Genomic DNA, 72,089 nt, shown 5'->3' with positions numbered 1-72,089 from the left:
GGTGTAATGCTGGAGTCGGACGGTAATTGTTTTCTGATCTGGTGATTTCAGCTGGATGGCGGTGGCTGGTAGTCCGGTGGTTGCTATGAATTTAGGTTCAGCAGCAGATGATCAGGTAGTGGTGATGGCTGCTGAATATGTGCTGCCTGCTAGCCTAACAGTACTGCTGGTCTGGCAGTGGCAGTGGATGCTGATCCAGTGGTGGCTGCTGGTCTGGTGATGACTGCTTGCCCAATGATGGTGGCTGGTCCTGCTACTGCTTGTCCGGCAACAGCAGTGGTGCTACTCTGGGGCTGGTTGCTTGTCTGAGAGTGGCTGCAGGCCGAATGGTAGCTGCTGGTCCTGGCATTAGTCTGGCAGCAGCAATGTGTGATGCTCCTGTGGTGGCTGTGGGTCTGATGGTGGTTGCTTTTCCAGTGGTGGCTGCTGGCTCAATGATGGCAGCTGGACAGGTTGCGGTGGATGAGTTTGGCAGATGTGGCTGCTGGTCCAGACATGGCTGTTGGTCTGGTGGTAGAAGCGCTGATGTCAAGCACTTCTGAACTGCAGGGTCTATGTGTCTTCTTGCTCCTTGCCCCAATCTGCTCGCTGTCCGTTGTGCTAAGACTCATGACCACCTGAGGCTCTTCCATCCTCTTGACCGGTAACAGAATATTGAGATATTTGAAGTATAAAGTCAATGGGGGGAGCTAGTCCTCCTCCTGGATGATGGTGGCTTTATCAAAATCCGATTCAGTGTAGGTAAATTGGACCATAGGCAGTGCTAGATTCAGGAACATGGTTTTGATGAAGCAAACTCGTGACAGAGATGCTCGTGGATTCTGTGATGGAATGTCAAGCTCCCACTTCATTCCAGATGGTGGAATGCTGCTACCGCTGCTCAAGGCAGAAGCGGAATCACCAGAGGTGTTGCTAGGAGGAGACTGGTGGGCTATAGCCCCCGGTCTTTTGGTTGCAGCCCTGGATAGAATCTCAGGGGCTACAACCAAAAGGCCAGCCAACCCTGAGTCCGGACAGTCCCGACATTAGAGTAGACCCAGATATTTTCCAGACTTAGCAATACCCCTAGGTATCACCTTTCTCCTTTCTAGAAAGTATTAGAAAAAAGACATGTGATAGAGGGGGGCAGTGGAAGTCAAAAGAAGCAGATAGGGGAAATGTGACAAAAGTAGGAGGTAAAAGGGAGGACAACAGGGAAAATTAAACCAGAGTTGGTCTTTTCTTTTGGTGCTGCTGCTTTTGGCCCTCCTCCTGCTCCAAACAAGTTTCAAAATCGAGCCAGGGCTCATGCGGCGTGTCCTGGCAGGGGGTTGGTGCCGCAATTAGGAGGCAACACTTACTAGACTTAAATGTCACCTGATAGGCCATGCCCCAAATTGGCCACACCCGCATAAGAGCCCCAGCTTGATTTTGCAAAAGCAGCGTGGCCTATCAGGCAGCATTCAGGTAATTGTTGCCTCTTAATTGTGGTGCGAGCAAATGCCAGGCATCCTTTTGCATCTCACCTGGGGTGCAAGGGTAATGATCACTGCATCAAATGGGTGCCTGGCAGAGGTCGGCGACCCAATTAAGAAATAAACAGCAAGGCTTTTTTTCAAAAGCCTGAAGCTTTTCCTTATACTTGAGAGCGTCAGACTTTAGAAAACAAGCATGGGCAAATCCAACAGCTTGGGCTTTGCACCTGCTACTATCAGCATCCAGTTAATACCATTATGGCAGGGCCTGGTTTCTCAATAGTTTGGTTGTATTTATTAGACAAGAAGCAAGTTGGAGTCTGCAAGTAAGTTTTCAATATAAGTTCCTCATTTAAGTTCATTGTCAAAAGAAAATATTAAGTACATAGCAGTGACCATACATGTATTTCAGACCAAAGATAGAGCTGGCAGAAGCAGGGAACACTGGGGTAGGGCCAAGCCAGGACCAAGCCTTTGGGTTTGGCTCTAGAAGCCCAATGCAGCCTGAGCAAGAGTCCCATGGTGGCTGGATCAGGGGTGGAGGCCAAGGTGGATGGCGGCACGTAGGGTGGGGATGGGGTTTAGAGGGGCAGCGGCAGTCATTTTCTTCATGGCGAGAAGGTCTGGGAAAGAGAACATGGGAATGTTGGTTCTGCGGGAAAGGGACAGCGCTGCTGTTTTGGGGATGGCAGGAGGATCAGGTAAAAAGAAGATGTGTCACTTGGGGTGAGGTGTGGACAGCATGAGTATATTTTTGTTTCATAGTGGGGAGAAAACTGGAGGAGTATGGGTAAGGAGATAAAACGCTGTAGAGGTAAGGTGGGCACGTGACTTAACTTTAAATTTCCCCGCCAGCTTCTACCCCGTCATTCAGGAAGTGCTCTGGCCCATTTCATCCAATAAAGAGGCTGGGGTGGGACAGGAAGTCTGGCACCCTGGACAGGAAGTCAGGTGCTGGGCACCTGAACGTGCTGCCAGCACGCCTGGATCATTTTTTTAAACGATGTTCTGTGTTACGGCGCAGCAGGTGAAACTCTTGACACACTAACAGAGAAAGAAGGAGAAAACGACCACAGTGACACAGAGAGATTGTGGGAACACACAGGATCACACTTACTCAGACCAGAGAAAGTTCACCCAAACCAGGTAACTCTCACCCACGGAGACACAGAGTGAGACAGAGGGAGACATCAAGATGGGGAGACAAAGAGAGAAAGAGAGAGCAGGCATAGAGCGAGAGAGAGAGAGTGAGAGAAACAGAGAGAGAATAGTAGATGGTACTGCTGGTGTGAGTATAATATATTATGTTACTTATAGCTGCCAAATTGACATGCGTCGTGAAAGATATATTGAACCAGTCCTGGCTTTTCCCATTGCACACTTGGACTTGTAGGCCTATACTTAAAATGGGAAATATAAACTGCAAGTCCAAGCATGCAATGGGGAAACCAGGAATGTCTCCACTTGTAATGCATGACACAGGACAACCTGGCAGCTATGGTTACATGGCATTTCCAGCGCAAAGCTCTGCCATGTACCCAACCTTGTGTCAGTGATGGCATTCTCGTGTGGTGGGGACATAGAGGAACAAAGCTCTGTAAGTTATCTGAGGTCCTTCCTTGCCTACTACTTGTTTATTGCTTTTGGGCAGAAGGATAGTCCTCTATGACCTTCCTCATTTCCTGGATGCACGAAGGTAGTGGAGGATTTCAGTGGATTGTATTGTTGAGTGGGTGGCCATGATAAGGTAGTTGATGTATATACGACCTCCCCATCTCTTGCCTGTCTGTCTCTGTTGAAGAGAAGTAGGCCCATCTGTCTGAATTTCTCGTGTCTGCTGTGGGGCAGATATCTGTAGGCATTTATGTTTTACTGCTTGTAGGATGTTAGTGGTGTATGCCAGGTGGTTGATGAATGAGTGTATCTTGCAGGACCACTATAGGTCCTCCTTGCCTCCATTGTTAGCTGACGTATGAGCATCTGTGGCTCCTGTCTGTCTTTGTTAAGTTTACATGTGAGTGTCTGTATGGTTTTGTTTGGTTCAGTAAGCAGTGTGATGAAGTGACTACATGTCCTCTATATAGCCTCTCTGCTTCAATGGCTTGGTGTCAGACTTTGCAGCCTTTTTGGTGACTAATTGTGACAGGTGTTGTTTGGCCCCTGTAGGCACTCCTCACCTCCTACCTCTATAAGTATCACTGTGTGTGTTTGTTGGATAATTGACATGGGTAATTCTGATAGGAGGCTTTGGTGCCTGCACACTCTGCCAGTCTGCTACCTTTCTGGCATTGATTTAGAAGAGGCCTGCATGCTTCCTGTTCTGCAATGTACAGTTGGAAAGGGGTTTGGCCATTGGGCCTTCTAAATCACCTGGCTCTATGGGGGGAGAGGTTTGAGTAGTTATAGCAGCGTGGTTGGGTGCGCCTAGAGCCTCCAACTCCTACAAGTCAGTATGTCATGGTGTCTATATGTGAACCAGTGTATGATTTGTTCATGTGGCTGAGGAACCGAGTTCTTTGAGGTCTGTATTTTTGGGTGTCATCTAATTAGCCATCTTAGATGGTATTATTGTGTGGTTTTCAAAAGAAAGGATTAACTTCTGAAAACAAAGTTACATTTTCTTCACCTGGGATGGGCCTGTCAGGTTTTTCTTGGACACTTGTTGGCAGCTGAAAAAGAAATAAAGGGACTTTTTTGCACTGGAAGAGTAAGTGGGGAAATGTAGAGCTGGTTCTGGTGCACACGGGCGAGTACCAGTCTGAATACCGCGTACCGGCACTACCTGCTGTTCCTGCTCCTGCTTGGAAACTCGAACTTTGGACTTTATTATGAAGTGTCAGCCTTGTCAGCCTTGTTTGTTTGTGGCGCCAGAACCACTTCCATTCTTTTTCTGTTGAGTTTGCCCCGCCCAAATTGCATGGCGATTGGCCGAGGCTGTGAACTGCATTTTGCTACAAATTGAATGTGCACATGCACAGCGCGTGCGCACACGGGCGAGTACCGGTCTGAGTAACGCTTACCCGCACTACCTGCTGCTCCTGCTTGGAAACTCAAACTTTGGAGTTTGTCTATTACGAAGGTGACGAACGCTGATACAAGGAACTTTATTGATACAAAGTATTAGGCCAGCGATAGTGACACTGTGTTTTGTCTTTTCCTTCTAGTGTCAGCCTTGTCAGCCTTGTTTGTTTGTGGCGCCAGAACCACCTCCAATCTTTCGCTGTTGGGCTTGCCCCACCCAAATTGCACGGCGATTGGCCGAGGCTGTGAACTGCATTTTGCTACAAATTGAACACGCACGCACACAGCGCACGCGCACACGGGCGAGTACCGGTCTGAGTACCGCTTACCCCCTTTGCCACGTTGTCGGTGAAGGTGACCAGTCCTCATAGCTAAAACTTAGTAAGTACTTGCCCCATAAAGTTGTAGTTGAAGTGGGTGTTATAAAGTTTGTGTCTTTAGTATTATCTACGACATTTTCCTTTGATTCGAATTTACTATGCACAAACACGGTCGGCTGTATTCATTGAAAACAGATATGCCTCCAACTGTTAATGTATGTAATAGCTTCGATGGAAATCAGAACAATTTGCAGAAAAAAATGATTTCCCACAAGACTATTGTGCTTTCACCACGCCCCTGTATACCTAGGGGCGACTGTACAGCGGTATTTAAACCCACAAGTCTGTCTACCCCAAAACAAGGTGCCCAGTGAAAGTCCAAACACCGAAGCCACTTAACATACATAGTAATACTGGTTTGCCTTTGCATCAGCCCCTTATTAGAAGTGTGGTGGGTCTGACGGCTCCTCGAGATCTCTCTGATAACACCATGTTAAACTTGCCCTGTTATATTCCTCCCCAAATGGCTGAATGTAACATTGAATCCACCATGACAACTGAATACACAACTGATGACACAGCCAACCAAGAAGTCTCCCTTTATGCGAGTCAGTGTGAGTCCCCGATATCAATCCGCAGTCCGCAAAATTCCCTACGAAATGTGTCACCTGGGCTTCCGTCATCGGTCCATTCATTGTCTGCAATCTCATATGTACACGCAGCACCGCGCCGTCCCATGGCGCGACCTCAGGCTGATTCTTCCGACACTCAGTCTTTGCTGTTACAGACTACACTGACAGCAATTAACACCACACTATTATCCATGTTTAAACTATTTGAAGCTTTATATGCTAAAATAATCAAACAAGAGTCTAATCTAGATGATTTACTGTCATGGTTTCAACAGGTGAGACTGGCCAATCAAGCCGTACCCCACTTACGAGTGGAAAAGCCATGTGTTGTTCTAACCTGCTGTACATTGCTCAAGCCCTACTCCTGCCTACTGACGGACCCCAACCAGTGGTGCCCATTATTACTCATATAATTACATTAAGTCCTGAAAACTGCCCCCTGTCCAGATACCTACAACCAATAACTCCTGGCTTAGTGTACAGGGCTCAATAGTACCTGATCCCACAATGGGTAATGCGCAACCCATCTCGGCTGGTCCTGTTCCCACAACTCATCATGCCCCCTCAATTCCTTTTAAAAAAACAAGAAGAAAACAAGAGCAGCAACTCAAAAAAGTCAAAGAATATGCCATCTGCGAGAGTGACAAAAGCGTCACTAAATGCCTTTTTTTAAAAAAATCACAATGATCCGTCCTGAGGTTTCAGATGTCCCATCTATTGATCCAGTTGCTCCATTCCAAAGCCCTAATGTTCTATTGACACCCGTTGGTCAAATACCTGCTGTTAGTCCTGCAGTACATGAGCCATTGGATGACCTGGTTGAAGTGCTTGAAAGTGACTGTAATGATAAAAATCAAGATCTTATTACGACGCAGGCAACAGTTGCTCCCATAAATAACTTGCTGCAAGTGCCCAGTGTAATCGAAATTAACTCACAAAGATCCATTATTCTGAGCGAAATGCGTAAAGCACTAGACTCTTATATGGATGAGCGTGGCCTGCATAAGAATGACCAACCAAAGAAGCCAGCCTCTGATACCCAAGCAAAATCTGTAACCTGGACCACTCCGGTGGTACAGCAATCAAATCCACTGAATATAATAACTAATGGTGGCGAAAATGGGACTACACGGGCCTCCTGCCCGACTCCTTCAAATTCCAAATACAATCTGGAAAGAGACAATCTCCCTTCCAGTAACAACGGGACGAAAAATATTAACACCAAGCAGTCTCACCATCCAGCCTCCTTAGCCCCCGATTGTCATACCTTAATTTTAAAATGCCGTGAGGGCCCATACTCCACATATAATTTAAATAGACAAAGTGTATTGAATATTTTCAGTGATGTCTTAGAACTGCAAGATTTAACATCACATGACATCGCTCAAGTAGAATACATCACTGATGCCTCCACTGCGATTGTGAGACTATAGATTCCCTCAGGCATCATACTAAACACTATATGGTTGGCTAAAATGACCCTATTTGATATGGGATCTTTACTTGCCCAAGACCCAGATCACATGGAAAAACGTGAAGAAGCATTTTCTGGCCACCAACCTCAAATATATCTTAGCTCACGTGATGACATGCGTACAACTCGGCATTAACCATTAACCTTGTCTCAGACTCAAGACCTGAAGGTCGCTTGTTGGAATACACAAGGCCACGCTCACTTGCATACTTCCTTAAAATCATTAGATGACTATGCTATAATTGCTCTTCAAGAAACCTGGTATTTAGAACCCCCCTCTTGGGATAATTTTGATGTTGTATTACTACCTGCAAAGATAAGAGCGTGTGGAGGTGTGCAGTCATAATATCGAGAAAATAAATGTCGAATTACAATAATGTCAAAAAAATAATGTCGAAAACAAAAATGTCGATTTTTTAATTTTTTTATTTACATGATTTTTTGGGGTTCCGAGGGTAAAAAAGATGGGTAAAACAAAAAAAATACAAAAAAGGAGTGTTGGGGGGGAACCCCCCCATTTCGAATAAAAAGCAAACAAAAAAAGAAATTTGACATTTTTTTTTCGACATTATGGGCCTCCTTACACGGTAGGCAGTAACCATGGCGCTATTAGCACAATGGTTGCCGCCGGTACCGTACCGAGTCCGCCATGGTGAACGGCGGAATTACCGCCACATTCCAAGGTGAGTGGGGGTGGTAATTCCCCATTCACCATGGCACTTCCCCATTCCCATTTGAGCCCCCATAAGGCTCAATGGGAATGGGGAAGGCGGCAATTACGGTACCGCAAATTGCAGTACCGTAATTGCCTCCAAGGTCCCTTTGCGGGCCCGTTCCTTAACGGCTTGTAAAACCAGCCGTTGAGATCGGGCCCCTCAAAGGGCCCTCGTAATAAGGCGGTAGGGGATTACCAGCACCGGTGCCCTTACCGGTGCCGGTAATCTCCTACCGCGTTCCGTGTAATGAGGCCCTATGACTTTCGACATTTTTACATTCGATTTAATGACTATAAACCTCTCGTGGATGGCCTTCGTCAGGTTTAATGGTAGCCGTTAAGAAGAAGCATGGACTTAAAATCGAAGCATGGAGGCATGTTACCATCTCAATGCAGTTAGTGAAAATCATATGTGTCAACAATGTAATTGCTTTTATTAACATTTACCGTAACCCGGCAGGGCTGTCCGATGTGGCTTTTTTTGAGGGTTTAACTGGGCTACTAGACCTAATATCTGCAACTGCCGATGTTACCGAAACCATCATAGTGGGTGATCTGAATATGGACTATTTGTCCCTTGCTAACAAAAGTAAGATGAAGGCCGTTTCCATCTGGTCCTGCCTTATGACTGAACGAAATATGCGAGTTGTAAATGGCGCAGTGGATCGAGATATACCTCCGAACCCTACGTGGCAGCGAGATCTTAGTCAAAGTATCATTGACTATATTTATGTCGAACAATCTATGTTTAGTAGAATTGTTTTGTTCGAGATAATTCCGCACTCACAAAGTGATCACCATCTTCTTTCACTACAGCTTAATTGGTCAATCGCTCCCTCTTCTAACCAATGGTTGAACCAACAATTATTGGTTAATAATACCAAAAAACGCCTAAAATGGTCTCATGGAAATCTAATGGAGTTTTCACATGCTATAAATCGACCAGATAACTCATACAAATTGATCATATATACTGATTTTTTGGAATCATTTAAAAACACAATTGTGCCAAATCCAAATGGTAGAATCCATAAGCACTTGTTTGACCCTGTAATTAAGTTACGTAAGGCTCAATATCGTAAAGAAAAGAGACAAACCATCGCTCTAAATAATGTTAATATATATAGTGCCTTGAAAACAGCCAAATGTAAATATTTGAGCTGGATTCGTGGCCGCCGAGCACGGATCTTCCAACAAGATAGCGAATCTATGCTTACTTCTATTCGTTCAAAAAACTCAGCCGCAATTTGGCGATACCTTAACTTTCGCCCAAATTAAAATTTAAGCCTGAGGATTATAAAAATCAATCCACTATCTCTTTGAATATCCACTGCTCACCTTCTTTACTTGAAGAGTTGATACAAAAATTAAGTTCATCTAGAGCTGCTGGCCCTGATGGGCTTCACAATGCTATCCTTAAAGAAAATCCAAGGCTCTGGGCCAAGAATCTCAATGCAATTTTCCAACAAGTGATGGCCCGCTGTAAATTGCCAGCATCCTGGTTAAGTTCGGTATTAGTCCCAATATATAAGAAAGGTGACCGTTCAAATCCTCAAAATTACCGTCCAATTGCACTGTTGGACGCTCCAGGAAAAAGTTTTGCGAAGCTGGTTGTGGAAGAATTTAACAACTGGACAGAAACTAGTGGTAAGCGAGACAGCCAACAAACAGGTTTAGTCACGGGTCTAGGTACCTGTGTTAACCTTTTAACCCTTAATGCAATAAAGGCCCATTGTCAAACGTATAAACAATCAGTCTATTTTGCGTTTATTGATTTACATGCTGCATTTGACTCTGTATCCCGTGCTTTACTAATGGTGAAATTAAAAAGAGACAGCTGCCCCCAAGTGCTTCAAGATATCATCATATGCGTTTCATACTGAAACGTCAATTCATATAAGACTAACACTGGAAGGCCTGTTGTCTGCTCCCATTAAGACAGCACGTGGCCTAAAGCAAGGTTGCTTACTAGCTGCTGCAATCTTCAATTATTTCATACATGATTTAAGGTCAGCCTTTTTGCAGACACCATCTGATGCCCCACTCCTCAAAGGGCAAAAAATCACCAATTTGAATTATGCTGACGACATAGTTCTTATATCAAAAACGCCGAAAGGTTTACAGAATGTTCTTGATGCATTTAATTCCTACCTACTTGTGATCCAGCTGGTAGTCAACACCAAGAAAACCCAGATTGTAGCATATTATGCAACTCGACCCCATAAGAACAAATACAAGTGGTCAATAAATAACATACCTTTAGAAATTGTGACAAAATATACCTATCTGGGCATGGATTTTGAAGGTTCAGTCAAATCATATAGCCAGATGGAGCACATGGAGGCAAAGCTGAATACGGCCATATCACAGACAAAAATTATACAATACAAGTTTGGGAAATTTACTATAAAACCTGCAATAATCTTTTGGACCATGAAAGTAATTCCCTCAATCTTATATGGAGCGGAAACTCTTTTGAACTGCAAAAATGTAAACTTTGACAGATTTGAAGCAAAATTCTGGAGGGCGGTGCTCAATTTGCCTCAATGTGTACCTGGCCCTTGCTTGCGTTATGAGCTGGGCCTAATCTCCATGCACGCAGTCTATATATGGCTATGCTGTATGTTACTTCGTAAATGTTTAATGGCAAACCAAAAAGCAAATATGTTACTGATAATCGCCATTTTATGTTATCTTCAGATAAGATCTTTGCAAAACAATGGGTCGACTTATGTTTGGAAAGTTTAGCAAATGTCAACGTATCAATTCACATGCTAATAACCAAACCCGGAGAAGTAAAAAAAATATATATATCAATTAGATTGGACAACTACGTTAGACAAATGTCAAAAGTATCACCAGTTATGTAAGTTTCTGTTTTGGCCTAAAGTAGTAAAAAGTCCAGAGGCATACCTTTTAAAATTCCTCTCTGTAATATTAAGTGCAGGTTTTTTGAGAGCACGATTTGATCTATGGCCTGCCTACCAAGTTCATGTAAGACGAAACTTGAGACCTAAAGAGCTTGTGTCTTGTAGATTCTGCATGGACCTTAACTCAATTGAATCTTTAGAACATTTGGTTTGCAACTGTGCTCAGCTAACTGCTCTAAGACTAGTGCATTTCTCAAAAGTGATTCCTATTTCAGAAATAGTTGACCAAGATATGTGTTGGTCTTTTTTAATGTGTTCCAACAACTATCTGGTACAGATAGCACTGACTAATTTTTTAATGTCCCTGAATCTTAGTAATCCTGTATGCGAAGAAGTTATAATACCTCAAGCAGTCAATTGATTTAGCTATTCACAAAACCTGTATTTTATTAACTATTTGTATGTACCACCTTTTCATCATTGTTTATTTATGTGTCTCATCTCTACTTATTTTTATTGTATATACATATGAGATTGTTGTTATGTCGAAAGATTATAATTGGCTGCTTGAGTCTGTATATTGAGTTTGTATATTATATATTGAAATGTTTATTTTTTGATTTATCAATAAGTATAAATTTGTATATTGAAACGTTGTTTTATAACAGCTAAAACAATTTAAAAAAAGTTAAAAAAGAGCTAGTTCTGTGCCATGTCTAGAGGAAGAATTATCAGTCTCGACACTTTATTAGTACAAAGCAGTGACAGCGTGAACCCAACAGCAACATGAGACACAAATCTAAATCCCCTTCCCTTCGAGCCCCGTACTATTATATCCAACAAAACACATGCTTTCCATTGGAAAGGGTGGTCCCACCAGGTCAAGGTTGCATACTAAATTTATCCTGCTAGCAAAGAACAAAGCCTCATTATATAAGCCTTTGACACCAACTGCGCTCTTTCATGCAAGCCAGAGTTACCAGTGAGGTGAACCTATCGTACCTCATATATTCAAAGTGACTATTCCTTAAAGATTCCCAAACGCTTTGAAGCAAGCTAAACTGTTAGCAATATGACAATTTTTGGCCCTCAGTTCTGCTTTTCTTAAGAAAGCAGGGAGCTTAGAGTAGGCTTGCATATAAGAAAAGGGAAACACTTCAGAAGCGAGAAAGGAGAAAACAAGCATTCCAACAAGCTAGGCTAAAGGCCTTGATTGCAAAGACATGTGCAGTACATCCTATAGTCTTCCCCTCGCATAAGCAAGAAACATTGTTTAAAAATGGCTAGCTACAGGGCCTAATCAACATAATATGGCAATGGCAGGCAAGGGGAGTACACACAATTTTCCATTCCCTATTTTCCTCCACAGTCCCCTCCTATGAGACCTTCTCTCTCGTCTCATTGCAATCATCTCTACAGGAACAAACATCATATTTCAGCAAGTCATAACACTGTACATCTTCAACAACATGACAGTAAAGCACTTGAATAGGTTGTGACATTACACAACAGGTGTTCTGTAATCGATATTAAATGCTTTTGCCCGCCATTGACAGACAAGACAGCCCCAAGATTATAATAATGACTACAAGCAGCATCTGACCAATAGCTGCCCCCCGAGATCCCAGTTGCCCCTCGATTTCTGACCTGAAGGACCAGGACTCCTCTGCCGTAGTGTGCAGGAGGCTTACAGTGTGCCGAATAGGATTAATGATATCAGAAATATTGCTTGTATTATCTGGTATAAAAGTGCAGTGCTTGTTCATTACGACTGCAGTCGCCTCCCTTGGAGGCCAGAACCATGTCTAACACCATACGTTTCTGAAGAATCATAGTTCAGTGGGCTACTTGTTCCCATGACAACATAGACTAGGAGGAGGCTGTCACATTGGCAATGTCCTCCACCAAAAGTGAGAGAAGAGTTCACTGATTTTGGTTTATTTTAATCCGTAGAACTGGTATCAAGTAACTCTGACCCACAACAAAGTCTCCCCATGAAACGTTTTTCTTAGGTCTAGCCTGTGTGGGGAACAAACATATCCTATGTAGGAATTCACTCCCCAATTGAGGGTTACCAAGGGCGTTCATTATCTCCACAGATGAAATACGTTCCAGTATAAGTAGCATATCCAGACTGGGAAAATAAAAAATGCTGGTCAAAGGAAAATTTTACATTTTTCATTAACACACGAGCATTAGTGAACAGCATCTGCTGGTTCCCATGAACATGTATCCTTGGTTAGTATAACACAGGAAACCCATTGCAGGAGATGATAGGTGGAGGGCATCAAATTTTCGTTGCACCAAGTTCGGCTAAGGGAAATTTGGAAGATCAGTGAATCCCAATGGGGACTGAACATGCCTGCATGGTTTTGGGCCTTCTGAATGAGAGACCAACTTAAGATCCACGCAGGGATCCCCCCAGTGAAAGGGGAATGGTGCAATAGGGAATCACAAATGTTGTGTCTTTCCCTTAATTAATAGTGACAATACTGCATGAGGGACGGAAACTGGGACAGGGATGCCTTGTTCCAGGGAGTCTGTTTTCTCCACCAAGAGTGCAGAAGCAGCGACAGCTCACAGACACACTGGGAGTCCTGCAGCTACTGGATCTAACGCTGCACTGTTATAGGATATAGGCTGATACTTGTCACCATGCAACAGAGCCAACAAACCTTCTGCAAACACCTTGAATTCATCACAAAACAATTTAAAGGGCTTGCAATAATCTGGCAACCGTAAGGCTGGAACTTTTGGAAGCGCTTACTTAATGGTGACAAAGGCATCTTCGGCTTCCTGAGCCCATGGAAGGGGTTAGTGGATCGAGTCATGTGTGAGATTTTGAAGGGGCTTAACTATGGGCACATAACCCAGGACCCATTGCCTACTGAACTTTAATCATCCCAAGGAACCCCCTTATCTGCTTCTTGGTTTGGAGGTTAGGGACCATCTGGATCACTGCAATTCGATCCTGGGACAAGTGTCTTTGCCATGCAGAAACCTCATGGCCCAGATACCACACCCGCGGCAGACATAACTGTGTTTTGTACTTAGGTGCCTTGTGACCTTTTTCAGTGAACGCTGTCAACAGAGCCAGTGTGTCTTCCTCACATGCCTCGAAGGAGGGGGAAGCTAGGAGCAAATCATCTACATATTACACCAGATTTGCCCTCCTGAAAATTGTACAGACACCAGATCTTTCTTCTCAATTTGGGAAAACAGGGTGAGGCTTTCCACATACCCCATTGGAAGCCTAGTGAGCATGTACCGATTTGATTTATGGATGAATGCGAAAATATACTGACTGTCGGGATGTATGTCAGGATGTATAGGTATACAGTAAGAAATAATTGTTGTTTTATAATGTGCTTAATACCAAGTGGTTTATAAGCGCAACATCGGAATTCAAACCTGTGTTCCGCTGCGTTGTCTTGCTTCCAAGACAAGAGCATTTCCCATGAGCTATACTTCATCCCCTAGGAGAAAAAAGCTGAACACAAATTCACAACAGTAAAATATTGGGTTGTAAAGAGAATGCATGACAAAATCGTAGCTGGATTAGGAACAACCAGAAAAGCTGGCAACACTGCTGCATTTCCTACATGCAGGTCCTGAAAAAAATTATAAACCTCTTGACATGGTTTCTAAGTAGACACAATAGGAATATTACAGGAGCTGCTGGTCAGGACAATACTACCTTGCTGGAGAAGGGATTCTGTCCCAGGATGAATACACTCTTCAGCCTTTCTTGAAATGGGATACTATGGCACACATGGCAAGGGCTTCGCAAGGTTCAGGGTAATTTTGACTGATTCAGCATTACAAATATTGATTGCAACCCGCTCTAACAGCCCCTGTCGTGTATAGGAGATGATATGCTGTTCCTCAGAGTCTGAATGGCTCATTTCCTGTAATACTGCCAGCACCTTGTGCTCCTTGTGACCAGGAATATCAAGATATACACCATCAGGGAAATAGTAAATAAAGCAGCTCACTTTACGTAACAGGTTTAATCCAAACACATTCACATGGGAACAAGGGCTCAGCAAAAAAGCATGTTGGTCTGAAATGGTACCTATCGTAACCTTAAGTGGAGTGGACATGGGATGCATTATTGAAGTCCCTCCAATGCCAACCCCATTACCTACCTCTACAGAATGCATTGTTCGTGAAAACTCAGAAGCTTTTAAGGTGGACATGATGCTCCAGTTTCAGCGAGATATGGCATTTTCTGACATGCAACAATACAGTCAACACACAGGAGCAATCAAAATAAGTGGTGCAACAAGTTCAGGGAGCCCTTTGAAATCCTAAACATTGGTAGAGAGTAATGGCAGTGGGGGCGGGATCCTGGCCAGTTTGCTTGCCGCGGTTGACTGCCCACCTCGACTGTAATACAGAGGCCAATGTTGACACTCAGCTTTCATGGGTCCAAACTCTACAATTATTGCATTGGCGCTATACATGTTTGTGAAATACCTTTCTGCAGTGTACCCTGGCCCAAACGACGAAGATGCTGTTCTCCCTCTTCCCCGTCTCCACCCAAAGCAGGACAGAACCCTCCCCTTCCCTGGGGAGATTGTAAATTCTGTATTTGCAATGCTATTAACTTGGAATGAGTAGTTTCTTTTTGTGTCTGAACCTTCTCATAGAAATGCTGTGCGGGCAACAACATGTCCACTAATCCCTTTCATTTGCATCCTACCAACACTGCCGTAATGCCTACAGACACTTTTGTTTGCAACCCCATCACAAACTGGGCCACCATGGCGTGCAGTGCCACATCCGCAATCACAGAATACTGTTCTAAACATCACTTCAATCGTTCAAGATATTCTGCCGGATGTTCTCCCTTATCGTGCTTCCATGCATTGATCTTTGACCCATTCGTCTTTCGAGGACAAATTTGAATAATAGTTTGCACCAGCCTGTCAGCAAATACTTTCAAATCCCTAGTGGTAACCGGTTCCTAAACTGGCAGATTTGTGCGCACCTTAAGCAAAGTAAATATATCTGTGGGTACTACCGCTCATTCCAACTGATTCAGATCAACACCCGTAGGGTGATAACAATCAAGGATAACCTGTAATTCCTTCTGAAAAAATAGGGTCTTCTCGTATCTTTGTAAACCTCTGAACTATGTTAAACAAATTAGTAGCACTCAATGGGGCATGTAGGGTATCTTCTACTCCTGGGAGCTGTCTGAGCAGGAATGCACAAGCACTGGTGTTAAGTGTTATATTCAGAAGTTCTTCAAACATGTCTGAGGATGGGAAGAAGAGTCTAGAAATTGGAGTTTGTATTTTTCGAGTAAATGTACCTTCCATAGAATGTATTGGGGTAGACTGATGATACGTTGGTGGTTCAGTACACTTTGGGCTAGCCAATCGGCAGTGAGGTATTTCATTAAGAATAGCCAGATTTTACAAGTCCAAAATGTGATTAGCTGGTCAGATAGCACAGCGAGTAGAGCGCTCGCTTTGACATCCGTGCAGAGTCTGCCAACACAGGTCTGAATCCTGGCAGGGAAAAATTCAGCCTTTCATCCATCTGAGGCTGATAAATGAGCACCACACACCATGGATAAGCAGCGCCCAGATGCCTGAGGGTTTGTTGCATTATATAAAATGTGAAAATAATAATAATAATAATATCTTCAGGACTTTCCTTTAATGGGTTCTCCTCTTGGAGTATGTGATATAATCGTTTATACCCCACTTTATGGGTCAGTACCTGAAGGTTTGACTGCTCAGTTTTCAAAACTTGTACTTGCTCCTGGAGCTTTACTTGAGTGTCTTTCAATGCCTTGGTCTTAGATTTGGTTTGTCTTTTATTAGCTATGGTATACCAGTTTAGATAACTATCCCATTGATGTTGGTGCACATGTGCACCTTTCTTCTCCAGCATCTTATGCAAATTTGCTATCCTGTGTAAATCTAATGTGCCTACCTTGGGGAAGTGTCCAGGTGACTCATTCTGTGTATATCCATGCCATTCATCCAGGTACTTACATGCTTTGGGCAAATAGTGGGTAAACATGAAGTGGGCTGGAAGTGGCACTTGTCTAGACTTCCCTGAACCCATTCCCTCTGGGAAAGATGAGGTGTGGCTTATTATGGACCCAGGTCTGTTCTTAACTCTGTCTGCATTGGGACACTATTGAGACCCGTGGCTGGCTTTGTGGATTCTGCTCATCATTTTAACTACTTAGCCATGTATATTCAGAAACTCATGTGTCACACCCAGACTCCATTCCTCCCCCAGTACAGACATTTCAGAACCATACACAGGTGTTGGTCATATTCAGACGACTGCTACTTCACAGCCTACATCCCCTGTTACGTTACCCACATTGCAGAGCGGTATTCAGCTTTTCAGAGACACAAATGGGTAAGAGTCGAAGACAAGATGCATAATCAGTAGAAACAAAGCCTATTTCAGCTCCCATACTAGCATAGAGAAGAGTGTGAAATAAAAGCGGGATTGCAACCTGAGTTGCACATTTAGGGCTTCACATAAGGTGCTGGTTTAAGAAAAGACGATCACAGGCTCTCATCCAAAATATTTTCTTCTCACTCATACAGACCACAATCATCCTAATCCCTTATTGGTCCTACACTACTCCAACCAACACAGCGGTCTCATGTTCTCTTTAAGTCAGTAGGGAGCGTGAATGAGCTGCTTTTAAACAGAGGTGGTCAGCCACTTTTATTGTTTCCTTATTCTGATAACCAGATCTACAGGCAGGGTGCGTTTTTGCTTGCATTCTTGGATAGCCACACCAGGTTCCACACTTCAGATCCCAATTTCCTTTTTCCCCAGTTTTGGTGGCCCACATTGAAACCCTGTTTCAGACGGAACACAAAACATACCAATACATTGACACAATTACCTGTGTTCATCAATCCACGATTTTCCAGTCGCCTCTTTCTTCTGCGCCTGTTCTGCCCGCCCTCCTTGGCTTTCCGGGCGCTCCAGCCAGTTCACCCCTCTGACAAAATTGTCTCTCCTGGACCCACAGGGATGACTGGTAAGTGGGCAAACCCTCCCCCCCCCTGAGACAGAGCCACAGAGCAGCTGGAATCCAACGTCATACAGCACCAATCGTGTAGAGGAAATATCACAACTCTTGACTCAGGACGATTTGTGAACACTTTAATAGTAAAAAACAGTAACAGCACAACAACAACTGCACCATGTGACACACATTACAAATTTCCTTCCTTCAAGCCCTGTACTTGTATACTCAACAGAACACATCTTTTCAAATGGAAGGGGTGGTCCCTCCGGGTCAAGGTTGCATACTAAATTCATCCTGCTAGCAAATAACAAAGTCTCATTATATCAGACTTTGACACCAGCTAGGCTCTTTCATGTAAGCCAGTGTTATCAGCGAGTGCAATCTGCCGTAGCTCAGTTAGTCAAGGTGACTATACTCCTTAAAGATTCCTAAATGCTTTGAAGCAAGCAAGAGTGTTAGCATTATGATGAACACCACTCCTCAGTGCCTCTTTTCTTAAGAAAGCGAGAGCCTAGACTACACTTGCGTATGCCAAAAGGGAAACACGTCAGAAGCGAGAGATGTGCAAGGGAGCATTTCAACAAGGTAGGCAAGAGGACTTCATTGTACAGACATGGTCCATACATCTACAGTCTTCGCCTCGCATAAGCAAGAAACTGTGTTTAAACATGCTAATTTTCCTCCACACATGTCTTGTCAAAGGTATGCAGTGCTACTTGGCAACTGCAGGACCACCAAAACATTTGAGAATTGTTTTATTTGTATCTCTAATTAAACACACGGCAATCAATAAAAACATAACTACTTCATGTTAGAATCAAAGCAGTTTCTTCTGTTCCATTGTTGTGCAAATTTGGTGTATAACTTTAATTCTTGTTCTCTGTGTTGCTTTCCAATTTAAACATCCTGGTTCATCATGCTGGCACCAAATGAAATGTGTAGCATATGTGCTCAGATGCTCAAGGATTCCTAAATGGCTGAAAATAAAGAAGCATGATAAAATACATTTTACATGTGCTGAATACTTGACACTATAATAACACTTTGAATGTTCTTTAGTGACATATTGACAAAGGCAGTGATGGATTATCTCCCATTGTAGTTTGTATGACATTACTGACAGTTGGCTTCTTTTTCTTCATCTAATATGTTGGTGAACTTGAAACGTATGACACGTATCATCAGTGTGTCATTGAAGAGATGACATTTAGCCAAACAACAAATACATGTTTTAGAAACAGGTTTAGAATACATTTGCAAACATGCACTCTTTCTAGACGAGTTTTAGTTTTGTTTGTGGTTTCCTTGTTGCTTGTAACAAAGATACACTGTTGTGTTTGCCCAAAAGTAATTCAATAGCAGCAAAAGTTGATCTTCGTTGTTCATGCGAAAATATTCAGATTTCCATATTTATGATTTTTTTTATTATGATACGAGTCTCAACCTAAACGCGTGTTTCGCCACTTAAGAAGGTAAATCATTTTTTAATTAGGATCATTTTTTTCCTTCTGGAATTTTGCCTTGATTTTGTTGCCACTTCATCTTTAATTTCTATTGAGGTTAAACAGACTTTCAATTTCTTGAACATTTTTCAGGCAACATACGGTTGAGGAAGAGACTGCTTCCTTCTCTCCCGGGCTGTGCGCAGAGCCCGGGAGAGAAGGAGGCGTTCTCAACCCCTGAAGAGCCACATGTTAAGTGGTGAAACACGGGTTGAGGTTGAGGTTTTCTATTTCAACAACAGAGACTTGTATCATAATAAGAAAATGCATTAAAATGGAAATCTGAATATTTTTGTCATCCTTTACGCATGAACAACGAAGATCAACTTTTTCTGCTATGTTCTAGAAACAGACCAATGTAAACTGACCATACAGCTTAGTGCTTTAGTGATTGGCAGGTGACAAGACACAAGAAGAAGTAATGGCATTGAAAGAGTGCTCTAATTTTAATGCTGACACCAGACATTCCTATCATGGCCACAGACCAATGCAACACCCTCATCATCATATCGCTTTTATTTTGATAGCAAAATTTTTTATAAATGCAAACAATAAACACGTAAAAGGAATATTATTTGTAATACAAACAAACAATAAAAACATAAAGCCATAAAACGAATCTACACATACAACTCTGTCCCATCATGAAAGCCATACCGATGCAATTGCATGCCATACATTGGCACCAAATTGGCACAAAATGCGCACTCCAAGTCAAAACGAATGAATAGGCCAATATGTCCCAATACAAGGGCTGGTGACCCGGTGGCAACACACTAACAGGATTCTGGGCCGGGAGCATGAATGCATGTTTATTTAGCCACATAAGAAAGGGATGATAGTGCTCCTCACTTTCTGTGCTATTGGGCCTAGGGTTGTGTATATTTATTTATTTATTTATGTATGTATTTATTTATTTGCAAATACTTCTATTGCACACACCAGGACATGTGTGGTTGCTAGGCACTTGAGCGATCAAGAAGGTTGAGAAGAGGCAAAGGGGCATCACATGTCGAGAAAGGCCACCTTTTCAGTGGTTTTCTGAAATCGAGTATGGGGTTTTCTTGGAAAACCTGAAGAGTAGGTCTATGCCAGAGGGTGGTGGAACATTGGATGAGGGAACTTCAGGCAAAGTTGATCTATGAAAGGATTTATTATGGGAGGTAAATATGGATCTTGTCAGAGCGGAAATGTGAAGACATTTGTACGTTTTGCAAAGAAGCTTGAAGGAGATGTGCACATGTGTACAGGTGCGTTATAAATGACATATTATATCATGTCATACTGGGAGCCAGTGAAGTTCTCTCAAGAACGGTTAGCTCGGCAGATGTTACTGAATGCCTGTGATGAGCCGACTAGCTTCATTTTGACTAGACTGTAGTCTTTTAATTTGATAAACTGGGAGGTGAGACTAATTGGTTAACAAATCTAATTGTTTTTTTATAACATGCTCCATGTCGGAATCTCGCCTCTAAGAGCAGAAGCAGGAATCAAACAGGCGTTGCCCTGATCTGTCCTTTTGGTGAGACCCGCATTTGCCTCTGAAGTTGTGATAGTCAAGGCTAGCTTTGATAAAGGAACCAACAACTGAGGCATAATTAGCTTGGGGATGAAAGTCAGGATTTTCTTGAGAGATCTGAGAGAAGCATGGTTTGAGCACTACTCATATGTGAGAGCTCTTACTCTCTCATTCCTGACATAAGTAAGGTTTTGGGCTTTTGCGGAGATGTTGATAGAGGATCAAATAATGTAATAGGTAGAAAGGTGATAGGATGCTTGTTTGGAAGATGTTTTGGGTCAAGAATAAGTATTCCAGTTTTATCAGCATTTGGTTTTGGTTATTTAACATGCATCTATTTTTAAGGGCAGCTAGCTCTTAGGCAAATCAAGGTAGAGGTTTTCATTGTTAGTTACATGCAGACTGGTTTGAGTGTCATCTTTGTTGTAGTGGAACCTAATGAAGCAAATCTATTAGCTGGTCCACGTAGTTGTTGTGAAGTTCTCAAGTCATTGTTGATGATTTACCAGGAAATTGCATAGCAAGGAAAGGGGAAGGCCAGAAACAACAAGAAGATGCTCTATCCACTCCAGGAAACATGAGTGATTGCTGGTGTTGAAGGAAGCCAACAAATTGATCAAGATGAGCTTACAGGTGGCAGCATTATCATCTGTTGATAGCATGTCATCCCGGAATTTAGCAGAGCCTATTCAATGCTCTGTTTTGGTCAGAATCCAGACTGCTAGGAGACTTGGCAGCTAAGGCGTTTTATATGTTCCATTGGACTCTTTTTTGATGGTTTGATCCTTTTATTTATTTTTACTATATTTTCAGTGTCTGCACTTCTAAAAGAGAATTAATGTGGACCCTAGAATGTGTTTAGAGTTGAAGGAAGAGTTAGAGCTGTTTGATCCGAGACAGAGGTATCCTGAATATTGTTTGCTACATTGTTTCAGGAGAAGGAATTAGATTGTAGCAGAGTTCTTGTGAATGAAGAACCTTGTTTTGAGTGGATGTCAAAGTTCGAGGTAGGGTACAGTGTGGAAAGGTTCTCTGGGTTTGTTATTTTTATTTATTTATTATTATTGACAACTTAGACCACCCTATCCTGATCGCCTGTCTCTTCCCCGTGGGCCTCTCTGGTCACGTTCTGGCCTGGTTTTCCTCCTTTCTGGCAGGACACTCTCAATCCGTGTCACTGCCACCCTTTTATTCCCTTCCTGTACCCCAGGGATCCTCACTTTCTCCCACCTTGTTCAACATCTATATCCAAGCACTTCTTGGCATAATCCATATGCATGGCTTCCCGTGCTACTCCTATGCCGATGATATGCAAATTATTGTATGACTTGATCTAGCCCAGCCAGAGACGGCTGGTCGGCTGAAGAGTTGCCTGAAGGCAGTGGGCGATTGGATGGCCAGGAACTGGCTTAAGTTGAACATGATAAAACAGAAAACAGAGGCGTTGGTGGTTGCTACAGTTACCCCCTCTTTGTTCTGGACCCCAGAGTTCTGGCCTGAGAGTCTTGGTGCTTTCCCTTTACCCGCCTCTTCGGTTAAAGATATAAAGGTAAACATCATGGCTTCACTGTCTATGGTCGAACAGGTATCAGTTACCCGCCAGAAGGGACACTTTACATTGAGGACCCTACGGAAGGTCCTCCCTTACATTGCATCCAAATTCCATGCTCCGGTAGTATCATCTTTGCTAATCAGTGGTATTGATTACTGTAACATACTGTATCTGGCTCTTCCGCAACAGTTGCTGTACGGTCTACAGCTGCTGCATAGTATAGCAGCAAGAGTGGTGCTCCACCCCCCACTTCCCATTGGTGCCCATATGGCGCTGCCTCTCCGCCAGCTCCACTGGCTTCCAGTTGAACAATGCGTTAGGTTTAAGTCTCTGTTCTTGGTTCACAGAGATTCTATAAAACAGGGGCATAAAACCTTCAAGCAATTCTTTAAAACTGTTCAGCTTCTGAGGATCAGACTCTCTCGGGTTGGAGGCTGTGCTTTCTCAGTGGCTGCGGCTAGGGCATGAAATTCTCTCCCTCACTGCCTGTGTGACATTGAGGCCTATCACCCCTTTCGGCAGGCCTTGAAGACGGTTCTTTTCTATTATTCTGCTCCACCCAGTCTGTTCGTAGACTTCTGTGGTTATAGCAACCTGATGCCTTCAAGCGATTGATGTGCTTTATAAGTATTCTTAAGATAAGACATTCATTTATATTGCACATGAAGGCAGGCCCATGGGCATGGTAGTGCACACATTACAGTCACACAAAAAACAGCTAACCTACCAATCGCAGAGGTTAGAGGGGAGCCAGAAATTTCAGAAGAACAAGAGTGTCTTCCACGTTTGTTTAAATTTGGGCAAGGAACGACATAGCCTTAGGTCAAGTGGGAGGTCATTCCAGCTCTTTGAGGCAGCATAGCTGAAAGACCCTTGTGACACCATCTTGAGCTTGGCTTTAGGAATCTGAAGGAGTCCAGTGTTTTTAGACCTCAGTGCCCTGAATGCCGGTAGCCAGGCTAGCTGGTTAAATAGATAGCCTGTGCTGTTACCATATAGGCATTATGTGTCAGACACAATGCATGAAAAGAGATCCTGCTAGCCACAGGAAGCCAATGCAATGCGCGCTGAGCTTTTGAGACATGTTCCTTTCTACTTATGCCTTCCACTACACTAACAGCACTATTTTGAACAGTTTGAAGGCACCTTATTTCTCCTTTGCTGACGCCCCAAAGCAGGCAGGAGCCATGGTCCAGCTTGGCACCCATCACTGCTCTAGCAGTGGTAGCGCAGTTCTCCCATGATAGAACTGGTCTTAACTTCTTAACTGTGCCAGAAGTTTGAGGTAGTACGATGAGGATGCCACTGGGCAGTTCATATTTGCCTCATGCTCAGCTCCTGGTCAATAACTACACCTAGAGTCTTAACCTAAGGGAGAGTTGGAATACTTCAGCCAGATATCTGAAACACCTGGTAGTCTGGAGTACATTTTTTCAGCCGTGCCACTGTGCCGATGATCATCAACTCCATTTTTACGTCATTAAGCGCCAGATCGTTCTCCAGCATCCAGGATTTTCTAATGGAGTATACAGAGCTGCTGACCTCAGTGACCCTGTTGTAATCACTAGAAAACAGGATAAGACACTGAGTATCATCAGCATAGTAGGTGTACAGCACTTTGTTGGCATCAAGGAGTTCAAAGAGCGACATAAGTAAAATGTTGAAGAGAATAGGTGATAGACAAGAACCCTGAGGGACTCCGCAGGGAACCATGAAGTCATCCGCCTTGTGGGTTTCTGAGAATACTCTGGCAGTGAGGTCAGACAGGAAACATTGCACCCACCTTGCTGCAGAGTCAGAGAAGTAGGCAGATTGGAGGAGCCTGGAGATCAATTTAGAATGATCCACCAGGTCAAAGATATCAACCAGCATCAAGTGAGCTGTACTTCCCTTATCCAGAACATGTAACATATTTGCCTTGAGGTCCAGCATGGCATTTTCTGTGCTGTGGGCTCTTCAGAAACCTGACTGCCTCTGTATTTTCTCTTTTGTTTTACCAGATTGGCTTTACTCATGGCTAGGTCGTTGTTGAACAAGCTGAATTGCAGTGTCCTGGACTTAGTAGTTTTGAGATATGCACTTGTGTTGATGATAGCCATGGATTGGAATTTTAGTTTGGTTATGGAGTTGAATGCTGAAGAAATCGTGTGGTGGTCCATTAGTGAGGATTTAAGAGTGTTCCAGTCTTTGGAGTTGGGGAGGAGGACGGTGAACAATGGGAGGAGGTGGCCAGCGAGATGAGAGGGAGGATGCAGAGGTTGGACATCTGAATATCATGCCTTAAGATTAAGATTACGCAATGACATTTGGTGCAGGTGGAGAGGGAGAGAGAGAAATTAGGATGTTCAATTCAAGGCAGTTAAGTTGGTCTATGAATTATTTGGGGTTGGGTTTAGATGGATCATTGATCCAGAGATTGAACTCAGAGATGACAAGGACAGCCATACCTGAGAGATATAGGGAGGAAAGTAGAGAAGAGACATCACTGAGGAATAGTCTAGCATCCCCACAAGGAAGATATACAATACAATGATGATGTTGAAGCTTGGTCCTCTAGAGGTGCATAGTAGAATGTGTGGATGTTTGAATATGACTTCAGTCAATGATGACACTTGTGAGATCTTGAGGGAGTACTTGCAAATGGTGGCCACTTCCCTTGCCAGTCCTTCGGCACAGTTTACGTAGAGAATGAAGTGTGAAGGGGTACTGGGAGGTGCAAATACATTTTTTCTTTGGATGTGCCTCAGAAACAGGTTTCTATGATGAAAATGAAAGTGAGGTTGAAACCAAGGATGTCACTGCAAATGTCACAGGCATGCTGGTTGGCTGGCCAGACATTTTTTTGAGTATATTTTAACCGGGTGGAGTTAGGTTTGAGGTATATAATATTAAGATATAGGGTGTTAACAGTTAATTCATACAGAAGTACATGTAGCTTGTTAAGTCTCTTGTTCAACGTTCTTAAGTAGCAGATGAATGGAGACATGTTTCACAGTCTGACCACTCCAGGAAAGAATGAACTATAGACAGTAGGCAGGACATTGGAGTCAAATGTTCCTAAGTACACAGGGCAATCTATATAATATTAAGACATAGAACGAATGACCATGTAGAAGCAGGACAAAGGATTTTAAGAGCAAACCGGTAAAGAGCGATAGAAATCATCTGAGAAGCACATGCATGTGCTCATAATAGTGCTCCACAGAACCGTGCATAGTCAGTATTGGCAGTAGAGATTATGTGTAAAGATCACTGTAGCAGCCACAAGGTTGTATGAAGGAGGAGTACCTACTGCAAGACAGTAAAGGTGTAAGTAAGGTGGCTATATAGTTCAGGTGAACTATATATCCAGGTCCAGCAATATGATGAAAAACAGCACATCAAGCTTGAGTACACAGACTAATCAATAGGAAAGCTTAATCAAGATAAGTGGCAAGCCTTAATATTAACCCTTCCATTTTCAACAGTACCACATCATAGATGGAGCTGTATTGTGGTGCATTGCTCCTTCATGTAACCCTGCTTCCATGGCAGGTTTTCCTACAAAACACTGCAGTCGATGAATTGATGATTACAAGTGAGCAAAATAAAGAGAGGCAGATGAACATGTCCATCATCGCGCCAGCCCTTGCCAGTTTCGCCGTTATAGACACGAACGGTGCACATCGCTTATGGCATCTACACCCTCGCCAGCATTGTATCGCTGATGCAAGAAACGTTTTTCCCTGAGGCAGCCCTACAGACTCTACACAGATGACATCACTGAGGCTATAAACCTGCAGGCGATGGAGCAATTGGATGAGCTGTAATCATGAAAGAGATAAATGACATCACGGCTGAGGCCATCACAAATAGGCACATTAGACATGAAGCACATAAGCATCCAAACATGACGAGACATGCACACTAGGTCAAAACGCACTTAGACATGAAGAACATCGTTGCATCCAACGGGTTAGAAGACACACACTCTCTTCTCTATGTTGCAACTCAAAATGCGCAAGAATACACATAAAGCTTGCTTAATGCAGAGTGCAATTAAACGAGTGGCCATGTAACCCAAGATGGAAGAAGCAGCCACAGCTCAGACAGCAAGTGCACAATTTGCCAAGGTTATCAGGGAAAGACAGGTTTGGACGAGTATTCGAAAAACACAGATGATAAACAGGTCCCAGATGATGAACATAGTTCTCTCAGGAGAAGCAAAGAAACACATGTTGCTGGAAGGTCAAATTCCTACTGACTCAGATATGACATTGAGAGGAAAATAGCTTGAACAAGTCTCTAGGGGCCAGGAAGGTAGTGACACTCATAGCATAAGGTGCTAAAATCCTCATAAATCACTGAGCAAAATAATTTGGAATGCGGTCCTCACACACAAGACTTGCAGCTGGCAGAGAATGCCTATTCATTAGAGCCAAACATGGGTATACAGAGGCCTTTATTCCCATCCATCTATTTGGGACAAAAGGTACAATACAGTATAAAGTTCAAAGCTAAATGTCCTGGTATGCGGCCTGGGGAATCTGAGAATGGTAACCATTTTGGGGCACACAGAACCTTGTGGCCATTCTTATCACCTTCAATTGTTGCTCATGTGCTGGTAACCGTCCAGGATGCCAAGGCTAAGAAAGCCATTCCCGACCATTCCCTATTCACCTTTAATGCTCACCTCAACAGTGTTGCAGCCACAACTCATAGAGCACCCCGATGACACGGCTCCCATATCTCTTTTTGTAGGTGGTCCCATGCAGAGCTGTTAGTTATGGCCGAACCAATTAGACTGCTAACCCCACATAGAATATATACGTAGCCAAACTATTCACCCAATCCCAGCCTACATTTGGTTTGTGTGATGTATCTTTTACTTTTGTCATCAAATTTGCTTAAAATCCAGAGGCAAACATGTACCAAGCTAACCGAGGATCGGAAATCACTGTGATATCCATAGATGTCCCTGTTTTATCTGGATTTATGGAATAAAACAATACTTTTGCCACATTACTAGACTCTTCTAATTTTTTAGCATGGGATTCCCCCTGGCCTGTCTGCTACATGCCCATGAGGGGTTTCCTCCACATCACGACATATGGTAGTAGAGGATAAGATGGTTTGTCAGCACCCTCAGTGATTATACTGCTTTGTTTCCTGCTGCAAGCCTGAAGGACTGCGTCACACCCCGTGAGCACCGGATTGTTAATCACATGTGAACATTCAGACGGTTGTCAGGAGCCCACTTAGAGAAATTCCTACCCACTCCCACTGTTCGTCCTGCTGACCAGAAGGGAGAGAGGCAGATTGTGGGAAGAGGTGATTCCGAAGGTATCGGCTGACCAACGGATGTAAGTATGGAGTAGTGATCTGGCAAACTTAGGGGGAGGGAGGTATTGTATACATTGTGGGTGAAGGAAGAGATATGAGAGGAAGTTTCCCTGTGACCAAGGCTTTGCTAAGGTTATAGATGGTGACACTTATGACATAATACAGAAAAAAAGAGAAGATTGCAGCAAAGTGACAGAAAAGATCTTGGTTTTGGGGCAAGAGATAAAAGCCAAAGAGTGGAGAGCTGGCTCAAGGTTGTGAAGAAAGATTGTTTTGGTATTAGCACAGGCTCCAGGAGCACAAGGAATATGAGCAGCGACTGTGGTGTGCACTCTAATTGATGTTGGTGAAGTCAGAGAGGCTTGTGGGAAGGGTTGAAAACTGTTGAAATTCAGAGAATATGTATGGAGTATTGATAAAAGACAGTGAGGACAAAGTGAGGACAAATGAGGCACACACAAAAGACCATTTTGAGATCAAGTAAGTATCAGCAGTCAAAAGTGTGTTGTGCCATCATGAGAGACACTCCCCTAATGCACATGTGCAAGTCCTTCCCACAGTATAAGGTTAAAATGTGTAAGTATAGTGGAGAATGGACATGCGAGACAGTGGACACGAAGATAAAACATTGGCCCCAGGAGGGCGGTCTTTCGAAACCTGTGCTGCACCACATGACCACATATTTACATGTTACATATAAGTGCAAGAAGTTACAAAGCAGGCTAGCAGTTCTAGAGCAATGGAAGATGTTCAGGGACGAGGTGGAGGACCCACTCAGGAGAGAGTGGATACCTAATCAGCATAATATGGGGGAAGAAATGCCCATGACTCCTTCTCCCCAGAGATCCAACCCACCAAGCTAAGGGTAGGGATTTTACCAATTGAAAGAATTAAAGGTAGTGGCAGGCTGCACTAACCATGTGTACGTACCCCTGCATATAGTAGTAAAGATACAATAAACAGAGCCAAGTTAAATGGTTCAAAGTCACGACCCATGCACAATGAGTACAGGGACAACTGCCAGTTACAGGCGAAGCTAGAAGAGAGTGGCAGGGAAGGAACGACAGCGGACAAGAACGAGTGGGTGGTAGGACAAATAAGGCTTAAAACTGGATGGACAAAACTAAAGTGACCCTAGAGACAAAGAAAGGGAAGCTAAAGATAAACGGGACAAGGAGGAGGAAGAAGCCCGACAGAGAGGGAAATCAGAGGAGGAAGAACCGGAATGAGAAAAATCAGTAGAAGAAGTGGAGGAAAAGGAGAAGAAAGAAAGGAAGCAGCTGGAGAAAAGCAGGAGGGAGAAATAAAGGGAGATGATGAGAATGAAGAAGGAGGAAAGGGAAACACTGAAGGAGGCAGAATACAGGGCAGCAAGGGAAGCAGAGGAAGAAAAAGAGAGACAGGCACAATTCAATAAAGAAAGGAACAGGTTGGAGGTTGAAAGGCTTCTCCAAGAGCATTTATGCAAGAGTGAGGAAGAGAGTAAACAACAGGAGTGGGTAACAGCGAGGATCTGGCAAAGACTAGTTTCAGTACAGCCACAGCAGGCACAGATGCAGACACAACCAAAGCAGGCTCCCGACAGTCAAAGTGGTGAGGTGCAGAGTAGTGATTCCAGCAATGTTCAGAGCCAGTTGAGGAAGGAGGTTATGTACAGGACTATGCCAAATACATCAAATACTATGACGGTATGTCCCACATCAGAAGAAATGCCCTCAGAGGGGGGGGAGTACTTTTTATTGATGCGTCCTTGACAATCGACCAGAATTCAGGGAAAGACACACTGGGACTGCTGTAGTGAAGGTGAGACAGAGTGCAATTTTTGAGGTAGTAGCAAGCGGGAGGTGCACTCCAATTTTTTGGCGCAAGTAGCAGAGTTAGTTGTGCTTATTTTAGCCCTTGAATCACATGAGAATGAGGAAATCACAGTGTATTCCGACTCCACCTACGTGACACTAAAAGTACATACAGGACTGTCATGTTGGAAAATGCAGTGTTTCCTACCTGCTGACTGCACACAGCTACATCATGCACCCCTATTGGGCAGGCTCGTAGAGGCACTACAATTCCCAGATGACATTGCCATGGTGAAGTGCATATCCCATATGAGCAGGGAGGGCATGATCTTCCGCAGCAATGAAGCCACAGATGCAGAGGCCATAAAACAGCATATTTTTCCGAAATTACTGAATTCCTACACGCCACCCATTAGACACATGCAAGCTCGCAACATGGTACTAAAGGAAGGCTTTAATTCATTGCCCATTACCCAGATAATAGAGTCCCACCAGAGGAGCAAGAGCTTTGGAAAAGGAGGGGGTGTTCCATATCTCCCACAAATGCCTTATTGTTCCAGGAAAGGACCAGAAACCAGTTATGCCCCTCATATTATTGCAGACAGCATTTGAGCAACTCCACCACCTCGCCCATCCCAGTAAAGCAAGTCTAGCAGGCCAGATTGCGCAGGACTGGTACACTCAAAATTTGGCAGAGCATATTGCTGCCTTTGTTTTCAATTGTGTGGTGTGCCAACAATATAAAGCAGGACATACGTTGCAAGTAGTGAGAGAAGCAATACCCTGACCCACTGGGCACTTCCAAAACTTGCACATAGACTATGTTGATATGATTCACAACTGTAACAGCTATAGGTATATGTTGGTAGTCGTCTGCCCTTTCTCACGCTGGATCGAAGCCGGTCCGTGTGCCCACACCTACTCCACATGTGCTGCCAAATTCCTTGTACAAGAGATATTCCCACGATTGTGTGCAAGCAAAGTCCTCCGGTCCAACAATGGGCTGCATTTTGTAAATTAAGTTTTAAAGCATATTACAACTCTATTGGGGATTAAGCATGCATTCTCCTGTATTAATCACCCACAAGTGAATGGGAATTGTGAGCGCCTCAATGGCCTGCTAAAAAAAAGATAGCCAAACTGAGGATAACATTGAAAAAGGGATGGCTCCATTGCGTAGCCCTAGCAATTTTTGAATTCGGCAATCAGCGCAGCTCTGACCACCACTTAACTCCTCATGAGTTGGTGACAGGATGCTTTATGCACATCCCACTTGCTCCTCCCCCTGGAGCGCTAACTGATTCCCAGAATGCTGCTTTTGTTTTGGAAACTGAAATGCACAAATAACTTGCAGCGATGATGGAGAGTGCTTCCTTTTATTTCTCAATAGCTTCAACTACAGCAGGGGAGGTCGAAGAAGAATGTGGACGACAACAAAGCATCAAACACGCAAGAACTGATTAAAACCCCTCCCTAATACCCTGGTGACACTGTCTTGCTGTAAAATTTCAACAGAAAATGGTACAGACCACGCTTTTATAGCCCATTTGTTGGGGACAATGTTACCCCCACAGCTGTCAAACTGATTGGGGAGAGATCTTGGTTCCATATTGCAGACGGCAACTGCTGTACAGTGAGAACCCTCTGTACCAAATCCCAGACTAAACAGTGCCCAAAGAAGACAAAGAACAAACAGTGCAGACGCGGTCTATGACGAGAAACAGATTGTTGAGAGTCACTGTAGGCACACTGTTCTTCTTTACCTAAGAAACAAGCTAGCACGTGTGAACTACATCTTTGGAAGAAGACCTTTGCCTGCAGAGTACACAAAAATAACTGTTTTGGCAAATCTAAAGCACAAATACCAAATGTTGCCCTTTCAGCTTTTTATCTATTTATTTTATTTTTATTTTATTTGAATGACCATTTGTTAGGCACTTATGCAACTGAATTATGTTTCAAAATGCCACAAGGCTAAATGGGAGGGCAACAGGGGAAACATTACAATGGCAAAAGCAGTCAAATACAGTTGTGGTCCTATTAGGCATTGTGGTATTCAGATGTGAAAGTACAGTGAAGAGAGGTGCATGAGATAGGGAGGGGGAGCAGAGGACTCGGCAAGTGCTGGTGGAGGGACCGGGAGGGAAGTGCTCAAGGGAGCCATAGAGGAGAACCTCAGGCTAAGTGCTAGTGCTGGTGCCTTCCAAGGGCCCTCCAGGGTAATGCAGTGGGGGGCGCTGGTATCTACTGGGAAGAAGGGCCTGGAATCATGTGAGACCAGTCATCAGTCACAGAGCCATGGCGATAGGATAGAGCTTTGGGGAACGTCACAGGTAGACAGTGAGGTGGTGGAGGAGAAAGGGCCCAATTGCAATTGAGAAGGGTCGTTTTATGAGGATGGAATGATTGACCATGTCAAAGGCAGAGGAGAGATCAAGGAGAATGAGAACAGTGAGGGTGTTATAATTATAATGTTTTTTTTTAGAACACGTTTAATGCCATCGAGGGGTTTCTAAGCACAGGATCAGGATTCAAATTTCTGTTGCACAGCATTGTCTTGCTTCCCAGACAAATGTGTTGTCCCTGAGCTATCCTTCCTCACCAAGTCGGTTGGAGTTGAGATTTGCAAGCATGGTTTCACAGATGTTCAGGGGAGCAGTTTCCGTGCATCTGGATGCCTGGAATCCAGATTGATGGTCATGAAGGTAACCAACAACATCAATGTGGATGGTCAGTTGGGGCAGGACAAGCTTCTCCAAGAGTTTACCCATGAAGGGGGTAGTAAAAATAGGGTGATAGTTAGCTGGGCAGGAGGGGTCAGCAGATGACTTTTTCAAGAGAGGGTGCACAAGGGATTGTTTGAGGGATAGAGGGAAAGAGCCAGTGTTGAAGGAGTGGTTGCAGAAGTCAGCAAGAAGCTATGTGAGTGAGGAGATGTTGACCTTAATGGTTCTGGAGGAGCAAGGGAGCACCTGTTTCGAGGAGACTTTCATACAGTGGACCACTTTACAGACCACGTGCAGTGCTATGGGCAGGAGGGAGGAGAGTGAGGGGGTGGAAGTAGATCAGCCAAGGGCAGTGGTCGAAGTGAGCGGTGCTCCTCTACTTTTCTAAATTACGTCTTACAGTTCCTATACTTTTATTTTAAAAAGAAACCGTTCCGGAATGGTTTCGTTTTAAAATAAAAGTGTAGGAAGACGTTGCAGCTTGCACTTTTAGTGCACTGCACTGAACGTTACCTTAAACAGCAGGTGCAAGTGTTTGGGGGTCTGTATTGTGTGTTCAAGGGGGCGTGGTGATGGGGTTTGTGGGGAATGGGTGCAGGACAGCAGGGAACATAGTTCCACTACTTCTTTTCATACACTTAGACCACTGGCCAAGGGAGGCAGGGGATCAGGTGGGGGCTGGAGGAGAGTGAAGACAAGATGTCCTGAGTTTTGATGTGAAATGGAAAGGCAAGGCAGTGCAGAAAGCATGTGGAAGGAGAGAGGTGGAGACTGCAGCTGGATTGGTCAGTTCCTTGCAGATTTTGAAAAGTTGGCCATGTTGTTAGTAGCTCAGAGATGTAGGCCTGGATATGGGTCTGCTTCTTGGAGCAGATACAGAAGCAATATTGCCTTTGGAGCAGGCAGCATGCCAGTTTATCGGAGGGTAAACCCAAGGTCTGCCACTTCTGTTCAAGAACTCTGCACTTGCATGTCAAAGATGCTAGATCAGAGCCATACCATCTTTTGTTCTTGGAGGCAGGGTTTAGGCGGATCCTCATGACTTGGGCAAGGATGGCCAGGGTGTTAGAGATGGAGTGGTGCATGTTTAGAAAGGACAGTATCAGAGTGAGATTCAGAAGTGGGGGTACTGGGGATGAAGGTGGAAGCGAAAGCAGCGACTGACACACGCTTCATAGGTCGGATAACAGCGAAGGAGAATTTCATTGCTGGGGGTGGCTCAGAAAGAGGGCTGCGGGGCCCCAGGCAGGAGAGGAGAGAGTGGTCAGACCAGGAGATGGTTGTGGTGACCGGATTAGAGATAGGAATGTCAACAGAGATGAGGGCATCCAGGGTGTGACTGACAGAGTGGGTCGGGCCAGATGGGAGAATAGAGAGAGAGAGGGAGTCACAGAGGACACAGAACTGAGAGGCGGATGATTCAAGCGAGTTGAGGTGGATGTTGGAGTCTTCAAGGAGGAAGAGTTTGGAGGAAATGGTTGAGAAGTAGGAGGCGAGGTCAGCCCATTCAGAGAGGAAGAAAGCTATAGGGCCAGGGGGCCTGTAGATAGTGGCAAGAATGAAAGAGTAGGTGACACCCAAAGTCTACAGGCAAGGCATTCAAAAGAGGAGTAGGAAGCAGTAGGTATGATGGAGGCAGGGACACACTCAGGGAAGATCATAGCCACTCCAGCTCCAGGCCTGTTGGGTCTGGTTTTAAAGAGGATTTTGTAGCCCTCAGGAAGGACAGTGTCAAGAGCAATGACAGAGCTGGCATTGAACCACGTCTCTGTAAGAGTGATGATGTCTAGGTCAAAGTCTTTGACAAGGGTTTAACAGCAGAGCAAGCATTCAGAATTGCTATTGAAGCTGGTTACCACCTTTGAAAGTTTTCCAAGGGGGGCTACAGGGTCGTGGTGGTGGAGAGGTGAGAGGAAGAGGAGAGGACGCAGGAGTGGCAGGAGAAGGGAGGACATTTATAAGAGTAGGCAGGTGCCTGTCGAGAAGGAGAAGAGTAGGTTGAGAACAATGGGCCATGATAGTGCCATTGTGATTGACATTAATGATACACCTAGAGGATGAGAAGCACAGCAGGGGTACTACCCACCTAGTGCCACCATTAATGGGTCAGAAGGAGAAAGTTGTCAGCAATATGTAGGCCTGGATTAGAGTTCAGGACAGCTTTTTCCTTTTTTTGCCTTCCAGACTTCTTGAGAGCGGTATGATAGTTGATAGACTAGCATTTATGAGAGATGGGAGAGCTAGAGAGTGCCATGGGAGCTTTAATTACATAGGTTGCAAATAGTTACAAAGCATTCAAGAAAAGCAAAGTGCCCATTGCTGCCTTACTTAGCCGTCCCAAGATGTAGTTCATCTTCAAGCATATTTTGCTGGGGATTTTGATCCAGTTCTTCTTGTAGAACATGTTAATATTCAGTAAATAAGCGTGAAAATGTAAAGGAAAGAAAATGATGATGATACACAACGCTGTAGATTTTGCTAAGCATAGAGTTATAATGTACAGACAAACAAATGGAGTTGCACACTTGTAACAAATGAACTATACTACTAAGGCAATTGTGGTCACACTTTTTGCATTCTGCTGTCTCTGTCTCTTTACCCTCCTAGCATTATGAAATGTGGCAATGTATTATGCACCTAAACCAGTATATGCCAATGTGACAACTGTCCCCTTACTAAATGAAGTAAGGGCCACACACCTTACAAGTATGGTAACATTCTGCTCACGAGATAAAGATGCTCAAACAGAGCGTCACCAACAACTTCAAACATGTAAATACCTACTCACATCACCAATGACATGTGTTACCAGCACATGACCCATGTGGGGAGAGAGGCTTCAGGTTAGAGATGCTATTTTTGCTCTCTCATTTCCTATGCCATGAGCACCTCCAGGACTTTTGTAGCCACTGAAATCCCTGCAACTAGAGCACAGTGCTGAATGCACTTGGCACTGTGCACAACTAGTTGCCAGTTTCAAGGGAAGTGGGCTACACTAAGATAGGTGTCACAAAAGGAATTTCCATATGAGAATAGCTATATCAAAACACAGACAATGATAGGATAGATGACTATTCGAGCACAGACAAAATGATTCAATATATACTGGATGGCCCAAAGGGAGGGGAGGCTAGAATAATAACACACCATGAAATGCAATGACCTAAAAGTGGAAGAAGGGAGGTAGGGGGAATGCCTGGATGCTGAGAGAGACCCAGCTTTTAGTATACGGAGAGGTATTCGAAGGGCTGATCGGATGCAAAGCACAACCACACCTGATATTTTTGAAGATACTTGGCATGAAAGTAGACACAGTAGTACTCATGGGGCAATATTGGGTCTGTGGTTTCAATGCTTACATGAAATTGCCTCCAAATTGTTCCCTAGTACTACTGAACACACTAGCCTTGGTAGTGTGGCAGAACGACATAAAGATAGATGGGTTCACAAAACTGGATGCACACCATAGGAAGGAAAGGTCCCTAGAACTGAACTGAGTAAACAGAAAAAATTACATCTCCAAAAAGATGTAAACAGCACTTGACACAATACCAGAGGAGCACAGGTTGTTCAGCAGAACAGAGATGGTCTTTGCTGGAATACAAGTGAACGTGAATGCAAAGTGGTTGCAGAATGTGCACTGGGAGCTGTTATAGCCAATCAATTCAACAGTAAAAGGGTTCAACCCAATAAAGGAAGAGCTCTGATCAGTGAGGCATATGCCACTTTTAAATAGATATGTCCTCAACCTCATTGCAGCAGTGGTGGGTGCCTGCACAAAAATTGGACCGTCCTGCTGTACTTACATGCCTGCCCATGATGAGCAATATGAGACCCTAACAGAAGCAATAACGCTGCTGTCAGACCTGCATGCTAAAATGGAGGAAGAAACACACTCAGTGGGAGCAGATGTTGGTTGGCTGGAACACATATTTTCCTGGATCCCCTCCTTCATGGCAAATGGCCTGACAGTACTCATAGCTGCACTAGTGTTAGTATGATTTGAGTCCTGTGTCATTAGAATAGCAATAGCACAATGCAAGAAGATGACCCACAAAACAATAGGAATGAAAATACTGATAGATAAGGATACTAAGTCAGATGGTAACACACAAATGTTTGAAGTGCTGCAGTCACATCTGAAACAAAGTCCCCTCTTTCCTCCAGGTATAACATTCTTTTATCCCCAGGATGCCCACAATTATGTAGGATGTTGGTTTTGGTGCAAGCCAGACGGGGAGTGCTGCTATATGACATCGCGTGTGGATGAACACGTGAAGTATCATTATAACCTGAGTGGGGCAGCCCAGGAGTGGACCCCCAAGACACCAATTAGTGGGGAAGGGCATCCAGTTGGTGCGGCTGATGACTCAACCAGAGGAGGTAATGAAGAGAGGCAGATGAAGGTGTTCATCATTGCATCGGCCCTTCCCCTGTTTCAACGTTACAGACATGAACTGTGCACCTTGCTTATGGCATCTACCCCCTCGCCCCATTTTTATTGCTGATGTGAGAAACTTTACTCCCTGAAGCCCCTACAGACACTACACAGATGACATCACTGAGGCTATAAACCTGAAGGTATGAGCTGTAATCATGAAAGAGACAAATGGCATCACGTCTGAGGCCAGCACTCATAGACGCATTAGACATGAAGCACATATACATCCAAACACGAAGATACATGGACACTAGGTCAAATCACATTTAGACATGAAGAACATGCTTGCATCCACTAGTTTAGAAAACACACACTCTCTTTTCTATGCTGAAACAAAAGACATCCCAGGATACACAGTGGGGAAGGCATGGTATTACAAGTTATGACACAGACACAAAGAATACAATTTGTAAAACCTATTGAAAATGTTGGGGTTGGAGAAGCTCCTATTGTGCACAAAACTAACATGGGAGTAGTCTCGACCATCAAACGATAATTAAAACAGTCCTAGTGGAGTCTGTCAAATCAAAATGGCGTATGCCAACACAAACCTAATGCCTGACCTATCTCTTGTACGAAAATTGAAAAAGGAGAAATGTATGTAAAAGAAAGATCAGTGTTCAAAAGAATATACGTAGGTGAACCGGCTCTCCTCATCACGTTAAACCTCACAGAGTAAGGCTTTCCTTGTAGGCAGGATGATGCACTATGACTTGGTTTCTAACACTCTTAGCAATTCCAAACTGTGGATTGAGGGCTGCCTGGCCTTCCACAGTAAAGTCTCTTTCTTGACTTGAAAAATGTATTCCAACGTAAAGTTCACAAAGGTCCCGCTCTGCTGGGCTCAGTCCTCACACATCACAATTCAACACAGACTTGCAAGGGGCTCTCTTCCCCAAGCACTTTGTACTTAAGTTCTACCTCAATCGGGCTTGGACTCCTTTCGGATGCCGAAGACCTTTGAGAGTGCGTGGCTCTCTTAACAGACCACTGCAGGACCACTTCCATTCACAGGTCATGTTTACGTTAATGTAATTTACTTTTGCTGTCTGTTTGCTTTATAACTTCAAACAATGTACCTTTCGCAGAGACTTCTGAATGGGCCCTTTCCTTTTGGTGTACCACTCCGCTAGTTAGTATTGCTGATCTTACAGTTGGTTTTTACTTCAAAGTTCATTCACAGGTGTGCCTTCCTTCTCATCCCATCCACACGTGTGCAGCCTTCACTTGTGATATAATGTTGCTACTTCCTTCGCTTTAACACACACCGGTCTCTCAGGTCGCTTGCCAACTCACCGACTGTGTGTGCTTCTTTCTTGTTTTGCTATTTTCAATTCATGAGTCAAGGTTAATACCACATGCTTGTGGATATTCTCATCACCTTCAAATGTTGCCCATGGGATGGTAACCAACCAGGATGCCAAGACTGAGATGCCTGACCAATCCTTAGTCACTTTTAGAGTTCCCCTCAACTGTGATGCAGCCACAAAGCACCTCAATGAAAGGTTCTCCCATATATCTTTTTGTAGGTGTCCCAGGCGGAGCTATAAGATGTTGCATGACCAATTAGAGTACTAACCCCATATAGAATATATAGTTCTATTCACCCAGTTCAATCCCAACTTATATTTGTGTGATGTACCTTTTATTTGTGACATCATATTTGCTTAAAGCCCAGTGGCAAGCCTGTACCAAGCTGAGAGAGAATCTGAAATTGCTGTGATATCTATTGCTGTCCCATTTTTATCTGGATTTGTAGAGTAAAACCATACTTTTGACAAATTACTGCACTCGATTTTTTCAGAGTGGGATTCCCCCTGGCCCGTCTGCTGCATGCCCATGAGGGAGTTTCCTCCCCATCATGACAAAATGTAATAATTTCTAGGCATACCTGCTTGGAAGTGGTTTGACACTTTAATGGAGCCCCCTGCTTGGTGTTTGGTACCAGCAAGATGGTGACTAAGGATCTGGGTGCCACCCTGTGCCACTGGACGTTGTTCCCAGAGATGATATGGAGATAAACCCCTGGTCACCCACACTGTCCCCCATCCCTTCGCAGGAAACAGTCATCACAGGCCAGTCCTGTTGGTCTTTACTCTCCTCACACCACAAGCCCAGCAGAGCAGACCAGCCTAAAAGGCTTAGACCCTGCCCAAACCCCTGGTGAGACCTTTTGGGCAGTACATGTGGACCCTCTGCCCATCCAAGAAAGTCTGCTGCTCCGTGAGAAGACCAAAAAAGCCACCACAAAAAAGAGAGCTTTTTCTTTAAAATAAATGATGGTAATGTGTGTTTTGATATAGTTACTTCTTCACCAGTACCTTTAAGGAATCATTTCACCATGTTAAGTGGACCGCTGTGAACTCTACACCCCTGCAGTGCAATGTTTCCTACCCGCAACTACCTGATTGTAGAGAGCCCTTCAGGGAAATGGAGTTTCAGAAGCATTATTCCACTGGAAGAAACTCTCATGCTGGGGATGCAAAGTTTCCATTTCGTGTAGGTCAACCTGAATAGAGAAGCATTGTATTTTGAAAGTGTACTGAGTGTGTTATCAGTCTCCGTTTCATACGCTGCAAATAGAGGAGAGCTGGCAACGTTTGGCCTTGCAGACAAGTGCAAAGTAGTGCCTCAAAACCACCATACAGTGGCCCCAACTTCCAGAGCAAGCTCAATACCGGCATAGTTATTTTTGTGGTTTCTTACTGACCAGGGTACCAGGGAATAACTACCATACAACAAATATAGTAAAATGATTATATTAGCATAATACCATTTGGTGAAATCGGTACGCTGGAATTTTAGGCCAGATATTGTAGTGTATCAGTTTATAATTTGTACAGCAGGCTACACCTGCTCCCATCCCATTTTTAGTTTTATACTAATGTAAATGTATTTTTATTAATGAGGAGGGGACGAGAGGGAAATCATTTTTGGGGTTGAGCCAGAGTCAAGCCAGGGGTCTGGCTTCACTGTAAGAGCCAAACGAAAGATGGCACAGCAAAGGAAGCATACCTGTCCTCCTGATCCCTCACCCACAACAGAAAACCCATACCTGACCCCAAGTCTGGCCTCCCACAGCATAATCCTCTTACTTGCTATCCTTCCTCCACACAACACACGACCAACTGTGGAATCAGTAAAATACAATATTAATTCTTTTACACCATGCAAGAGGAAAATACACCGACACAGGTTTGTAAAGATTCCCAGAATCTTTATTACAAAACTGAACAGTTATAAAACAAAGTACACAAATAGCTATTTGGCTGTCAATACATCACAGAGACCACCAGCAGGGTTCAATGTGAGCAGTGAGCAGGATTTGCTAGCTGGACATCAGCGTATTTATACAGTTTGTTATAATGATGTCCAGCCTCCTGTAAATTAATCATGTACTGGGCTAGGGTCATGCCAGGTTCGTTCCTAATTTACATATCTCGTGCATGCGGTTTACTTTTTAATACATTCACTAACAAACATTATTATTCTCTAGTTTAACGTTACACTCTTTACACATTGCTTTAATACAGATCAAACAAATGTTTTGCATGTCGTATTTGGATAGCGTTATTGTTCTTGTATACTTGTAGGTTAACATTGCTGATTCAAGTAATCCCCTGATCCCGAGGTCAACAAAGGACAAGGTCTACATGACCCTAACATGTAGCCTGAAGGCAGGTTGGACATTAACTCTCCTACAGAGGTTGAAGAGGTTAAGGCAAGAACAAGGGCACACGAGACAGCCATTTTAGACTACAGGTTGACTTTGTACAATAAACTAAAATGGCGGCTCTAACCTAAAATGGAGGCTTGATTCACTTGAGGTCATGACCTTGTAATACAAATTTCCTCGCAAAGAGACTGGGCATAGGCCGACATATACAATGAGGACGAAACAATATTATATCAGTTCTAACAAACCCTCCTTTTGGCCTATGCCAAGCGCTAAACTACCTTCAATCGTTTTGCGATTAACTCCACATTTCAATGTCTATACATCCCGAATCATTGTCTGACATATCTATTGCCATTAGATCAGACACTAGAGTTTCTATCAACACATACTCTTTGGAAACCTTATCTGGGGTGTATATTTTATGCCCTAATACACTTGTTGTTTGCGCGCAACACCCCACTAATACTGAACATATACCAGGGAGACACTGTATACAACAACAAAGGAATAGAAAACTTCCCAAGATAATCAGCAGGGCCGAAAACAACTTCCATCCCCACGATCGTAGGAGGTCCCAAAACCATGCACTAAGTTCCCAGTTTCCCTCAGGAACATGCACTTCTGAACTAAGAACATGTAGATTTTGGATAGCCCTAAAGATCGTTGGAGAGGAGTCTGGTACGTAAATGCAGCAAGCGGACCCCACTAATTTACATACTCCTCCACGCTCGGCCACAATGACATCTAATGCCATCCGGTTCTGAAGAGCCATTAATCTTATCGATTTCTGTTCTAACATCATATTATAGAGTATGTCAGTGGTCCGGCTGATGGTTCTCTCCAATACTCTCGCTAGTCCCCTGATATCTTCTGAATTCGTAATTTGCCCAAAAAATGGCACAAAGGATTTCATGATATCCCCTAGAGTTTGTGCTGGAGTATCCCCTTTCACACCTCGTCATGGACGAGTCTTTGAAATTTCTGCAGTACTGGCAATAAATACCCCAGCGAATAGAATCCCTAAAAAACAGGTTCCTTGCCAATCCGTGGGCAACCATGGAAATGCCACATTACCGCAAACAAAATAGACAGGTTCGCCTACGTACAGAGGTCTGTTCTCACTAGTCAAATTCGCAACGTTGGTGCACTTTCTAAAATTACCCATTGACCGTGTTCCATTCCTCTGTATGCAGAAGGATACTGAATCGGGGCTATGGTTAAGAGAATAAGATGGAGGCGTGGCATCCTTATTGCCTATAGGAGCCATTTTGAAAGAGATTAAAGACTGAAAAGGACGAGACAATCTATCAGAGGGCTTAACAGAAGCAACGTTTGCCTTACTTCTATTTGCAAAAAGCAAGCATCCCAGGGGCATCAAAACATGTTTTACAAAACTATTCAAATTTGTACCATCAACGTTCCCTGAGATGCTGTCATTCCATCGGCCAAAGAATAGTGCTCTAAGAAAAGTGTAACAGGCAGTTGTCAAAGGTAAAGGATGAATATATCAACCTAGCCCCTTATCCCCATGTTGCGGTAGATGTGAACAGATCCAACAATTGGTTCTATTTAAAATTGCATGAGTGGCATTCATAAATAACAAAAGGGTATTATTCTGATAGTTCCGTCTATGCGAAGAATCTCTAGGCGATAAAGTATGCAATTGCACGGAAGGAGTGGGGAAAACAGATACATTTTCAATAGGTAAAAAGTCCTCTAGCGGATATGCTTCCTCCAGATACCATAACACAAAACCAACAGTTACTAAAAATCCAGTTATTATTACAAAAAGGCAACAATACACTTTGGGGGTCCCCTTACATGCTTGATCATTGTCTCTGCTAGTCACATATTTATCTAAAAGTTTGGTACGAGTGGTAGCGGGTGCAAGGATTGTAGTCTTCAATCGAAAAACACCAATTGTTCGTTTGCTGGCGACTCCAGTCGCGCGTCTTCTTAATGTCTTTCCCACAACCCTTAGCCAACAGAATCCTTCCGTACAGTCGGGCCAAAAGACAAGCCCTCAAATGATTTTCTCAATCGCACAGTCAGACCGTGCTGTACGTCTATTTCCTTGGACGTAAATTATATTTTATAGTTTCTGGTGAAAACAAAGTGTTGTCACTTCCTCCTGGAGGTGGCGAGTGAACGGAAATGGGATCAGAAAACGATTGATCCGGAAATTCCACTGTTGGAGAGTGCGGAGACAAGATGGCCATTTTGTCTGGCCTTGTGAATTCTGGAACGGTCTCCGATACTCTCTTGTCAGTTGTTGCTGTTTCAGGCACGTTAGTTACAGCAGTGGGAAGGGATTCTGTGTCTTCTGTATCGTATGGCACGGGCTGCGGGATCCTTATGGTGTACGTCGCATGGATCCAGTTCTTACGAACCGCTACCCGCACAGCAGTCTGAGTGACTAGCAGGACTTGGTAGGGACCCCTCCACCGAGGTGCAAGGCAAGACGACCTCTCAAAAACCTTCGTGAGGATCCAGTCCCCCGGTCGTAGACTGTGACCAGGACCCTCGTACCGTACAGGTAATGCCTCTCACACCTGGTGATAAATTGAAAACAGATTTTTAGTCAACTGGTTACAGTAATCTGAAAGAAGCACATTTTCTATATCCCGCAACGAACTGCTTTTTGGCAAACCCCAAATATTAGCAGGTCTCCCCATTACCACCTCAAAGGGAGAGAGCCCAGTCTTAGTTTGAGGGGTTGTTCTCATCGACAGCAACACGATTGGTAAGGCGTCCGGCCATTTTAACTTGGTGCCAGCACACGCCTTAGCGAGCTTGTTCTTTATAATGCCGTTATGCCTTTCCACTAATCCGGCACTTTGGGCATGTCTGGCCGAATGGAACCGTTTATCAATCTGTAATCCTTTGCATATTTGTAGGATTACATCAGCGATAAAGTTGGCCCATTATCCGACCAGATGACTCTCGGCAGCCCGAACCTAGGAAAAAACACTTTCAACAGAGTTTTTGCCGTGGTTATGGCCGTTGCATCTCTAACCGGGAAGGCCTCAACCCACTTACTAAAGGCACAAATGACAACCAACACATATTTAAGATTGTTGCAACATTCCATTTCAATAAAATCAAAGTGAATAACCTCAAATGGAACAGAAGGTGGAGCAAAACTTCCTCTAGGAGTCGAGGTGCCTTTTCCTACATTGTGCTGCAAGCAGACCATGCACCCTTGGACAAAGCACTCCGCAGTTTTGAAAATCTTATCATTGGCCCATACACTGTGTAGCATTGTAGTCAATTTAAGCGCACAAACATGTGTCGGACCTTGAGCCATAATAACCATCATTGTAATCTAGGCGTCAGGGAGTAACCATTTTCCTTCAACATTGTCCACCCATCATCATCCAATCTCCCTGCACCCTCGACCCATCTCTTAGTTTCCTCTATAGTAGCATCTGCTTGAATGTCTTTTACAGAATCGATACTTTCACCCAAAGTGCAAACATTTACAGTTTCTCTTACAGTATACATTTCTGAACCAAAATCAGTGGCAGTTTGTTTAGCTATCTGATCAGCGAAAGCATTCCCTTTTCCTACATCATCTGTAACCTTTTGATGTGCTGCACATTTTATAATAGCTAACTGAACAGGGAGTGTGAGTGATGAAAGTAAACGCACTATTAAAGTGCTATGCTGAATTTTCGTGCCATGCGAGGTCAAGAAACCTCGTTCTTTCCAAAGTCTACCGAAGTTGTGAACCACCCCAAAAGCATACTGACTATCGGTATATATATTTACTGTAAGCCCTTCAGAAATTTCACAAGCTCGAGTTAACGCTATAATTTCTGCGGCCTGTGCAGAATTATGCATAATTCTTTTGGTTTCCACAATCGTGCTTAAAATAGTGACGGCATAAGCAGCCGTGGATGTACAGTTCGGAAATTTAAAACAAGAGCCATCACAAAATAGCTCTCCTTGTGGGCATTTCAAAGGCGTGTCTTTCAGGTCGATTCTGCCTTTAGTCTCTTGTTCTGTCACATAAAGGCAATCGTGTGACGTTTCGTCACCATCAACAGTATCTTGCGGGACAGGTAAAAGTTCAGCCGGATTTAATACACAACACCTCTGAATTTGAATGTGGGGGGCAAACAAGATTAGTTCATATCTTGTCAATCGTGCAGAAGTGAGGTGTTGCGTTTGAGTTCTATTCAATAAAATATTTATAGAGTGAGGTACCGTTAGGGTTAACGCATGACCCAGGACCATTCCCTCACTCTGTTTTACAGACGCAGCAACAGCAGCAACAGCTCTCAAACATCTCGGCAAAGCACATGCAACAGGATCAAGGGCGGATGAGAAATAGCCGCATGGCCTATTCTTCCCTCCATGTTCCTGCGTTAACACAGCCAAAGCACATCCATCACGTTCATGCACATACAACACAAAGGCCTTGTCGTAATTCAGAGTTCCTAAAACCGGCGCTGAACACAGCACAGATTTGAGCAAATCAAATGCTGTCTGGTGTTCCAAAGTCCATGGCAATGGCAAAGAAATGCCCTTCTTTGTCAAAGCCAGCATTGGTTTAATTGTTAACGAAAAGTTAGGGATCCACAATCTACAATAAGAAGCCATACCTAGCAGTGCTCTAACTTACTTCTGCGTATTTGAGACAGACATGCCAGAAATAGTCTTTATTCGTTCAGGTGTCAACCATCTTCCCTCCTTTGACAGGAGGTAGCCTAAATAGGTTCCCCCTGACAACAATATTGGAATTTTTTGAGTGAAGCTTTGTGGCCATGTTTCGCTAGATGACAAAGCAACAACACAGTGCCTTCTTTACAAGCACTCTCAGAATCAGCAGCCAAGAGGAGATCATCTACATACTGTAGTAACGTGCAAGTAGTAGGCAACTCGAGAGAATCGAGCTGTTTTTTCAATGCCCTTCTATAAATACTTGGATTCTCAGTGTATCCTTGTGGTGCATGAGTGAATGTGAACGAGCGTCCACCTCGGGTAAACGCGAACAAATACCTGCTATCCTTGTGTATAGGAATACTGAAAAACACGTTTTTAAGATCAACAACGCCAAAATGAGTGGCAGAAGCCGGAATCATGGTTAGTATCATTGTAATATCAGGTACAATAGGAAATTGAGGAGCCACAATTTTGTTAATAGCGCGTAAATCAATTATAAAACGAAAGGGAATCGCATTATCACCTTTTTTGTATACTGGCAAAATGGGGCTGTTACATAGGCTACCCGTAATTTCCTCAATTACTCCACGATGTACAAAATCAGAAACTATACATTTCAAAGCCTGCTCGTCTTCAACTGAGATCTTATATTGCGGGATGCGAGGCAATTTTACTCCATGTTTCAGAATAATTTTAGCAGGTTCAATTTGAAGAATGCCCACATCATTATCATCAATTGCCCATAAGCATTCTCGAACATTACTGAATTCTGGCGGTAAAGGTCGAGTCAAAAACTGAGAGGCGAGCGGTTGCTGAGGTGAAATTGTTAACCGAACTCCGTCCGGAGAACAATTTATTACTGCATGCAATGCCTTCAACAAATTTAACCCCAGCAAATTCTCCCCACAGTTTGTGGTAAGTAGAAATGGACACTGTTCCGTGAAGGGACCCAGTGTTATCGGTACCAGCAAAGAGACCGGACAAACTACTGGTGTGCCTGAAAACCCTACGGAAGCGTTGGACTGCCCTGACGGGGGAATATTTGGAACCTTTGAATGATCAATGGAACATTTCTGTGCTCCCGTATCTACTAAAAATAGATGCTTCCTATTTCCCACCGCCATCTGAACATAGGTGCCTTTCTGATGAATTGGAATAGGCGTCGGTTCCAAATACTGCTTCGGGCAATCCTAGCGAAACAGAATATTATCAAGAGGCAGCTCTTCAGAGAGGTACGCGCAGAAGGGTGACCAAAAATGTTTCTATTATCCACATTCGAAACTTGCTTATCTTATGAAGGAGGTTGCTGTGATTCTGGTGCAAACTGACCTCTGCCAGGGCCCCCTGCATCTGGGCGACCTCTGGATCGTCTACCCATATTACCAAATGACCTTTGCTGCAAGGTCGGACATTGTGCACGCCAGTGGCCTTCCTGTCGACAATAGGCACATTGGTTAATGGTTACCGGAGCCAGGGGCGTACTTCGCTGTGGAAAGTACTGACCTCTAAATTGATTTCCCCTTCTAGGGTTTCTAACAATCTGTTGTAATAGGACTTTTGTTTTCAGGTCACCCTTTTTTTTCTCAAGTTTTTCCTTTTCATTATTTACACGATTTTCATAGTACTGAACCATATGCAGTACTTCTGATTGAGACTTCGCCTGCCAAGTGCTTTCGGAAGACATAATCTGTAACTGGATGTCAGGCAGCAATCCACGTACAAATTTGTCGACAAACAGCCTTTTCCCTGACTATGTGCCTAAGTCTTGTCCGCTGAAATCTGAAAATACCTGTTCAAACCGATTGAAGAAATCGGTAGCACCCTCAGACTTTCCTTGTACACAGGCCGTAAGCTTGTCCCAAATGATTCTTTTTTCAGGAACTATAGTTTTCAATTTTACAATTATCCTATCAGGCAAGGTTAATATCACTTGAGGCGGTCGCTCGCCAGCTGGTCTTTCTCTATCTAGCCTAACCATGTTATCCCATGTATCTCCTAATCCAGGTACATCATCTACAGTCCTAATCTGTTTCCATAAATCAACTGGCAGGGGTACGGGAAATAATAAATCAATATCACTTAAGGTGAATACCGACGACTGTAAGACCGACTCTATTTCTTTATAGAACCCGGTCGGATACTTTCTTAAATCGGGAATAGATTGTTTTATGGTGTTCACTTCCTGTCTTGAAAACGGGACGTGAACAAACTGTGATACGTAATGGGCAGGAATTTCCCCCGCGAGTATTCCTCGCGCAGCATCGGCCGCAATCTCAACTTTTGGGATAAATGTCGGAGGGACCTCTCTCATAGGCAACTGAGAAGTAGGCAGCTCTGAACGCTTACTAAGCAACAGAGCCAAATCAAGCGCTAAGGCAGTCGAAGAAGTATCAACCGAAAAGGCTCTCTTATAAACACTCAACAATTCTGCGGGACAACAAATCTTTCTTTTTACACACTCATTCTGCAGGTACTCTACCATAACCTGTATCACTTTCTTTTGCATTTCTAACGTATACTGACTATATGTGCCATATACTTCATCTGGAGTTATCGACATATCCGAAATCCATCTTATCGCATCCTTTGTACAAATTTGCGCTTCCTCACCTTTTAATTCACGGCGAGGAGAAAACCGTTTCTGTAAGTACATAATACCTAAACTACCACCACCTGCTTCCTCATTCTGTAACCCTTCCAACTCCTTCTTATACTCAAAAATCCTCTCAACATGCTCATATACTTTCTCCGCAGTATCTCTGGACAAAGCTAAGGTGTTCAAATCCCGTAAGCCTTCTGGGAAATCTACATTGTTTAATCTATTCCACATTATACTCAAATGAGTCCCTAATCCTTCAATAAAAACATTTTTCTCAGGAATACCTTTTAAATTTTCGAGTGTGGAAAAAACATCAGCTTGTTCACCCTTCTCCATGCAATGTTTAGCCCAAGCGATCAATTCATTCTTTTTTTCTGGGGACACAGTATTACGAGTCACAACCCTTGGTCTCGCTCCCTGGTCTACTACAAGCGATGCAGAATCACTTGGAAGAGGAAGAGTAGGCACATTCTGAATATCAACAGGTGGAGGCAAGGGGGCAGGCAAAGGAGCGACGGCTGGAAGAACACCAGGGAAAACAACAGGGGGGACCGGAGGAACTATAGGAGGGGGAATAACAACGGGAAGAGGCAAAGCGCCAGGAGGAGGGACGTACGGAGGTGGCGCGGAGGCACCGGGCCTTCGTTGATGCAAAAGTTTATTAATCACTTCATCTGACTTATGAAAATCTTTTGAAGGGTAGATTTTCTGAATGCCTAATTGGAACGCCCTGTCTGTGTTCCTAACTGACTCCAATTGTTTATTTTGGTCATATAACCGTGCCTTTTCGACACTTTTCATATGTCTAAGCATATGTTTCTCTCTACTTGTTGCTGCAAATCTTCTGTTTTCCAACTATGCAATGCGTCAAATGCTGAAGGTCTAGCCTTTTTCTTTACTGATACAGACTCTAGATATTCTATACGAGGGATTTCAAAACTTCCATTGGTTGGCCACCGAAGATTAGAATTATGTCTGGTCTGTCTGTGCCAAATGTCATTAAATGCTATACTACCAAAGCCTTTCTTACAGTACATAGTACATGCCGGCTACCCCTCCTGTGGTGAGGGACGGCTATCTTCCAAAGATTGTCTGTCACTGCGGAATAATGCCCTAAAGCAGGCACACAATTTCCCAGGCATACCAAAGTTCTGGTGTTACCTGGTCAAGTAATTGTGCTCACGAGTACAATGCGCCAAATTCAAATTGTCAGGGTTAAATTAAGAATCGGGTCACGATTCACCTGAGCAAAGGACTGGGAGGCCCGATCGGGTTACTAAGGACAATGCTAACGACCCACGTGTCTGGCGATTTTCGGCAAATTTACCCACCTCGATATATGGACCCTCGTCAAGACGTCGTCTCGGGCTACAGCTCACCGTTCAGGGATCGGATCGTGCAGTTTTGTCAAGGAATTCGCTTCTCGTCCAGAGTGGCCGTTTCTGTTGGCACCGTCCGATCCCGGTCCGATAGCCGAGCCAACCTTCAACGAGATGAAGTCGATCTTGAGGGTCCCTATTCGGGTGCCATCTGTGGAATCAGAAAAATAAAATATTAAGGCTTTTACACCATGCAAGAGGAAAATACACCGACACGGGCTTGTAAAGATTCCCAGAATCTTTATTACAAAACTGAAGTTATAAAACAAAGTACACAAATAGCTATTTGGCTGTCAATAGATCACACAGACCACCAGCAGGGTTCAATGTGAGCAGTGAGCAGGATTTCCTAGCTGGACATCAGCGTATTTATACAGTTTGTTATAATGATGTCCAGCCTCCTGCAAGTTAATCATGTACTGGGCTGGGGTCACGCCAGGTTCGTTCCTAATTTACATATCTCGTGCATGCGGTTTACTTTTTAATACATTCACTAACAAACATTATTATTCTCTAGTTTAACGTTACACTCCTTACACATTGCTTTAATACAGATCAAACAAATGTTTCGCATGTCGTATTTGGATAGCGTTATTGTTCTTGTATACTTGTAGGTTAACATTGCTGATTCAAGTAATCCCCTGATCCCGAGGTCAACAAAGGACAAGGCCTACATGACCCTAACATGTAGCCTGAAGGCAGGTTGGACATTAACTCTCCTACAGAGGTTGAAGAGGTTAAGGCAAGAACAAGAGCACATGAGACGGCCATTTTAGACTACAGTGTGACTTTGTACAATACACTAAAATGGTGGCTCTAACCTAAAATGGAGGCTTGATTCACTTGAGGTCACGACCTTGTAATACGAATTTCCTCGCAAAGCGACTGGGCATAGGCCAACATGTACAATGAGGACGAAACAATATTATATCAGTTCTAACACAACACCTGTCATCCTGCCTCCCCACAACACAGGACCAGCACCTGTCATCCTACCTCACCACAATGCAAGACTAACACCTGTTATCCTCCCCACACCACAAGACCAGCACCTGTCATCCTGCCTCCCCACAATACAAGACCAGCACCTGTCATCCTGCCTCACCACAACACAAAACCAGCACCTGTCATCCTGCCTCTCCAAAACACAAGACCAGCAACTGTCAGCTTGCCTCACCACAATACAAGACCAGCACATGTCATCCTGCCTCACCACAATACAAGACCAACCCCTGCCATCCTCCCCACACCACAAGACCAGCACCTGTCATCCTGCTTCCCCACAATACAAGACCAGCACCTGTCATCCTACCTCACCACAACACAAAACCAGCGCCTGTGATCCTGCCTCCTCACAACACAAGACCAGCAACTGTCATCCTGCTTCCCCACAATACAAGACCAGCACCTTTCATCCTGCCTCACCACAACACAAAAGCAGCGCCTGTGATCCTGCCTCCTCACAACACAAGACAAGCAACTGTCAGCCTGCCTCCCCACAACACAAGACCAGCACCTGCCATCCTGCCTCCCCACAATGCAAGACCATCATCTGCCATCCTGCCGCCCCACAACACAAGACCAGCACCTGTCATCCTGCCTTCCCAGAACACAGGGCCAGCACCAGTCATCCTGCCTCCCCACAACACAAAACCAACACCTTGCATCCTGCCTCTCCACAACACAAGACCAACACCTTGCATCATGCCTCCTCACAACACAAGACCAACACCTGCCATTCAGCCTCCCCACAACACAAGACCAACACGTGGCATTCTGCCTCCCACCCAGTATGCATTATATGAATGGTTAACTTTATAAATACGTATGGAGTAACACTACAGATTAGGACCCATATGAGGAAGACTTTCCCTAAGGAACAAAATCCCTGCTGGGGGATCATAATGATGATAGTTAAGAGAAATAAGGCAATGTAAGCTAAAGTGACTGACTCAAGATCACATAATGCGAGAAGTGTGAACGGTGGAATTTGAACCCGGGTTTCTTGGTTGCACAGTTTTCAGTTTGTGCAGCAGGTGAGACTTTATCTTCTCTTATTACATCTTCACTTTTAGAACGATCAAAACACTTTCTGCAAAGTTGTTATTCAAGGGTTAAACTAGAGCATTGTTGAACAAATCTGACTTAAACACATTTCAGTTCAGTTCAAAAAGCTTCATTTCGCCAGTGTCATAAAAGTATACATTAATAAAACTTCATCATAAAATACATAAAATTTGCCTTGGATTTCATTAAAATTGCAAGTTTGTACATTTATACAATTATGGGCATTCACCAACTGCTTCTTTGATCTTACCTGCTATGCCCATTTAAGATATTAACTAGTGGCAAAAACTGCTGATATGTCTGTGGTATTTAGACAAGTTGCCATGGCATTCCCAATAGTCCAACAGCCACGTATTCGAAAGAGTGGCTCTAGAAAACGTTTTCTTAATGGCAATGTAACCTGGCACAACATACGATAATGATTCACGTCCTCAATCGCATTACACAGTGGGCACTATGGAGACGGGTCATTTTTTCAAGAGTACCAAGCCAACACTTTATATACAAGCACCTTTCAAATTTCGGGTTTGCGGAATCAAGGTAACCCTCATATTCTTCCTGGGTTTTAATAGTGACATAACATGCCAGATACAGCGAGCCAAGAGTTTTTGCAAACATTTTGTGCTGCACCTGAACAAGAGCACCGCCTTTTATCATATCTTTTGAGTGAGTGGAGATTAAACTCGGGTTGCTCCAGTAGTCCCTGAGATCCAAGTCCTCCAGCTATCTCTTAACATGCGTGGCCCACTTCAAAGAGTACCCCCAGGTTGTGATAAAACATCCGCTAATGCATCTCTATATTTGGCAAGTTTGTCATTGGACCACAGCCGGACCCATATTAACACCAGGTGAAGCTCCAGATGCACTCCAACCCCTGCATTCCTGTCTCTAGAAGCACTGGCAAGTTAGGCGGGCTATTGGGCAGTCCCAATATATTCTTTAAATATTTGTGTTCAGCTATCGCTAAAGAGTAGATATCCATTTGCCCCCACAACTCTGCTCCATAAACAGCGGCCTGTCTTGCCTGGGCCTTGTATGCTTCCAATGAAAAACGCACTGCCCCATTGCCATGTTCAGCGGTGAACCGGGCCAGTGCACAACCATATCGGCCCAGGGTATTCCCGGCTTTCTACAGATGCATTGACCAACAACACAATGCCATCACTCTGACCCCCAGATAATCATAGAAGGATACTTGCTCTATTCCGCCCTCTTCCAGGGACAGCGTAAGGCCTTTACATTTCCTCCTGGTGTTACTATCAAAAACCATATATTTGGGCCTGATTACATTAAGAGCTAGACCATTTTCCTTGCTGAAGGCAACAAATACATCCAACTGCCTGCAGGAGCAAGTGGGTGTTTATAACAGAAAAACTGCATTATCCACGAACAGCAGGACCTGTATCCTATCCCCAGCTGACATTGGTGCGTCAGTCTGGGAGGTCAACAGCTTCTCTATGATACCATTAATGAAGATACAAAATAGTTTGGGGGCCAGAACAGACTTTCAGATTTTAATGGTCCTGGTGTCGGTTCCCCACCGGACCACTGCTGTGTTGGCAGTGTACAAACTCGGAATAGTTATCAGAAAGGCAGCCGGAATATCAAGCTCCCTGTGGACCTTCCAGAGACGGTGCCTGGGTACAGTATCAAATGCAGTTCTCATGTCTACATGAACTGCATAGACGCTGATCTTCCCGAGAACTTATCAGTAACCAGCTATAGCCACAAGCTTTGATCAACTGTACACAGACCCTCACAAAACACAGCTTGCCAGTGATTAATAATCTGAGTACTATTTGCTGAGGCCTCCAGGGGGAACAATAGAGCCCTAACAAAGGTGTTCCCCTGAATCTAACAATGAAATTGGTTGATAGTTGGATGGCTGGTCTCTGGGGCCTTTCTTATGGATCGCTATCAGCCCAGCGCTAGTCCAGGAAAAAGGTGCCACATTTTGACTCAAAATGTCATTGTATCATTTTGTTAGATACGGGGCCCAGACAATGGGCTCATTTGCATAAAAGTCTATTCGGAGCCTATCGGGGCCTGGCGCCTTTCTGAGCTTTTCGCACATCAATGCTCTTCCGATCTCTTCGCAGGTCAGCACCAACGGTCTGTAATTATGCCCATCTCCATTCCTTGCACACGCCCCCTGAGCAACGGTTGCCATGCCATTATGGGCCCCATCATCGCCATACAGTCTACTCTGATATTCCACCCAGGTTTGGTCTGTGATACAGCCCTACATCTTGTTCGATCCCGCTTCATGGCCATTCCTCCTTAAACCCCAAAAGCCCTTCAAATACCTCTACCTATTAGCATTAAGATGGATACTCCAGGTGTCCTCATGCCATGCCTTATTTTTGTCCTTAAGTAGGCTTTGTTATTCAACCCTAGCCATCCTTAACCCTTGGCTATTTGCCGATGTTTCAGTCCTGACTTCACTAATCAAACACCCATTAGCCTGTCTACACTCCTTGTCATATCATGGAGTGGAAGTCTTTGTTGATTTACGTATTGCTTTTGAAGAATTCGAAAACCGGGACCCCGCCTTTGCTATTATGCTCTCATGCATAATTACTAATGCAACCACATCATTATGGTCTTACACAGCCACTTTGTCCAAGAGTGGGACAATATCATGATATGACAGAGGCAGGATTGTCTCTAGATCAAGCTTGCCCCAACTGATGTTACGCTTGGCATGCCCCAGTACCTCAAACTGGATGGCTCCTTCTTTGGTGCTCAGTATACTTCCTGCGGGGATCCCCCATAGGTGATCACTCACCTCCATAACCAGGGGGTGGTGATCACTCTCAACCCTTTTGCAGATCTGGAATGTATTCACTGAGTCACCAGACTCTATGTTCACAAAGATATAGTCAATCTTACTTTTGGCCATTTTCAAAAGTTGGTACAGTTGGGGCATCTCCCAGAAAATGACCATTACAGGTCCTTAAATTGGCCGCCATTAGCAGTATGGCTACCTCCTCTGCATTCCTATGTTCCTAGGCAAGCAGACTGCATTAACAGGCCCATATCCCCCAGTGGCTATCCTCCTCTTCTATTATATCATTCCTTCCATGCTGGGGCTCAAACTGAAGATTAAGGTGCCCCATGGCCGAGATCTTCAAAGGGTCTGTGGTAATTTATCTCCAGTTCAGGAACCAATCTGTCATACTACCAGTCAATTCCGCACCCATGCCTGCCAAGATCCTGTCATAGAAATGAATCAGCAGCATTGTGGAGTCATCCTTAATTATAAGCTGTAATTCGTGTTGGTTGGGTGAGCCAGTATCCACTTACCCAGCTGACTTAAACAGAGCCACATCCGCCCTTGTGATCAACCCCTCACTAGGGAGGCCCTTCCCTCCTTTAAATGCCAGGACAGCAAAAGTGGCATGACCCCGAATATGAGGAGCCTCTGTGGCCCACGTTTCCTTGAAACAAATAATCTCTTGGCCTCCAATAAATTCAAGGCAGTCATTATGGCTCATATATTTATTCAATCCAGCTATGTTCCAGGAAAGGAACCTGCACCCCAGGGTCAATCTGATGTGGGCCTGCACCTCGATGTTGGTTGGGCATGTCCCAAGCAGCCTCTGAATCCGGCTCTGGCTGATGCTTGATTCTGTTCTTGCCTAGGGTGCCCAGTCCATTAATTCTAATAGGGTGAGTCCGGGCCTCTGCTAAGCTGCATCAATTTGTGCTGAATCCCAGTAATAAGGGTCCAGCCGTACCAATTGCCCTCCCTACACTAGGCACAGTAGTGTCCTGGCATCTACTCTCAATCGAGAGACAGAGGCATGGCTGTGATATCTTGCACCCAGGGAGCCAACTGTTGGAATACCACAGCTCTGATCATACCCCTTCTTTCCTGTAGTTTTCAATATAGCTATCCTGGCACTTTCAATGAACCACGACGGCAGCAACATTTTTATAGAAATTGCCAAGCCACTGAGGGTCAGTGACTGCTGTTCCATTTACAAGATACCCTGAATCATTAATGCATATCTCATCTGAATTCTAATGGCATCCCCCTCATGTGGTCCTCATGTGGCCCTATCAGTCTTTCACAGAATGCAATGTCACTTTGTATGATCAAGAGGCATCCTCTTTTTACTCTCTACCAGTGGGTAACCGTATTAATGAGGTCTTCGCCCTGTCCATAGTTATTCACTCCAAGTTTAGGAATGTTCCTTAAATAAAAAACAGGATGGCCTAATTGTACCACCAATGTTATTCATGAGGGGGTGACCTCAATATCGATGATGGCTGATAGCGCAGATCAATATCCAGTCTTGCCAAGCTAGGGGAGAAATTGGAAGGTAAACATTTCTTCGCCTCTGCACACTCTTGCTGGGTGTTCCCGTTCACACTAAATTTTACTGGATAAGCTCCCTTTCTCTGTTTGAATGGTTGAGCTTCCACTACTATCCCCTCAATCTCACAGGTGGGGGGTATATGTGACGCCAATCCGTAGACAAACTTAATTCCTCGTTCTTCTTCTGCATTAGAACTATATGATCCAAGGCACATTTGCAACCCTTGGGACCCTGCATCATTTGATGAATGTATGTCTTGGTCATCCTCCCCAGACTCAATGAGAGGGTGTACAAGTGCGGTTACAGGAGGAGATATAGTGGATACCATGGTCGTGAAATCATTACAGTGAGTATTCAGGGCCTCAAACCTATTACTAATAACCACCTCGGGAGGATAGGCAGTGATAGTTGACACCTCTTGGTTCATCTCCAGCAAAACATTGGTCCCTTCCTCACCCTCTCTCCCACTGCCCAAACCATTAACCTCTTCTAGGGGCAGGTTAACCTCCACTGGTATATGATACGACATTCCTTCATTTTGGTTTGAGCGATTTTGAACTTGATACCCAGGCAATATTTTCCTCACATCTACAAGTGCAGCTAGACTTGCCTTATGGGTATCCATGCTATCATTAGTGAGTACTCGCATCTCATCAATGCTGAGCTTTTCGTTTGGGCCCAACCTCCCCCTCAAGACCGTACCGGCCACCCCCTTAGTAGCCATTTTATTAATTTCATCACCATTTGGGACAATACAGTTGGAAATCCCTCTCATGCCCGGGAGCCCGCATTGTCAAAGGCTTCCCTTCCACCACCTGCCCCATCTCCAGTAGGATCAAGTTTATATAATTGCTCAGCAATCTCATCGATCATCGCGTTAGCCTCCTCGATGCAGTCTACAAACTTCGTGGTGCATTTCCTTACTGAACCGCTGGTTGGAGGACTTACCGCCGTTCTTTTAGACATGGTGCTAATAATTTAGCGTGCAGTCAAATATATGGCCGGAATTCTTTAGGTTCCACTCTCTCTAGGTCACAAACCCACAGTAATTGATACGCTGCTATTTAAAATCTAGGCAATACATAATCTGCAGTTTCTAAGATTTCTAAAGTTTTTAAAACCTAAAACTGAATAAAACACGAATCAGGATCTATATAAAATTCATTACAATTTATTGACATGTATATGCATAAAACCATTAACCACCAATAGTAAATCTAAATTGTAAAAATTTTAAAATCTAATAGCAATTAATCTTCTATCCCAACCAGTCCACAAAGGTACAAACGGTCACCCAGACGGTGTGAGCCGACTAGCGGATCTACACTGACCTGTGCAAGTGGGTTCAGCAGCTGTAGTAAGATAATCGTGACAACCAAGATATTTAGTCTTCTGTTCCAATTTGAAGTAGAAAACAAGCGTGGAGCGAGAAGCACTCGACAGATTGAGGGACTGCCTTAGTCCGACTCCCCCTGCTTGCTCCCATGCCACAATGCACAAGGACCCTGCTCCCAGAAATCACCAGAGTCTGCTGAGAGTTAACTTGCCCTCAACTTGCCTTTAGCTTCCCCCAAACCCAGAGGCAACAGATGGAACGAATAATGGCTTTCGGCCGGTGTTATTTGACGAATACCCAGGACAATTGTGATACTGTGATCCTCTCCCACTGTCAATCTTTCAAATGCCTCCTCCTGCCGGCGACTTACTCTGCAGCAGATTCTGAAATCACACCCTCTGTGTGTGGCTGTATGCAACTCACCGAGCTCCTGTAAGACTCTCACTGAACTCTGTGTCATCAAAGGAAACAAAGTCAAATTCCCAGCCTTCAGCTTGGCCTTACACTCAGCCGGTATTAAGGTTGTGAGGCGGTACACACAATGATTCTGTGTCACATAGGGTGCAGATTAGGGAGAAGGTTAAGATTAACAGCAAGTCGGCCCCCAGAAGCCGACCAACACACTGCTCTCCCATGGCAACCCAGCCAGGATAGCCACGCCTCAATCTTCAAGACGCCAAACAGGAAAAATGAGGGCCCACCTCCAGACCCAAAATGGTATCGTAGCTAGGGCTCGGCCCGTGGTGAAGCTTTTGCAGCACCTTCTCTGATTGGGACTTCAAAGACCACCCCCCCCCCCCAAGTCTGTGCACCCTAGAGTCAAAGGTAGATATTTTGGCTTTCAGCTGCAGTAAAAGGGCGCTCTAGATATGTCTAAATCTGTCTTTCAAAACACCAAGTCAAATGATGAAGCCATCTGACAAAATAGAACAGAACGTTCATAAGAAAAACACATTAAAAAAGCAAATATGCATCACTTTGTCAGAAAGAAAAGACAGGAGTCTAGCCAGTTCCACAATCACGTGCAATGGAATGCAATTTAGGCGCAGATCTAAGCAACAGTCACTCAATCTGCTGAGATACCTTTCCAGATGTGTACCTCTGTTTCATTTACCCTATTTTCCTTCCCTTGCATGATATCCTCAATGCCCCTTGACCTACTCTTCCCTTACAATTAACTTTCAGTACTCCATTCCCATTTTTCTCCCTCACTTAACCATTAACTCAATAACCTCCCCTTAATCTGCACCCACCCATACCCTTGCCCATATAGAATTCATCTATTTCTTGCCACTCACCCCCTTCAATTACCCTTCAGATCAAGCCCATTCCTTGCCCCTCACCAGTTTCCATTGCCTGGCTCACATGCAGATGGTAGACAAGGCACGACAAGGCTCTGTGGTGGGGGTCTTGCTGCTAATTGTGGCACTGGGGCTGCCCGTGGACAACACAGAGCTAAGTCCGCCGAGGGGACTTGGCTACCATCATGCCACCAAGTTGCAATATTTGGAAAGTAGGCTGATGTCCTTCAACTCATGGAGGCAGAGAAAACTGCCAGGAGTGTCGGCCTGGGAGTTGGTGGTGGCGAGGGGTTAAAGATGAGTGATTATATTTAATGTATGCTTATAAGGAAGGTAAGGAAGGTAAGGAAAGTGATATGTATGTGTGTTTTATGTTTCCAACTCTGTAACTGTTTTTGTGTGTTTGAGTGTATTTGTGACTGTGCAAAGTATATGTGGAAAGATGTACTTGTGTGGTCATGAGACTGTCTATACATGTGTATATGTTGTGGATTTATGTGTGCCTTTTTATATAGTGCAAACCTAGCTAGGAAGAAACAGAGCACTGCACGTGTCGTTGAGTCTAACTCGCTGTGGAGTTCCACGTGCGGCGGCCACCCAGGCACGTTTGCAGCACTGCTGAAATCAACACAAGTTCCTCACCCCATTTAGATAGAAGCCGAGCCGGCCTTGCAGAACTCGGTTCCGTCCAGCCAGCCTAGATTCTAAAGAATGTTCTCTTTACCTTTTAAAAAAAACATTGTTCAGCCCTAACCCAGGGAGCAACAGCCTAGCCAGCCTAGGGGGCAATTGACCCCATACCTCTTTCCCAGCCAGCCTCAAGCTGCAAACACCAAAGACCACAGAAGAGCACAAGCAGTACCAGCAAGGGTCACAACATAAGAATTGGAATCCAAAATGGCAGACAGGCCACTTATATGCCCTTCTATCCAAAGCAGTCCCAGGTGCACCCAACACTTATGGTGAATACCAGCCCTTACATAATTAAAAGGCACATGTACAAACTCTCATTGACAGATCTGCCCAATGGAGGAGGGCCGGTCTGATGGAACACAGTATATAATCAACCAGCCCATGTTTCCCAGTTTCTCAGTGTGGGTTGCAGGAGCAGGAGACTTATGTTTAGAGAAGAACAAGAACTGGACAGCAATGAAGGAGGGAGTGGAGAGATTGTGGCAATGATGAGCAGGAAGAGGTGGTAACATCAAAAGGTGATCATGAACAAAAGGTGGTGCTGGCAGTTAAGAAGGCAAAGGAGGAGGCGGCAACAACAGTAGGACATAGAGAGAAAGAGAGAGGGAGAGAGAAAGAGAGAGAAAGAGATGGAAAGGATCAGAGGATGTGGTGAGATTTAAGGGTGATAGAGGGCACAATAACATCAGAATGAGGATAATTGCATGAGGTGGGCATATCATCAGGAACTATTATTGTAAGTACAGAGGAGCTGGTAGGAACCAGTATGCAAGAGGCAGTGGTAAGAACCAAAGAGAAGGAAGTGATGGCAAAATCAGTGGGAAGTGACACAGAGGAGGTAACAAAAGGGGGAGTAATTGATTCAGAAGAGCTAGAGGAAAGAAACATACGAGGTGGGCTGGTAGTGAAGGTGGTAGCAAAGTTGGTGCAGAGGAGGCTAAAGGTGTGACACCATGGGGTGATATCCTCAGAAAGGACAGGGCCCAGAAAAAGAGGGGATTAGACGTGGAAACGATGAGCAAAGACACCAGACTAGCCCGCATGAAAGTAGCCTGAGAGGAGAGCTGGAAAGAGGGACAGGTACATCAGGGGCACAATAAGAACCAAATGGTGGAGAGAGGACCAATATTTAGATAGCCAGAAGAGGTGGTTTCTCGCCTGCCCAGTGGCAAAAGAGAGGCCCAGACAGTGGGTGGAGGTATAAGATGGTGTCTAGGAGATCAGAGAGGTGAGGGGGAGAGGAACATGGAAGAAGCTCAGGCACACCCTAGTAAGCGCGCTCTATCTTTCCTTGCCAGCTACATCCAGTGACCTATCTTCTCACAAGACTTTAACTACAGTGTGTATTGTGGGATATGGGGCCCCAGAAAGCCCACAGGCCAATAAGAAGATGTTGGTTCACCCTAAAGCCTGCAGTTCCAGGAATGGGTGAGGTGAATCCTTTGCGAAGAGTATGAATTGGGGCATGTGCTTCAAAGAATGGGCACACCTAGGACCCTGCCAGCCACTGAAGAGATATTGGACCTAGGGAGGGTCTCTGATGGGAAAAGGAACCCGACTTTGCTTAGCAAAGGACCATCCTGACGTTTGTTTTGTTTGGAAAAACATTGTTATTAGAATTGTTCAATCTTGTGAAAATGAATGTGAACCAATTGACTATTTTTTAAAAGATACCTCGGATCATACGACTAATGAAACATTCGCGGATATGTGAGTGCTCAGCATTCATGGTACTTGAAATGTCCAAAATTAAAGAAAAAGAACACCTTTCATGCAGTGAATCAATCGCACGATTGAAGCTGGGATTGCTTCCATCCATATTGTAAACACATCCTGTATTTAAACAAACGGGGAAGATAACACAATGCCATATTTAGTTAACTGAATAGTATGTTGTTTCATGATAGTTTCCACTATTCGAAATTACAATAGTGTACTTCTCAAATGACATATTTAGTTACGAAGTTAGCAAACTGTGTTCAATGGCCAATCTAATTAAAACAAATGATTGCAGTGGTCCGCAGTGTGATGATTATGGAATGGCCTTTTGAGGTCTGCCTGGTTGTGTTATGATGACACCTGACGGCAGTCACTTGTTCCACACCCAGTAGGACTGAGCCAGCTTCCAAGGCCAAGATAAAAAAAGCCACTGTATTATTTATTTATTTATTAACAATTGGTATAACAACAAAATGTGTTCACATGCCAGCAAAACCATTTATGGTTTCTAAACATCCTGTCCAAGTCTCCATGATTCTTCTTCTGCATTTGATGGTTGGCTTAATTCAGAAAGGTGCATCAAGACACGGATGCATTGGCAAAAAAGGCAAAATTAAAATAAACAATGGTATGTACTGACACAAAATAAGTCATTTTGCGGAATTCAGATGAATGAGCCCATCTTTGCTGCCTGGCCTGCCCTTCCAGCTGGGCTACCTTGGCTCACCATTCTTAAGTGCAAAAGCACTGCTAAGCAAAGTTCTGTCTTATCCATTTTTTGTTCAAATGAACACCAACAGCACACACACACCGGTTCTGTTAATCTGTCTTTATGTTTTATGCATATGTGCACGCATACTCAGGGCTTCAGATGCTTGTTCCAAACAGGACTGATGCTGCACAGAGACACAAGGTTTATAAATCAAGGGGCTGAACGCCCACTTGGTTAAGACATTTTTATGACACCATTAGCAATTATCAGCTGCAATTAAGCCATTAACTCCCCGAATGTTGCTTTGAAATAATACATGCATGCCCTTCACAGAACAGAGTCTGATGTTACTTATTGCCGAAGTGAGCTCAAAGAGATCGTAGCGGGATGTGTTTGGGGGGGGGGGGGCGGTGCGAGGTGTAGTGTGCTTAACTGACCATAGGGATCAGAATGGCAACGGGCAGTCAACGGGTGGGTAAACAACCAATCAACACCCAAAGGTTATGTGTCCATCCCCATACATCATCTCTCTCCTATCTTCACTTCCTGTGGCAATAGTTTCGGCTGCTAGGCAGCATTTTGAGTGCAGCATTTTGAGTGCTGCCTAGTCGGTCAAACTAATAATGGGTTAAAATGGTGGATTGGTTTAAAAAAGTGCATTGGGTATGAAGCCACACAGTTTGCAATAGGTTTTGTTGGATAACACATGAAAAAAATGTAAGAGTTACAAATCACCAACATTCCAATGCATTGTCATGATGACTTTGCTAATAAAACATGCCAGTCTAAAAACACATGTTCATGCTGCATGTTCTCATATTTGTCCATGCAAGCCATACCAGTGTATGGCAGTATTACCATACAAGGACATACTTCTGTTAAAAATTGCACGTCTCAGTAAGACAACATGTCCCGGATGTATGCCGCTACAAAATTGCAACCCCACAAAATCTGAGGCTTGATCCCTCGTACACATGCAAGCACACGCATGTATATAACATCCATACACATTCACCTGCGCACCCATACACCACTGTCTTCCAACCGTGTCCCCATACAATGTACATTCTCTCATTCATTCACACATGGACACAAGCAATATACACTCATTAATTCATGCACCCGCTTACAGACACAAACCCTGAGATGCATGCACACATACATACATACATACATACATACATACGTACATGTTTTCCTTACCTTCAACAGCACTGGCCCAGACTCTGCTCCACCTCAGGCTCCCACAATGCCCTCCAGCTGCTGCATTGCACGAAAAGGAATCAGGAAGTAGGGAGAGCTTCCCGGTTCCTGCACATGCGTTGTGAAGCAGGAGTGGCTCGAGTTCCACGCTACTGAACATCTGAATGTGGGGGGAGGTGAAGGAGTACCCCCTACACCTATTAATTTAGCACTGTAGTACCACATCCTGCAGTCCCAATGTGCCATGAAAGGCTGGGGATGAAAACACCCTTTACCTTGCGTGGCAAATTGGGTGCACTTACTAAGGGCCTCATTACGACCCAGGCGGTAAGTTACCGCCTGGGCCGTGACTTTACCACCATGGCGTAAACTACGTTTACGCCATGGTGGTTGGCGGACTTACCGCCCCATTCCGACCTTGGCGGGGCGGTAAGTCCCCAATCCCCATTTACCCTTCCCCATTCCCATTTTTGCCCCATAGGGCATAATGGGAGTGGGGAAGGTGTTAATTACGCCACCGTAAATTACGGTGGCGTAATTAACTCCATGGTCCCTTAGCGCCATGGATTTTAACACCTGCTAAAAGCAGGTGTTAAGTCCGCCATGGCGCTAAGGGACCTCGTACTCAGGCGGTAAGGGTCGGCGCTGTTTACGCCGCCGTAAAACCCTTACCGCCTGAGTCGTAATGAGGCCCTAAGTAGTGAAAGCTGTCAAAGGGAAACTATGTTTCCCTTTGACAGTGAAATCCAGCCTTGGAACACTCTCTGGATTGGCCCTTCTATATTGGGTGGTGGGTCGGCACCCATTTCAGGGCAAACAAGTAAAACTGGGATTGAGTACAGGGGAGATGAAATGACAAGCAGGAACAGAAAGTCAAAACCTAACATACAGGAAAGGCCATTAAATTGCAAACTTGGTGGGGGAAAATATTTGACCAGATCTTCCAAACATCTGAAGACAAAGCATAAATGGCAAAAATGAAGATGTAAGCACGCAAAGAACAAAGAATAGAGGATGGACATGATATGATATTGTATTTATATCACGCCCACACACGTGTTTCTCATGAGATGGCTGAGGCTCTTTGGTTAAACGACAAATACCAGAGGTCCAAACAAAAAGTACACGCTGGAAAACAAGAACAACCATGGCAGGAACTGGTGTCACCTGTTCTTGAACGGCCCCAATGATGTCATAGGAAGTGACATCACGTGGCCTGCGACACAGATGACTTCACAAGAATTGACGCCACAGAGCTGGACCCTATTGAATTCAAAGACAGTTTGAAACAGCTTACAACCGTGTAAGACAAATTCATGATTTCCAGATCTTAAAGATGCATATAGAGGACAAGTTGAGGATTAAATAGTGGCAACGTGTTAACCTTGTAGAGCCATAATCACTGTGGAGCTGGAAGGGGGCCAGTGCACAAAGGGATCTTTTTCTATGCTCCTGTGGGTGTTAAAGACTCGGAGAAGCCCCATCTAAATGCTCAGCATAATGAGAAATTGTAGGGGCTCCAATTGAGACCCCACGCCACCCCAAAATGAAGGCGGCCCGGAAAGACAGATGAGCAGTAATGAAAATAAAGCAGTCTTAAGTGAGAATGAACCTTTCAGCAGCTAGGAAACGAAATAAAGGGCTGGTCTCGCTGAGATGAAATCATGGACACATACAAACACAGGAAGCAGTAACATTGGGAGATTAAAAATGAAGGGGCCCTAAAGACAACGCCTACATCCTGAGAAGATTTTTCAATGGCAGGAAAGGTGGAGACACATAGAGGTGGAGGGGGAGGGACACAAGCATCATTGCAGGAAAGACGTGTTTTACTTTCATTAAAGTCTACGTTAAATTTGCAGGCCGGCATGAAGACCGTAACGAATGAAATAAGATCACAAAAAGGCATAAAATCGGTCTGAAAAAAACACAAGTAAGAAAAGAATTTGAACAACTATCAATATAGAAATGCCAAAGAGATAACGTACGATTATATTAGACGCAGAGAGAATGGTGCATTATAAAAATACTATGCTACCTTTAAAAATTCACTAACAATAAAAGTCATTTTTCAAAGGTTGGAAAGCTGATTTAGTTTAAGGACCTGACACTCTCGTCACGTTTGATATGAGCACCCCCAGAATCTGTTCCTGTGCATTCTGGGAGTGCGCCCTTTCTGCACAGCCCTGCTTTGAGTGGAGATGTCTGTGCTTTACCCCTGACAGCCAATTAGCTGAGTCGCTTCCGTGATAATAACCACGCTGCTCGTGCAAACCCCTAAAACAGCTGAAATGAGACCGGGGCCGCTTCCCACGGATTCCGCAGTTTCTCGGCCAGGACCCTGCACTGCAGATGCTCTCTGCTGCAGGCTGGAAGTTCAGAGGCTGCCGTGGGAAACCTGCAGTAGTGTCATCTGAGAGCTTCCTGGCAGCTCCCTGGCTGGGGACGCAACTGACCTAGATACATCCCATCTGCAGCTCTGGAAGCGAAACCCTGCAGAAGCAGACACAAAGATACAGCAAGGTTACAAAAAATGTGTAGGTTTGCAAAAATCTCAAAAAAATTACTCATTAGATTAAAGTTACTATCATTTGGCAGTAGGTTAACCATTGTTTTGCCCCTGCTTCAACTACAAGTTTTCATTTTAACCACAAAATCTGTACAGAAATCAAACCTAGAGACAGACTGTATTTTGAAAAAAGGAAACTCAAAATTCCAAATAGTTTCCAACCAGCGACCATGCATCTTGCCAAGGAAATATTTTTGCAGGCTACCATCGTGACTGCTTTCCCTTCTGCTGCTGCTTGCCCCCTACCATGGTACTGACTACGCCTATTTGTGTTTCTGTCTTTCTCTTCACAAGGGAGACTCACGACAACCTCACCTAATGTAACCCGATACAAATATTACCCTGGTAAAATTACCTGGCATCCCCTTCCTAACAGCAAACTCTCTTTTTTTAAGGTAGATACTAACAACACAATGCAGGAACTTGATTTGCGCTTGCGGGCAGGTGAGCACAAACAAATAATGCCGGCAGTCTCAAACCTTGAGTGCATAACACAATGATTGCTAGACTGTGGGTGGACGTAGGTGTTGGCCAGGTTCTGGTGATGAAGAGGGTGTCAAGGTTGTGTGTAGGCATCAGGTTGGCAATCTCTGTTGCATGGGCGATAGCTACGTGGACATTGGCGAGCAACAACCTCCACCTTGTGGGTTGTGGGTGTTTGCTGATGGGATTGAGACTGATGTGGTTGAGGTTTCTGCATTTTGGCATCCCTTCCATAGAGGAGGGGCAATGTCATTGACATTGGCATTGCCTGGTGATGGTGGTGATGGCCTGTGGGGGTACAAGGAGAAAACACATGCAAGCGTATTGCTGACCTGTTGTCTGAGCAATGGTTTGGGCCCTGGCTCGCCCCAGTCTGAATAGGTCCAAACAAGAATTGTCTTTTTCTTTGTCAGCCCCTTTCTTCCACTGCCTTTTCTTTCGCCTCCCATTCACTTCAGACGCCGGGAGAGAGATGCCCTTTTTCTAAGAGTTAAGAGCAGAATGGAAGAGGCAGGGTTAAGAAAGTGGGTGGGGCTTAGGCCATGTGACCTAGATCCACTTGCACCTGCTCACAAACTGCAAGGAAAAGAGGCTAGTGTGCTGCTTAAGTCAGGAAAAAGGGCAGCAAAACAGGAAAGCACCAACAGTTTAGCAGTGATTGAGAGGTGGGTGGGGCTTAGGCGGTGACCTATATCCACTTGCACCTGCTCACCAACTGCAAAGGAAAGAGGCTGGATGGCTGCTTAAGTAGGGAAATATTGGGCCTACCAGGAAGGCACCAATCTTTTAGCAGTGATTGTCAGGTGGGCAGGGCTTAGGCCATGTGACCAGTGGACTAACTTTGCTGAAAATGTTGGGGGGGGGGGACATGACAACTGAAGGAAAGGGGTGGTGTGAAGGGAAGCTGGATGGTGGCTCTGAGGGTTGGTTTTGGCCAAATTGTTTAAAAAAAATGTGGTCCAATGGTAGATTTGACTGAATTGGGTCACCACCATTAGTTCGAAGCCGAAGATACCGAACATGAAGAACAGAGGTTGCAGGGGTGGCCCCCTCCGCCCATGTGCGGTATTTTTGGCTTTGGCGGTTGTTGGGCATCCCCCGCTTCCTCAGCATTGGTGGGAGGGGACCCAAAAAAAAAGAAGAAAATGGACGCTGCAGCATCAGATCCGAACCGCGTTAAAGGGATGGCTCTGACGCTGCAGGTTACAGGAGAGGCAGCGGATGGAGAAAATTTAAGTGGGGGTTTATGGGTGTACTGGTGGTTTGAGGGGACATGAGTTTGGTTTTTTGTACCAAGGTAAAAATGTACTTGCAGCAAAAATGACTACGGTTAATTCCGCTGTGATGTTGTACGTCGGTCAAACAACCTAAATCCCTGAGGGATAACACTAACTACTACACCACAAGAGTCCATTGCTGACGCTCCGTTATAACTTTCATATGACCGGAGGCGTATCTTTAAAATTCAATTGGGCCCCCACACATTTTCAGCCAGCCTGCCATGCACCCGGTGACACAACATAACATTCACAAACTTAATTCCACTAGAACATACAAACAATGTATAATTTATCATTCATTCAGACATAAAAGTCAAAACGCATATGCTTGCACACACTCTCATTCACACACAAATGCACCCAGCGCCTCCACTTACGTACACTGTGTGCACACAACATGTATATGTACATTTACAATAAAACATGGAAACAGTGGCACAATGTCCACTGAGCAGACCAGACTTTATCACCCCCTGATACCTGAAATTGTCAGCTCCCATACAAATTTTCCAAGGTAAAACCAGTTCTTGTTCTGATTCTCATTTTGTATTTGGTTACCAATAATCCACTTACTATGTTACATTTTTGTTTTTCTCTATTTTATGAGCATGTGTGGACTTGCTACTGATCGGTATGTTTTCATTATTTATATCACTGTTTGTATTGTGTGTATTATAATCGGCATATTAGTTTTTCAATGTTGAATTACATAGACTTGCCCTGATGAAGGAAAAATGTTCCGAAATGCATTGGCTTTAGTCTGAAATATATATGGGTTGCGGCAAATGCTCCCTCACTAAGGAAATATTAGTGACAGCTTTATTCTTCTGATAAAATACTATATGAAAATCAACTGACAACCTCATCTTTATTATTTACCAACCTTGAAGTACTCCTGTGATACCTTGATAAGAACTATATTTTTGACTGTCTTGACTGAATGCCCGGATCTGGGCCCTTTTTGAGAGCGGTTGTGTGACCTTGTATTCTTACTTGGTCTTTAGCTGTTGGTCCACGTCTCATTTTACACAACCTAACCTCTTCGCACTCACGTGCCTCCAGACAGAAACCAGGAAGCTGAATGAGCTTCGTAGTTCCTGTCTGTGTGTTGCACGAACACGAAGCCGGAAAGCGATGCTCTGTGCCCCTGGCCCCCGGATGTGCTGCTGCTGGTGTAACAGCACAGGCGCCAAGCCCTGCAACACCCAGTTCAGCAACCTGGCTGCTGTCTTTGAGTCAGGCCAGCCAGGGCGAAAGACTGAGCCATGCAGGGCACCCCAGCCCTGAATGTGTTGCAGGGCGGCTGCCAGGCATCTCTGCATTATGTAATGAGACCTTGCAAGCCTTGCTGAGCACCCCAGCCGGGCTTGCGCTGTCAAATTACATAATTGATGATTGCGGCCCCCCTGCCCTCCCTCCAAAAGATGGTGGGGACAAAAAGGCATGCCACAGAGGTTGGGGGGCAAACCCCCCTGACCCCCCAATAATTACGCCCATGCATATGACATAGATCTACATGCACTTTCTCACCAACTGAACATCCTTCATACAATGGCCAGCATGCTCTGTGTGAGGACCCACCAATGCCTAAGATAGCATCCATATCCGGTCTATGAAATCTTGCAAGCTGATTGACTGGACCTTATCCTGTTTCTGTGCAATGACTCCATCCATTCTCTACCCAACTCACTAAATGCAGCAGATCTGCACCTTGCTCTCTCCATGTCCCCTACCCTCTTGCCATTGGGGCAAGATCAACAGCTCACCCACTGGCATCTCTGGCCGAGTCCCATAAGATGCACGCTGAATTACATGGCTGGCTCTTCCTTTTTCCTCTACTTCTCCTCTACCTGGCCTTTCCACAGCACTTCTTTTAAAAATATAAATCAAAAGGTTGTATTGAGTAATTCCCATTTTTCCTGGTTTGATTGATGCCTGATAAAAGCTCTTTATTGCACAACAGGTATAGCCATGATCATCAAAAATCTCAGCAGGATCACTGGGCAGATAACAGAGCACCTGAGCAAGTTAGAGTGAGGTTTGAGATAGCTTTCACCCTGCCAGGTGTTGTGTCTTTCATTTCACTTCTTTCTGAAGCTTGGCTTATTGTCCATCTGCTGGACAGATGAGTATTCCAGAGAGAGCAGCTGAGCGAGAGGCCTCGCAGGATAATGGATGGATGACCGGTGATGGTCTGATGATAAGGTAGACTGTGTTTGCTCTCACACTGCGCACACAATATCAAATAGAAAGCACAATTTGCTGATTATATTGAGTGATTTTAATCAACAACGTTGCTGATTATGTCTTCCCTCATCTTTTACTCTGTGGGTAATTTGGCAGGTTCCCACTACCGCTCTCAGCCGCAGCCCATTAGCAAGCACACAAACTTGCCATCCATGCGCTGCACCCTTTAGGCTCCTTTCTCTGTCAATTTTCGTGTTTGATGATAAAACAGCCCCACATGGAAATCACTGTCTCAAGAGTCATCTTTGCGTCCAGCCTAGGATGCAATACCAACCAAACAACATAATAAGGAAAGTGTTAAATTGTGACCAGGGCACGTAACCTTCCCTCATCATTGTGAGGAAAGGTCCACGTTTGGGCCAGGACTTTGGGAAGTGACGTTGGGTTAGGGAGGGGGTGAGACGAAAAGAGGATGTCCAGTTATGACTATGTTGGCGTGCAATAAAGAAGCTCATATTGCACAGGTCTTCGTATGTCTCTTTATTTGAACGATTAGGCCGTCCACCTGAACAGCCCTCGGTGCAGGTACGGTCTGATCGTACACTGACAATGAAGCAGGTCCACAGCAGGACTCACACCCCAACAGAGCTGCGGCAAGGTACAGAGGGGGAGGGGTGACAAAACACACTGTAGGAGAATCAATTCATGAGGCATGAACACACACAGGATCGCCTCATGTCTGCACCTGGCCTAAGTAAAAGAAAGGGCCAAATCAAAAGGGCCAAATCCAAAGGGCCACCGGCTGCAAGTCCCCCTCTCCCTCAAAGTGAAATAAAAGAGAACATTAGTCCATAAATCAGCGGAGAGTGCACACACAGGTACCCTGTCACTGAAATGCACGGAGGGTGATGCAAAGTGGACAGAAAGACTGGAAACACCCCTCCTCACACCTCAAGAAGACGAATAAGGCTCCCACAACGTAACAGCACCCACATCATGTCTGGAGCTGACGTTGCCTCCACATCGGGAGGTGGCGGCTTAGGACCCACTCACTCTCCCCTCAGGCAGAGGAAACCAGATGCTACATCTACCACACACATTCGACCTGCGTGATACAAGCAACCTAGGACCAAGATGGAGGCTATGGCATAGAGATTTCAAATTCTACATAGGAGCCATTGGGCTCAACGATGACGAGAGGCTGAAGAACACCTTATCCATGTCGATTGGACCGGCAGTCAGGGACATTGCAGGGGCATTACTTAATCTGGAGACAGCCTCGTTCCAAGACCTGCACACAAAACTCTCCGAATATTTTGCGCCCCACACCAACGTCAACTATGAAAGGCACATCTTTCACATGACCAGACAAGTGAAAGGAGAATCCCTAGACAACTACGTCATGAGACTACAAATAAAACTTAAACACTGTGACTTTCATTGATACTCCAATGAGGACACTCTAAGATCCCATGTCATCAGCGGATGCGACTCCCAAGCATTCCAAAAAAAACAAGTGCAGAAGCAAAGGTCACTGGAAGACATCCTAGCTCTGGCATGCATGGAAGCAGCAGTGTAGTCACAACTGGTCAATCTAGGGAAAGTCACAATCCAGCCAAAGACAACTGATCCTGAGGCCGTCAACAAATTACACACCACCCGAACCTCTCAGTCCGACACTCAGACACCACATGTTTCATATGCAGATATGAATACCCTCACACGAAGGGAATACCCTGCAATAGGGCAAAAATGCACCAGCTGTGGTGGTGACAACCATTTTTATGTTGTCTGTAAAAATGCACGCCTACTCCCAGCGAGCTGAAGATCACTAAGAGAATGAAGGAGGACTACACTAATGGGCCTGCACGAAGCCGGACCAGATACTGAGTACAGACGGGCCTGGCGGGACCTGCGTGACTACAAAAGATCTCATGCACAACAAGATAATAGAGCGTCTCAGACAGTTCCAGAAATGGGGGCGCAGGTGATACGTCCGTTACATCAAAATGCAGTCATCGTCCAGCAGTGACTCGTCCTTATCGGGAGATGACCAATGAAAAAAGGGATACATGTGGACGTTGAACAACAACACAGTGAAACAACACAGCCCGTCCTCATACTCCAGGTCAATGGCTCTCCTTTGGAATTCCTATAGACATGGGGGCGACAGTCACCATTATGAGTGAAGAGGCCTACAAGTCGTTCCAACGGCACCCCAAAACTCAAGCTATCCACCGTTGATGTCTATCCTTATGGAACAACCACACCACTGCCATATATTGGCCATGTAGTGACCACACAGTCACGTGCACCAACAAAGCCCACACGGCAGAAATCTCACTGCACGTACTCAAGACTGAAATGAACAGCGGGTGCATTCTCAGCTTTAAAACAGCAGTGGAAATGGGCATAGTTCACATCCTGTACCAGCTAATGACCCAGACATAATTTGTGAGACACTAAGTCATAGAACCAGCGTTTCCGAAAGTTTTCTGAGGTCTGTGTAAGCTAAAAAAATGAAAAATCCAGCTACACATCAACCCAGAAGTAAAGCCCATTGCTCAACACTACCTGGGCACCCCCGTTAATATACAATGACAAGTTGAAGAATAAAAAGACGAACTACTAAAACAGAACATCATTGAACCAGTGTCAGAACCCACTCCGTGGGTATCACCCATAGTCCTCATCTCTAAGTACCAGACGGCTCCATTAGACTACGCCTGGACATGAGGAGGGGGAATGAAGCAATTGAGCGGGAAAGACACCAAGCACCCAGGATAACAGACATGATCCACCTATTGGACAGTGCTACATTTTTCTCCAAATTGGACCTCACAAAAGGATACCACCAACTCGAAATCTCCCCCGAATCATGACACATAATGACCTTCGTCACCCACATGGGTCTTTTCCATTACAAGTGGCTCAGTTTTGACATCTCATCTGCCGCAGAAATCTTCCAAGAGGAGATCCACAAAGTTATTTGCCATGTCCCCAACTGCCTCAATTACTCCAATGACGTCCTAGTATTCAGCAAAACAAAGGAAGAGCATGACGCGGTCTTTCGCTGAGTATGCTCTGCACTTGAAGCGGCCTGATTAACCCTCACCAAATGCAAATGTGAATTCCAAAAGGGTTCACTCAGGTTCTCCGGCCATATATTTTCGGAAAAGGGAATACGTCCCGAACCAGACATCGTAGCAGGTTTGAGCACTGCTCAACCACTGCAGTCTGTGACCGAACTTCGCTTTTTCCTAGGGCTTGCGAGCACCGGCTCGAGGTACCTCCAGGATTATGCCATGATCAGTAACGCCCTACACCTACACACATGAAAAGACCAACCTTTCTAGTGGCCTGCGGACTGCCAGCGTGCATTCAAAACCATCCAAGACAACATATCCAAAGCCAAGCATATGGCTTACTTGAACGCGGACAGAAAAACAGAAGTAATAGTCAACACCAGCCTGTTGGCATAGGGGCCATATTGACACAGAGAGACCCTACAGACCTGAGCAACA

Source organism: Ambystoma mexicanum, chromosome 8, assembly GCF_040938575.1.
Source record: "Ambystoma mexicanum isolate Mex_15411 chromosome 8, UKY_AmexF1_1, whole genome shotgun sequence".
Classification (NCBI taxonomy): Eukaryota; Metazoa; Chordata; class Amphibia; order Caudata; family Ambystomatidae; genus Ambystoma; species Ambystoma mexicanum.
This window is presented reverse-complemented; position numbering follows the sequence as displayed.